The following is a 60,948-nucleotide window of genomic DNA, read 5'->3' as shown; positions in this document are numbered from 1 at the left end:
TTCCAGGGATGTTATAAATATCCTGCCAAGCCCTACCACGCTGCTGTTCTCCAGCTCCAGGGACTTTTGGTACTTGGCTTTGTGTCCTGACCTGAGGAGGCAAGTGCCCTGAGCTACTTGGCATCCCAAGAGACAACATCTCTTTGCCTAAAATTTGTTTAAAATGTGATAGAGCCATCTAAATGCATTTTGCTAAAGGTGCAGGAGGCTGTTTATGCCTCTGTGTGTATTGTTATTTATTATTGCAGCCTAAATTAGCCCTCAACAGGTTAGCAGTATTTAATGCAGAGAGCTCAAACATGCAACGCATTCTTGGCACGTTTCCCTTTATTAATTAAAAACCTCTTTAAAACACTCCGCCTTCCACCTTGGAGCAATAAATTTCCACCTTGAGGAAATAATTTCCTTGTTGTATTCCATACAGAGACGTTCTGTTAGCTGCGATCCCTGTTTCAGTGTAGGCCCCACTCAGCCTTATTTCAATTTCAAAATAAACTTTCAAAATGCCAGGTTTTTCTGTTAAAAAAATGGGGGGGGGTGGGGGGGGAGAAGAAAAACTAAAAAAAATCAACTTTTCTGCTTTTTAAAAATATATTTGGGATTAATTCCAATGTAGTTTACTGCTTGTGCAGACTGTGAACCACAAAGCTCCTTCTTAATAAGAGCTCACAGAACTCTGCAGCAGTTGCTGAAGCAGCCGAAGAAGCCTTGGCAGCCCCAAATGAGCTGATGGTCCTGCATGGGAGGCACTGGCCCGCCTGCAGTTGCTGGGAGAGTTTTATGGCCCCCCTGTCACCCCCAGCTCTGGGTGGCTGGTTTTCTTCATGACCATGTGCCCCAGCCCAAACTTGCCCAATGTCATGACATAACCTGGCAAAAATGTCGCCTGATTTTGGGGCCTGAATGGCTTTTGCTCCCCTGCTAGTCCCAGGCTGCGCCTGCCAGAGAGGTGTGCAGGGAGGCAGGAAAGGCCTCTGCTGGCTCCTCCAGGAATTCGTACCAAACTTAGCAGGTTTAGAGGTGAGAGATGATTGCAGACTCCTGTCTCTCATCCTGACCCATCCTGGATGGCAGGGGAGGAACAGCCAGGCACTGAAGGCAGTGGAGATATTGTTTTATCTCCAGTTTGTGCTCAGAACATGAACAACCAACCCCGTCCCACTAGAGCAGGTGGGCTGTGGGCAGACAGCACTGTCTACAAATGTCAGATGTTGTTTAGCAGGGAAAGGTCTGGATGAACTGCTTCCAGTAGAGGAAAAATTTTCTTTTCTTTCCTTGCCCACTTTTATAATAATCCAGGCTGTAGATCCTCTACACCTCCTTGGTAGGCTCATCACATGTGCCGCTAAAAGTATTCTAATGGCACACAGAGCTTAAAGTATTATATAGGTGGGCAAAAGCTCTTAATCAGTTTTGTGGTGCTTTGTTTAACATCAAATGGAAGTTTAAAAAGAAACCCTTTTAGGTCATGTCAAGCCAAGAACCCTGTCCAGAATGGCTTGGACTTATTTTCTGTGAGCACTCGAGGGAGGTCGTGCTCCTTCCTGCCCTCTCGCAGCCCAGTGATGTGTCACATCCAAAATCCTACTGTGGACTTGAAACACATGCTGCAGGAGAGCTCTTGATAAAGGGCTTTTGCCAAGCTGACTTGAAATAAAAGCAGTAAAGCTGTCACTGAAATGTAGATGATTAGAGCAATGTGACTCCCTGCTTCCCCCAACTCTTCTGCTCATTCTTGCTTTTAGCAAACGTAATTTAAAAATAATCAGTTCAGGCTGACTTGGTTGAGAGTGTTCTTGCCTTTGGGCCAGGAAGTCACTGGTTCAGTTCTAGACTGAGTGGGTCAGGGGTTTGGGTCCCACACAAGGGCAGGGGTGAGGGTTCCTGCAGAGCTGCAGATCCTGCCTGCCTGGGTGGGCACTGGGGAAACCCCAGGCTGCTCCCTTGGGATGAGCATCCCCATGCCATCAGCACCCAGGGGCTCCTGCCTTGCCTGGCACCTGTGCCTTCTCCAAAAGTGCATTGGGGATGGGGACCACAGACAATCCCCCTTCCAGCCAGCACCTGGTGTGAAGGCAATGGAGGGTTCCACAGGGTGACAGCCCCAATGTCACCTCCTTCTTGCTGACAGTGCTTTCCTCCTGTGCTTGTTCTTTCTCACAGCACAAAATCACTTAAAGATTTCAGTGAGCTGCTGGATGACATCAAAAAGACTTTGTGCTGCTCTGATATCATAATTATAGATGGACTTTGTTTCACCATTCCATTTATTCACGTGTATTTGCTCTTCCTGGACCTCCAGGATAACACACTGAACAGTAATGGTGGAGCAGGTGACTACAAGAGAGACTTCAAGTCACAGAACCAGATACCCTTTAGAGGCACTGAATTATTTTCTTGGAACAAACGGATATTTTGAGTCTGTTTTCCCTAGGGAAAATGTGTCTGCTCTCAGCATGAGCAGTGCTGAGAGTCAAGGAAGGCACCATCATATGGCACATGCTGGAAATGGACTGGTTTCACTCCCATCAGAAGGACTAATGTCATTTCCCAGCACCATCAGTATCGGTGTGGGATCAAGGTTCATCCCAAACATGATCAATTTCCTGCTGGAATATTCACTGTTTTTCACCGTTGTTCATTGTGCCTGGCCCTGGCGTGTCCTGGGATTCACAGAGTCCTGGGTCTCCCCTGGGTGCAGAGGCCTGAGCAAGGCTCCATCCTCATGGTCTGGCTCACATGTTCCTCTCCTCAGCACACCTGGGAGAGAGGTGAGACATCATTCCAGGTTTATGGGGACAGTGGGGTTGGAAAATGTGTTTGCTTTAAAGTTTGGGAGGTGAGGAGGACTTGCCTTCTTCTTACAACACAACTCCAAGCTGGTCTGGGCTTTCCCTCAGCAAAGGACTTCTCTGGATCTTGTTTGGGGAGCAGCTAACCCCAGGCAGCAAGTCTAAACCACGTAATGAGAAAAACCTCTCACAAACTCCCCAAATGGAGACTGCTGAATTTTACATATCTTGGGTTAACCTTAATGTGCTACAAGCCTATGATCACAGCTTGATACCCATTGTTTAAAAAAACCCACAGTCTGGCCTGGAGTCCAGAAAGGATTCCCTGGATATCAAAAAATTCCCTTTTACCCAAAACTCCAGGTGACTGTGGTTACTGTCAGGAGTCTCTGTGTTATTTCCTTCCTATCACTTACCAGGACTTAGGCTTCTGCAAATGTTTTGTGTGCACATGGCACATGTTGTGAGGCCACTCCTGGGTGCCCCCCTTGATCTTTTGGGAGAAAATTATTTTGAAAGATATTAAAAAAAATAAAGATATTGAAGAGTCAGGAGGCTCATCATTCAAAATACTTGGGATGTCTCCACTGCTCCTTGCCCTGCTGTGTGGACGGAGGAGTGCTTGCTAAGGGTGCAGTTCTCCATGTGCCTTAGATGTGGCCCTTTCCATTTTGCACAGCATTTGGGGATCTTTTTACCATGCTTTTCTCTCCCTGCAGGTTGCAACGTCACCATTGTGAGCATACTGGCATATTGGGAGAGATCGTGGAAGTCACGAAAGTAAAAGCTTTACCAGATCACGAGAGGATGAAAAGCTAAACTCTTTTTGGGCAGAATGTGACCTTTGGTGACTGTCAGAGCTCTGCCTAAAACCTGTGCTTCAAATCTTCATTGGAATAAGCCAGAATGATTGAGAAATAAGCCTTTATGATTAAACATAATTTAGAAAATATCTTCTCTTTTTTCTGTGAGCTGAATGGGTGGAAGTGCAGCCGCCAGCTCTGGCCCTGCGCTGAGGGCAGCTGCTGATGGAGGGAAGAACGTTGCCATTGAGAGCTGGAGCAACTGCGGGCTGTGAATGGATCCCAGCCCAGGTCCTTTTCCTGGAAACCTTGTGGCAAGGCTGGGACTAAAGCCCAGGCCTCCAGTGCTCTCCCTGCCAGCTCCCTCTTTCTAAGATCAAGCAGCCTTGGCACAGCAAAAAGAGTCGGCAAACCAGCCCGCACTAAGGAAAGGGGCTGTGATACCTCAGAACAAAGCAGCTTGTTCCTGTGCTCTGATGCTGATTAGCACCTTGGAACAACCTGCTTGGCCTCGCCTGGCAGTTCTAGTGCAAACACACCCACACAGCTCGGGGTAATCGGAGAAGGAAAGAGGAGACCTGTGAGCAGCAGCCGTTCCTGCATGCAGCACAAGGCGTGCCAGGACAGAGCTGCACCCCAAGGCCTGGGCACAGTGACTGTGATGGCAGAGGCTGATGTGCTAGAGACAATGAAGGCTGAGACACCCTGACCCCTTCCAGTCGTGCAGGCAGTGGGGATTAGCAGAGCAGGACTGCCTGCACAGCTTCACTTTGCCTCCAGCTCGGTCTCCTGTTCTTGTGCTATGGCAAGGGCCAAGAAATAACTGTGGGGGTGACCGAAGGGAGGAAAGTGCCTGGGGGAGAGGTACGTTTGGGGGTTTGGCTCTCTCTTGGCTGGGTGATGTGGGGAGAGGGGCGTGTGCCTTGCAGCAGGGATGCTGGGGGCTCAGGGCTACTCCTCTGCTCCTGTGCAAACAGGTTCGTGCATTCGATGACCTGGCCATCAGTCAGCCACAAGGCGGGCCTTTGATGGCATCGCTGGTATAACATCAGGTAAGTTTTCCTCAGTTTTGTATGACCATTCTTTTTGATTCTGCACAATCAGTTGGAGTTCAGCATTGCCAGAGGAACACAGGATTCCAGAATGGTTTGGGCTGGAAGGCACCTTAAAGAACTTCTAGTTTCAGCCCTGCTGCCATAGGGAGGGACACCTTCCATGTGACCAGGCTGCTCCAAGTCCTGTCCAACCTGCCCTTGAACACTTCCAAGATGGGACATGTACAGCTTCTCTGGGAAATCAGTGCCAGTGCCTCACCACCCTCACAGGGCAGAATTTCTAGAAAATATCCTGTTTTTCACTATATTATGTCTTCCAGCCGTAAAATAAATGAGACCCTGACATGAGCAGTATCTAAGCAAAATTATTGATGCACCCCTACAGAACAGTATGGGTCAATCTTGCAGAGCTCTGCCTGCCACTGTTGAGGCTGTACCTGCCTCTCACCAACCCCAGAAAGCCCGTCTGCATTGCTCTCCAAAATCTGCCTTTCTGATCCCAGCCCTGGATTACTGTTTGTAGTGTTTGTACCCCAAAGCCTTCCCCAAGCCAGCTGAGAGCTGAAAACAGGAGCTCCTTGTAAAAGGGTGAGGGAGTAAGCAGTGACACAAGCTCCGACACAAGCTCCTGCTGAATTTGTTTTTCATGTTCTCATTTGTAATCATTTTGTGTTTTATGAGGGATACTTCCTAAAACTTTGCCAACATGATGGAAACACATGTGGTACTGTTATTCATGATGTGACCCTTTTGGTGGAGAGATGAGATGAAAACCTGCTTTTCCCTGACTTCTCCACAGCACATGGCCCGTGAAATGGAAAATCAGTGGGGTGTGGGGTACCTGACCTTCCCCCAGCCATGCTGACACTGTTCATTCCTCCAGGAACACAGCCCACATAACTTTGCATGCACAGTCTCCAGGTGGGTTTTCTTGCCAATTCTTTATTTAAATTTTTTCTCCTCCTTCTAAAATTTTGTTTTACTAGGGGTAGCTCAGCTCTGTGGCCTGCGGGTGACACAAAAAGTATTGTTTGGAATTTTATCTGAAGTGCAGGTTTGCTCCTGTGCTGGCTTCAAGGACAGAGCCAAACTAGGGGGAGCAAACACTATCCCTAGAAATAGTTTTTGCATGTTTCAGAGCTAATGATGCCAAGGTTAAAGGACCTTTGCTTATTTAAATTAGCAAATCCCTCTACAAAGGGTATGACTGAGTTATCAGCATCACTGGCTGTGTTTGGGCCACACCACAGTTGTCATTGAACAGGGACAATTCCTGCAGCATTTGTGTTTGGGTGAGTGACAAGGGTCACCTTGAGTCCATGAGCCAGGACTGCTGCTTATCCCTGGGTCTCCAAAAATGCAGGGCTGGCTCTCACCAGCAGCATTGCACTTGCAGCAGTAGCAGTAGCAGCACCCTGCTTGGCACCCTCAGCTCAGGACATAGGCTGTTGGTAATCCTGGTTTTCATTATTTTAATGGTGAGAGAAAACTTTTGTGTAGTGTGAAAAACAATCCGGAGCCTTCCTGTGTTTATAGGAAGGGCTCAGACAGGCTGAAGGATTGGTGTGCAAGGGCAGGAGACTGCAGGACAGCAACCAATGCAAAGGGACACCTGTCAAAAAGGGTCTGGTGGTATTTTTTTAACTGAAAGTAAAATATTAATGGCAGGAGAGTGCAACAGTGACATTGGTGAGTAACTTGGGATGAATGCAGAGGCCAGCCATCACAAGTAGAGTGTGTTAAAAACCAGGTAGAGAGTGGTAAAATCCTCTAACCTGACAATGGACTGAAAGACCTGGGGTTGTTCAGCCTGGAGAAAAGAAGGCTCCAGGGAGACCTTAGATACCCTTTCAGTGCCTAAAGGGGCTGCAAGAATGCTGGAGAGAGACTGCTTACAAGGGCATGAAGTGACAGGACAAGAAGGAATGGCTTTAAGCTTAAGGAGGGTAGATTTAGATTAGATATTAGGAAGAAATTCTTCCCTGTAAAGGTGGGGAGGCACTGGCACAGGTTGCCCAGAGAAGTGGTGTGTTGGGATGTTGCTCAACCCTTTTGGCCAGGCAGGGCAGTGAGAAGCAGCCCTCTGAACAATGTCTTTGGTCTTGGGAGGAGCCAGCAGCCTTCCTGGTGCCCAACACAGTGTGATGCTGGCCCCCAGCTTTGTCCTGGGGAGATGTATAAGGAATGGGCATTCTCAGCAAGGACACCCTCACTTTATGTGTACTATGTATTAATGTACTTTGTGTGTTGAAGTCTCCTGCAATCTGGGCTGGTGAAAATTAGGACCAGGCCAAAAAAGTCAAGGAGGGCTGCACCAGTGTGAACCGGACTTCATGAAATAGAAAGGAGAGGCCCCTTTTGTCAGGCGATGGCTTTTCCTCAGAAGCTAAATGATACATAATGTTTATATAGTGTTTTGCCTCTCCTAAATGCAGGCTAGACATTAATTGATTCCAGGTTTGCTCTGTGAAGTAGGTCAGCTCTTTCCATTTCGCAGATAAAGGAGCGGTGGGGATCACTGAGAGGTGCACGGGGGGTCAGCGCCGGCGCCGGGGCACCTACACGGATGGCTGCCCTCCCCATGGGACCACGCTGCCACCCTAAATATACACCACTTCTGATGTATGTGGAAATCAGCTGGGACTCTGTAAACCCAGCTACATTAAGCCCAGTTCAAATGAAATCTGTTTATGTCTCCACTGCTCGCCACTGCTCAAAGCAGGACTTAACTAACCTAACGCTGTTTGTGTTCAAAGCCTCTTAAACCCTTGCTCTGACTGTCTTGTAGTGAGAAATAAAGTACTTGCTGGGACCTGGCTGGAGGCCAGGGAACTGTTTCAGATCCCACTCTGTCTTTTGCTCATGGGGCAGTTTAGAAAAAGCATTGCACATTTCAAACAGTGATGGAAAAAAATAATTTTAATTCACTTCTGTTTACATAATGTTGGAAGCTTGGGAGGGTTTGTGCAGACAATTATTAATGGTTTAAATTGGCGTGATAAAAATGTTGCCTCGGTCTGGGAACACAAGTTGGCTCCCAAGGCCCTGGTGCTGGGTTAGCCATGTGCTGGCTGTGGGATCCAGGGAGCGAGGACCCAATGGCTTGGTGGGTCCCGCTGCTATGTTTCCTTTTGGCATCTTGGAAAGAGCCTCCTGCCCATTCTGCTGAGGCTGAACTGCTAAAACCCAAAGCCTGGATCTGGGGAAACACCCAGCTCTTCTGCAGGTCACCTGCATTTCTGGATGCCCAGCCCAGAGGTATTTGGTGACCAGATCATAGGGAAGCAGGGCATACCCACCCTGGGAGCACTGCTCCTTCACCATGGTCTCCAAGCTTAATTTCATAAAGCTTTTCATCCAGCTTTTTGGGAGCATGACCCTTTAGTTTTGGTTAGTACCTTGTGTGAATCAGCTCCGAAGCAGGTGGAGCCATTCCCGAATGTGCAACAGGTGGGACTGTGGGTAGTTGGCTCCCATGTAAAGTGCCCTGAGCTCTCCAGGCTCTCAGAGGAGGTGGGCAGGCACTGTCACACCTGCAGCATGAGCCTGGCTTGTGTGTTCCATCCTCACATCCATCCCTCAGAAGACTCAGACACAGTTTTACTGGTCTGTTGCTCAGTGGGATCTGGCACCTATAAAACTGCTCTTAATTACTTCCCAAGTTACTCACCAGGGTGATGTTGATTTTGTCCTATAACTCAATAGGACTTTGTCTGTTTAGTATAAACCACTGCCCACCATAACTCTGTTGTCTTATATACTGGTGTGTGATCATACACTGTGTGCATGTGTCTGTGGCTGGATTTTGAACACCACTGGACTGCTCATGGAAGCTGTCCACGTTGTTTTTGCTTTCCAGCCTGTGCCTGCCACATTGCAGCACTTCCACACACAGAGCTGTGAAGCTGCTGTGGGGCTCTAGCAGGTTCGTAAGTGCCTGCACAAGGGGTGGCAGCATGAGAAGCACTTGTGAGCCTGGTTTGGAGGGTGACAAATTCCAGATCCTCCCTCCAAGTGTGTCCAGCTCACACATGGATAAGGAGCAGAGATTGTCCCCTCTAGCCATGGCACTGACTGCCTCTGATCCACTTTGCCCTGCTTTGACACCTGAGGCTGAGACCGGGGCTGTAGTATCTAAGAAAATAGTAGAGAAAATGATGGTTGGGAAATAAATCCATGCCAGCACCAGTTCCTGCAGCATCTAGACACTGCTTTGAAGCTCTCCCCTCAAAATATTCCCTCCATGATCCCTGGGATTACCCTGAATCACAGTATCTGAGTGCCAGCATTACAAAATTCATAAGCACGTGCTTTATCAGCCTACTTTGCAAGTCATCCTTGCACAGCAGACAGCAGGACTCTGCTCAAAGGCATGTTGGTGTTGGAGGCTCCATCTCTTACTGCTGCCACTTTGGCTTTGGCTGAAACCAGGGTAGGACTAATCTGAGCTCATTAACTGACTCTGATGTATTCAAAAACCAGGTCTGCCATGTGTGAAACATTGTGTTCAAAAGAGAAAAAATAATTTATGAGGATAAAGTTTGGAGGTTTTATATGCAGACCAGAGACTGGTCTTCTCCAGAGGACTTCCTTGAGGTGTCATGACTTATTTCTCTAAGGCTGCAGACCCTGAGAAATGTAGTTACATGACAGTGAGACACGGATAGAGAGGAGGTTTCCCTCTGTGATCATTAGGTTGCAGTATGGTTTTTCCCTGTGCTAGGAGAAGGTGCTGGATGAAAGATCTGAGAATAACATGGGCTGAGGAATGCCTCATGAGCTTAGTCATCACCTGAGTGAATCGGACAGGGAAAACAGCCTTTATTCTGCAAGATAACCCCATGCCACAGAGGTTTTTCTTGAGAAAGGCTGAGCTTGTTCCAAAATAGTGCTACTGAGTGGAGTCTAGCCTCACCCTGCACAAGAGGTAGTCTTCAGATGGATGCTGTATTTTATATGATGCATCATGCTCTGATATATAAAGTTATGTTACCTGGAGCCATCTCAATGAATATTGTAGGGAAGGGTTTGAACTCAGTGGGAACTTCCCTGAGTTCAAAAAGTGGAGAGTCCAGTTAGAAGATGATTAGGAAAAGTCCTGAAAATGGATTTTCTGTTATAAAAGGAATCAGTACCTGAATCCTACAATTTGTGCTCCTCTTGCATGCCCATGCACCAGGGCTTGTCCCGAATGATGAAGTTATCCTGGACTGATGCTAACATGGGAAGAGGATCAGTCCCAGAGCTTTGAGACCTGTCATTTAAATACTCATGGGTGTGAAAGAGCATGTGGGGAAAATGCAGCTGGAGACAATGGTGAGAGGAACAGCACAACATCTCAGACCAGCACAGAAGCAACTGCAGTGAATGTTTCATGGCTTACCACCCTCGGCATGGGATGTGTTCCAGAGGCTTCTTTTCTGTCCAACTTTCCATTTTGCACTGGAGCTGGGTGCTGCTGAACAGATGCGTGTGGATTTCTGTTGGCCTGATGAGCTGCTGCTCCACGTGGCACGCTCTCCTCTGCAATACTCCCCTGGCAGGCTGAGCCCATGCCAGGTCCTGCCTCACTGTCGGGTTTACTGCCTGAGGGTGCAGGTTGGTGATCTGAACGGAGACTTTCTGGAGTCAGGTCCTCAGCCCCTGGGCTTAGATGCTACAAAGAAAAAGATGGTAAATCAAACCATTTGGAAATCTGTTTCTTATTTACTGTACTGCCAAGCTGCTGTAAGGCTTTCTGGAATCCCCATCACAGAACAGCAGAGTGAAAAGGATTTTCCTACTGATATTGTTGGCAGTGGGAGAGACCTTGCTGCCTGCTGGACTGGGACAGGTGGGGATAGGATCAGGGATGGACTTTCTGTTTGCTTGTGAGGGTGAGGTAAACATTGCAAACATTCCTTGTCTTCCCTCAGCCCTTTTCAAGAGGGGCATTTATTAAATATTGGGAAGAACTGAAGGCAGACTGGACTACTTAGGGAAGGGATACTTAGAGACACATTTCACAGGTAAGGTTTTAGTGGTGATGAAGGGTAAACGTGTCAGATCATGGTGGCAAGAGAAAAAGGTCAGATGCTCAGGCCACGGCAAGTTTTGTTGCATGTTTTCATGCTCACGGCATCACCTGAAAGGATCTCACAGCACTACCTACCCATGAGGCACAAGGAGACATACCAAAGTGTGCAGAAGATGGTTTATGGAGCCAGGGAGCTCTTTCCAATGCATCAAGGTCTCACATCTTCCATTTCCCCCCCTCAGGTGCCTGCATCTCTCCTGGGAATGTTGCACATCATCTCACACACTGCAACCAGGGTAAGCTGAGCAGGAAAAGTTTCCCAGAGACTTTTGGGCTGTGATGGCAGGAGTCATAATTGCCTTGGCAGAAGCAGCCACCATTGTTCAAACCTGCCCTCTACCCATGAGTCAGAGTGGAAGTGCTGGAGTCATGGGATGGCTTGAAGCAAAGATGCAAAGTTGGGAGTTGCTTTCAGAGATTCCTTGAGGGAAAGTCTAAAAAAGATTAGTGAGGGAGTGAGAGAGAGTCCAGTAGCCTCAGAGCCAGCCCACAGCCCACAAGGGCAGCAGTGGGCTCTGCCAGCTGGGATGGGAGGCCAGGAGCCTCCACTGCCTGAAGGGGATGGGACCATCTCTGGGGCTCCCAGTAGCAGCAATGCCATGGCAGGGAAAGCAGCCGTGCAGTTTGTGGGTGCCTGTGGGTGAGCTCTGGCACCAGTGACATGTCCCATGAGCTGTTCAGGACATGTTTTGCAGAGGCAGAATTCACTGGGCAGCCACCTACCTTCCTGCTCAGAGCACAAAGGGACACAGTCCACAGTGGAACAGAGCCCCAGCTCCTGTGGGAAGGTCATGTGGAGAACCAAGCTCCTCTGTGTGGGGCTGCATTCATGAGGTTTCTGCTCAGATCAGAAAGCATGAGGATATGGCTCAGCAGGGCTTCCTGAGGAGAAATGACTTTGGGCACCTTGAAGGATCACTGGTAGTGAAAGCACTTTTTCTCAGGGGCTTGAGAATCCTCCTCTGGTCCATGGAATGGAGAAAAGAGCAGAGCCGAGGGGAAATAAACGTCACCAGCATCACCAGCCTAGGGACAAGGAATGTGAGCTGCTCACTCTCCCAGCATCAAGTCCTTGCTCATGACACCTGGCTCCATCTGAGTGCAGGGAGAGGCAGCAGAAAGGACTGGGGATGGAGGAAGTGCGGGATGGGTACTGGTGGAGCTGGTGCTTTGCAAAGCTTCTGTGGGGAGGACTTTGGCATGAGAACTGCTTCCAACACATGGAAACTGTGATGGGCTATGATCAACCTCACTCCACAGGATGGCTGAAATGGTCAGAAGTTGGTTGCGGCAGGGATGTCCTGAGGTGGGTGTTGGACCTGTCTGAAGGCAAGTGGGAATGGAGACCCCACTACCGAGCTCTCCTCAACCTTGGGGAGGTCCTGTCACCTCCAGACTCCAAGTTCATGGCTCAGAGCCATCTCTCGTTTAGTCCCAGTGAATTACTGAGCCCCAGGAAGCCAACCTTACTGAGGCTTTTGTAGAAGTCAAGGGCTCAAATTGAGCGGGAGCTTGGGGAAACCGTTTCCCTTGTTAAAATAAATGTATTAGTTTAATACGTACCAGGAGAGGATAGGGAGTTCTCCTTGTTAAATATTTACCAGTCAAACCCTGCTGAGGACTTACTTGGAGCAATTCAGCTTTAGTGATTTCCTTCTATTGTGGTCTAAGTCTCCAGCATTGCTGGGAAACCGCCCAGCAGGGCCAGGATGGCTGGTGACAGACCCGAGCCATGGGCAGAAAAATTGCAGCTGGGATGGGCACCCACCTCTCTGGGGACAATGTGGTGCCTCGGCGGGTCCCCAGATCTGCCCTGGGACCTAAGTGGAGATGTCGACACCTGCCTGGAGAAACAGAGGGAGCAGCCTTGTTCCCAAAGGGGAGCAGAGCACAGGAGAGATGCCCAACAACCATGCAAAAGAAAATAAATCTTAAAAAAAGGTGAGTAGAGACACAGAATGTTGCTCTGCGCCTTATCGATCTATCTGGCATTCCTGAGAGCATCCTGACATCCCAGACTCATCACAGTCAATTTTAACAAGGAGTGTTATTTCTTTGGGGGCTCATCACCTTGGGAATGGGAATCACTGTAAACAACACAAATTGTGAATTACCTTAATTTCCCTAAAATGCCCTTTCTGCTACCTGATGGTGGAGTTAAGCCATGTTCCAATAGCTCAAGATTTCCTGACATAACTGTTCAATTTATAGGGCCGATTTTATATTTATGTGATTTACATGTATATATACTGACACATATTTACATTAGCAATTTGCCATTTATAAGTTTATATTCCAGCAATCTCCATGGTTCCTAAAACTGGAATCACTTTTTTTTTTTGTAATCAAGTTAAATTCAGATTATTTCTATTGTCGGTGACTCCACATTTTTTTGTAACACTGTTGCTTTCCCATAAACTACCTAGAATAAAATGGAAAATGAAGGGCAATGAGGGATCTCTATGGAAATGCTCCTGCCTTGTTGGTCCCCCACTCTCCTGAAGGCAGCAATTGCAGATTGTCAAGGGTTGCGTCGCCGTGTGTTTTTTAAAGAATGACTCTATTAATAATCTTAAGAGAAAACAGATGCATGAGGTTTGCAACTAGAACTGTGAATATTCCAGGAGACATCAATTGTTGGAAGTAAACAACAGTCCTGATTCAACAAAGCTCTTAAGCAGACGCTTAACTTTGAGCATGCACTTAGCCCAGGCTTCAGCGAGGTGTTAACATATGTTCTGCTATATAAGGAGGGACTTAAGTACGTACTTACAGTTAAGCTTGTGCTTAAGTGCCTTGTTGAATTGGGGCCAAAAATTCAGCTCTCCCTTGTCTCCCTGACGTTAACTGTGCCTGACATCCAGGAAATTCAAACAGGGGCTGCAGTAGTCACCTACCAGCAGAACTTTTCACTTCAGACAGGGGCTGCACCTATTTTGCAGCATGGCCAAAGTGCTCTGGGTGGCAGGGTCAGATCACCCCATGCCCCTCCATGCCCCCGTCAATCCCCATGTCTTGGGATCCCCACGGCACTTCCTATAGAGAGACAAAGAAAACCATTATATTTGTAAGTCTCTATGAAGACCCAGCCTAGAAATCCATTGTGTCTTTTTTATTGTTTTTTTAAAATAAATTTATTTTTCCGTAATGTTCTGCATGTTCATTACAGATGTCTGCTTTCTTTGTGCTTATTTTCAAGTGGTTGGATTTTTTTTAAGTCCTGACTACCAAGAATTGCACTGTGCAATGATTTAGCCTATATTGTCAACCTTTATGAATGAAAAATTAATTTTTGCAATTTTTTGCCTTTGTAGTTTTTTCTCCTGTTACATCCCCCATCTGCTGAGTTATACATAGCAGGTGAATATGGATGGGAAAGGCCTCAGTGTCTTTACAGGTTATTGATGATCTCCTGAATCAGCCTGGATGCTCTGGATGCCCTTCCAATTACCCTGAGACCCTTCTCTTGGCTGCAGGTCACCTTCATTTCAGAACCAAATTACTGAGGATGAAGATCTTATTCTGCTCACTGCAATGACACTTTGAATCAGCATCACCAAAAAATCCAAAACCCAGCTCACAGTTGTGCCTTGGGATCAATTAATCATCACTTGCTGGCTCTTATTTTGCAGTAAACCAGATTTCTCTGAAAACTGAATGGATCTTGTTTCATGAGCCACAGAGAGCTCAGTGAAAGCAGCAACCAGAGTTGATACCTCCAGTTCCAAAACACACAAGGCAAATCCTGAACCAAGCATCCCCAGGGGCTTCCTGATCTCCTGATCTGAAGTTCTGCCTCTCTTGTAATCAAAGGGAACTTTTGGACTTGCTTCAATGATGCCAGAGATGCTTTCTCCCTAGGATTTTATTTATGGGTGGTTTTTAAACTGTGGGTATAGTAGTTGCCTTTCCATTCCCAGCTTTCTGTCTATCCAACTTCTGTCCAAAAGTCATAGCTCATGCTCAGTGCCAAAGAAAGGAGTTTGTTTTACCTGTCAAAGCCAGGTGTGAGGGACATGTAGCCTTCATCAAAAGTGTCTCAGGGAGCGTCATCCAGATGCAACACCAAGTTCTCTTGAATAAAAAATATGATAAAGACCTCAAGGACCAGCTATTCCCTGCTTATTTGCTTTGCAGATGGCAGCATCCAAGTTCTAGTTATTTCTGTCTTGGAAAATAAAAAAGTCTACCGGAGGAAAAGGAATGTGAGTTTGCAGCAGAGTTTGGTACCTGGAAGACTCCAGGCTGGAGTGCACACTCCTGATTTATGGTGTACTTGTTAAAACCACTTGTTCTTGTCATAACAAAACAGATCGAAGTGAAGCTGGGTAGAAGGTCCCCTTCTAGTTGGCACTTCATCATGGCTTCTTACTCTGTCTTAGGTTCTGGGGGTTTACAGTTATATAAAACTTAATGAATCAGTATACTTTAGATTTCCTTCCTAATGCATATGGGTTCAATTAACTGCACTGTTTGCTTATTTAAGCGTTTTCATTAAATTGCTTTACTATATTTTCCCGCAATTGAAAGGGAGCATGGTGGGGCTGATGCCATCTGCCACCATCAGTTTAGCAGAACCTTTTTCTTTGTTCAGATCCATTCTTTTTTATTAGAAGAGACCCTCCTACCCCCAGTTCCCTGTGTGCCACGCACTTATTGCATTCTCGTCTTCTGGCTGCAGACTGATAAAAAAAATGCTTGTGCAAGAGCCTACATGTATGGTATTTCTTAAGGGTCTCTTTTACAAGATCGGTTGTGTTTTGCCCCCCACCCCCCTTCTCCCCCTCTGCTTGCATATTCCGTTTTTGCTCCAGCCTGTGAATAAAGAATTGTTGCTATTACAATGGCTCTCAGCTCTTGCTGCCTGGCTCTGAGGGGTGGGGGATTGTTGTGGCCCAAACACCCGCCCAGGCTGCAGGCTCAGCCCAGGACAACAAGAACAAGGCAGAAGAGGGTTTTTCCTCATTTTTAAGGAATAGCGGATCCTAGGAATCTCACCAAACCTTCCTGAAGGTCCTTCTCATGGCAGGGGATGGTATCCCAGCCTTCACCCACAGCCTATTTTCTGGATCTGGTGCTCTTAGGGCTTCACACGCTGTTTGCCGCCCCACACAGAGGGAGTGTTTTATTACCTTCCTCCTTGTTGTTTTGCTCCATCCTTTTGAGCTGCATCTTGCAGTATAAGTGCTCACCGTGAGTGGCCCTGTGTGTCCCAAAGGGCTGGTGGTCCCAAGAGGGCTCCTGCCCATGTCCCTCCAAAACACCCCACACCAGCCAGGGATGCCCATCAAGTGCCTTCCCCTGTTTTACAAACTAAACTGAATAAACTCACCCACCTGCTTTGGTGTGCAGTCTGCAACGTTTTACACAAAGCAAATGCTTTATAGATATCACTAATAGGAAAAACACCTCCTGGAGAATATAACAGAAGAAGGAAAAATATTCATCCTGATAGACTGTCATCCAGAGGTTAGATTTTTTGATTTGGAGATGCAGCGTTTGATATTGTACTGTTTATCTGCCATGTCTGGGTTAGGGAGCAGAGAAGGCACTCCTGCTCCTGGAGCAAAGTGATATTTTGCAATACAGTCTGAGGTGGAAAACACCCCACCATTTATCATTTTCTGTTCTCTGCTACAAGCATTTTATGTAAGAGAAGGTGCAAATACAATAAATAACATGCACTAAAGGCATACAATGAATCTGTGGCAAGGCCAGCAAGAGAAGGGCTTTTAACCATTGCTTGCAAAAGCCCTTGTCGTCCCCAAAGTCCAAGGGAGCTGCTGTGTTTGTGGAGGGCCAGAGGATGATGCTGTGAGACTCTCACCCAACCTGTGCCCCTTTCTGTAGAAGGGTTTCAATTTGTGAAGCAATGTACCAGACGGAACATCTCCAAGAATGAGAAAGAAAAGAAAAGAAAAGAAAAGAAAAGAAAAGAAAAGAAAAGAAAAGAAAAGAAAAGAAAAGAAAAGAAAAGAAAAGAAAAGAAAAGAAGGAGAAAGAACACCCTTCAAACTCTTTTGTTTGCAGTAAAGTGAAATTAAGAAAAAAAAAAAGTGTAAAAATGCATTTAAACTGGAAGGAAAAGAGTTCCCCCCTTCCCAAGTGGTAAGACTTCTCCCGTTTCTTATTTTCAAGAAAGTTTTCTGATTTCTGTTTTTTTCAATGAGAAATGCAACCAAGCCACCAAAGATGTTGCAAAATACCTCTGAGTTGCCAGTTTAACCTTGGAGGAGGAGTGGGAGGTGGGGATTATCTGGAGAAAAATCAGCTTGTACCCTCGACTGTGTCCCATTCCCCCCCCCAACCCACTCAACAGCTCCTGGGCACAGCCCAACCTCTGCTAATAGCCCTGCAGGCTGCAGGGACCCACATGCAACTGCTGGGATTTGCCAAAATCATAAGGAATTACCCAAAAAACACCCAAACTGATGCAGAGCCCGGGCTCTGAGAGACTTTCTGAGAGAGTGGTTTGACATCCCTGCCAGGTCCAACCTCTCTCGCTGGTGCCCCTTCTTCTGGAAGTGAGGCATAAAATAAATTTAGGTTTCTGGCTGTGGTAAACATTCCCTCCAAACATGTCTGTTCTTGATACCCCAAATGGAGATATTCAATTGTGGAAGAAAGTGGAGAAAGAAAAAAAAAGAAAGAAACAAAGAAATGAAAAGAAAAGAAAAGGATAGAGAGAAAACCCCCGACACTTCCAATTCACTAAAAATAGACTCTGATCACTTACCAAATGGTAAAATGAAAATGATTTGCTTTGAATAGTCTCCAGAAAGGCTCAGATACAATGTCTTGTGGAGCAAAATTGAATCAGTTGAAAGTGCAGACGCCAGCTCAGCCTAATCCCTCCCAGCTGCTTTGCTTTCCTTTTTTTCCAACAAGCAGCCCCTAAAAGTCATCTCCCTAATCCTGCAAACTGAAATTCAATCTTGTATTTTTTTTTTTAAATCAAGTTTCAAGCCTGGAGCTTGCAGGGTGGGGGAAGAGGAGGAGGGAGGGCTTTGGGGTTGCCTCCTTCTCCTCGCCCTGACTGCAGTAAACACAGCCTTGAATTCAAGGAAAAGCTTTAGACTACAATTCACTTGGCTTGAGCCAAACACACAAATCTGATGCCTTTAAAGCCCCTCCAGCAGACGGTAGATAGCTTTGAGATGTTCACTAAATGGCTGTCTGGTCACTGCCTTTTTGTTGCTGATTGGGGGCCCAAGGAGACCTTGTCTCTGGGTTATTTTTTCTTTGTTTTTATTTTTTTTCTCTTTTTTTTGGTGTCTGCTGTTATCAGTGAATTTGGGTTGGGCATTTACCTAATGCAAAGACCAAGACAAACAATTTCTCACAGAGCCTGGTGATTGCAACCAGCAGTGCATGAACAGGCTCTGCTATCTCAGGGAATACCGAGAGGTATTTATGACACTTTCCCAAGGGTTTCCCGACTCCTGCCCTCCACTCCCCCAGTTCCTGCCATGTGTGTGGCTTGCAAGGACTCAGGAAAGCCTCCTGGGGCATCCCAGTCCTCAGCTCCATCCACGGCACTTGGAAGCATAACTCCATGCACTTGCAAACTTGCTTTGTCAGTCGTTGCCACCTAATGGTTCACTGATCCCAAATATTTTTGGCAGCAAATGATACTGGTTTGGTTTTGGAGGGTAATTGAGAATAGATAAAATAGCAGCAAAATTTTTAAAACCAAATCCTATGGCCCAGCATCCTGAAAATTCAAATTCCTGGGTCCAAACTCTTCCAGACTCTGGGCTTCAGAGGTTTTCCCCCATTCAGCCATGCAGATTCATCCTATGAAGCTTTTGTTTGAATCCAGGTCAGGGCCCAGAATCTGAGCAGGAAAAAACAAGATGTCTAAGAGTAAGAAGAGGACACTGATTTTACTGGATACAAACTCCCCCTGCAACTGCAGGCAGGCAGGTTTAGATTCACCTGGTCAGGGAAAGATTCTGAGTGCCAAAGGAAAACAGGAAACAAAACTTGTAAGAAAGAGTGCAGAGCTGAGGTGGGAGCCTTTGATATGACCTCTCTTACCCTGATAGATATGATGACACAATCCCACACCATGAAAACCGCACTTTTCACCGATGCAGAGATGATATTATCTGTTCCCAGCATGCACTTTTCTTCCTTTTGTTGGTGTAATGACCTTGATCCTCCCCACCATGTCAGAAGCAAAATTCTACTTGTTCACAACTGATTGTTATTTCTGCTCTGAGATATATGGGGTTACATGACATTTACTCAGACTAATCCATTCTTGCTTTCCATACCTCTGTACCCATCGGTCTGACACAAGGCTGGGTCACCGAGAATGATCAAAGCATGACTGCTGAAGTTATGTGGAACTGAATTGCCTCTTGTCTGATGAGGGAGAGTGTGTTGGGCACCCAGATCCAATGGCCCCATGTGCTGGTTGCTGGATTTTATGGTGTAAACTGATGGACATTTGAGATAAACATACATAATTAAATGGGTAGAGATACACAAGTACATGGGGGATGGATGGATTAGAATAATTGGCATAATTACATAAACATATACAGGGTCTGTGCAGAGGGTGGATAATTTGATATTAATACAGAAGATGTGATGGTGGAGGGAAAGCATGTGCATATGACACGGACTAGATGGTCTAGCCAGGGGTAAGAGTGGTCTTGATGCATGTCAGGAGTAGAAGTGGGATGTGTTGTGTTAGAGCAAGACCTGCCTGGGTGAGCAGAAAGTTTACCCAGCAGCTGGATGGATGGCTGAGTAGTAGAGCTGGAAATGAGGGGGCTGATGGGCTGCACAGGGAACCTATGGGATAAATATGGGGACAGAAGAGGGGCTGGCTGGATTTTCCATAAAACAGAAATATTTTAAAATGTAGAGCTAGGTATGGGAGAACTATGGAGGGAGGAAGGGAGGAAGGGAGGAAGGAAGGGAGGAAGGGAGGGAGGGAGGGAGGAAGGGAGGGAGGGAGGGAGGAAGGGAGGGAGGAAGGAAGGAAGGAAGGAAGGAAGGAAGGAAGGAAGGAAGGAAGGAAGGAAGGAAGGAAGGAAGGAAGGAAGGAAGGAAGGAAGGAAGGAAGGAAGGAAGGAAGGAAGGAAGGAAGGAAGGAAGGAAGGAAGGAAGGAATTCGGAAGGAATTCGGAATTCGGAAGGAAGGAATTCGGAAGGAAGGAAGGAATTCGGAAGGAAGGAAGGAAGGAAGGAAGGAAGGAAGGAAGGAAGGAAGGAAGGAAGGAAGGAAGGAAGGAAGGAAGGAAGGAAGGAAGGAAGGAAGGAAGGAAGGAAGGAAGGAAGGAAAGCCTGAAATAATTTTGAGAGAGAAAAGTGCATGGGATGGACTTCAGTGTACCCGAGCCTGATGGCCATGTTAAAATGAGCAAATAGGTGTCTGTGTATCAGGTATTGGTTTGTTGTATGGGTGTGGAACACATAAATATGGAAGGAAAAAAGCTGGACTGGGTAGGTAAAGTAATTGCTGGATGGCTGGGAAGTTAAGTGGTGTGAATGTAATCTGGATAGATTGAAATATGGAAATGTGGACTATTGCAAGCAGGTATTGTAAGTCTGTAGCTGTAATAGGTAGCAAGGAGATAAGTATGGATAGAGCAGAAAACAGTGGAATGTAGGGAACATTGTGTCTATTGACATGTTTATTGACATGTTTAGGTATGTAAAGATATGTTTGGCTACATAAATTCAAGTGGCATGAGCAGCAGTGGTGCTAACATATCTGACACAGGAAAATGGATGTAACAAGGAAAAGGTGATCCACTGGAAATACTGTGAATATTCTGAGGCTAGTTCAGCTGAGCGGAAATTGGATGGATGGGTGGATGAAGAGATGGGTGTATATACTGTCTGAATTATCAGATGAGCTCGTATTAGCTAGAAATATTGACTAGATAAACCTGTAGAGAACAAATTAATAAATTAAAGGCCAAAAGAGAAAGAGATTAGATTGAGAGCGACAAGTTCACAGCAGACAGAATACGTGTTGTCTGGGTAAATGGATGGAAATATAGCTGGAAGAATGGAATAAACATACGACAATAAAATGAGCTGATAGGGTGAATGGGGCATTGATTATGGGGAATGTAGATAGAGGGAGGAACAGATAAAAGAAGAACAACAGAGAATTAACAGATGAGCCATGAATAGAATAATAGATGAGTAGGACCCATAGAGAGGGTATCTGGTGATCAAGAGTCCCTGCAAACACACAGACAGAGAGCTGTGAAAAAGGTGATGTGCAAGACATAGGGGAGTGGCAAAAGCATTGGGTCAATGCACACAAAAAAGATAAAGTGCACAGACATGAGAGGGGTATAGTTTTGGGAAAAAGCAAAAAAGCACTTTAGGAGGAGTGAGGTAAAATAGTAATGGAGTAAATATATTACATATAAAATTCATGCAGAATAAAGAGATTATGCTGAAAAAAACAAGCTTGGAACAATTAGCGAGCTAACAGGTTGGACCAGGTATTGGGTAGATAAAGAGACAGAGGAGTATTCATGAGTTGGGAGTGCTGAGAAATTAGCCTGATGGTATGAATTAGAGGGATGCTTAATGGAAGAGTAAATCCTGGACAGGATGATTGATGAAGAAGGATGTGGGTGCACATACAGATGAGTGGGTACCAGGAAGCTCATAAGAGTGGGTACGAGTGAGCAGAGAAATGAATATGTATGGAACAAGGAAAGAGATGAAAATATATAGTTTGGGATGTGCTATGGAAATTCAGAGAGATTAATTGAAATTTGCATCAGATTAATTAGGTAGGTAAGTAGTCACAGGCGCTACCTTAATGAGTATGTATAAAAGAAACTGAAAAAATATCGTTAATCGTGGCAGTAGTTGCATTGATGTCTTGGGCATGACAGGCAAAAGCAGAAGAGGTGAATACATTAGTCTTATAAGAAAGGATGAGAGTGATTAGTATATGTGAGATAGATTAGATGTGTGAGACTTGAATGTATGCAAAATAGGCTAAGAGGTCAGGTAAATGAGAAAACGGGGGGAAAATGGATTATTAAGTGTTACGAAACTCACCTATAAACACCTGCAGGGGTGTGTGGGAGAGAAAATTAGATGGACAGAAAGAGAACAGATCTGTTTGCACAAGAAATAAGCACAGAGAGATTACATGATCAAGGCTGACATGTGACTCCCAAATCAATCCTAAAACTAACACTAATTCTAAATTCTGACACAAACATGACTCTTAGCTTAATGCTTATTCTAACATAACACTAAGACAAATCTAAACCGAAAGTATCTGAACACAGCACTAAACCAAACCCCTGAACTCACCTAAAACTGCATCCATTACCTAATCCTAACACAAACTGAAATCTCCCACTGACCCTGATACCAGTCCTGTCCTACACCTAAACCATGCCTCACCCAAACCCAGCCATAAACCAAACATAATCCTAAATGCTGAACCAACCATATCCCAACTCTAAACCAATCTCTACCCAGTTCTAGCAAACCTTGACCCTAACTCTAAGCAATAAGCCTTAACCCTGTCTCTAACTTAATCTTAACCTTGCATTTTAGAGGAATGGGTAGAAATATGTGATAGATTTGTATTTAGCTGATACTAAACTGTGTTAAAGCAATAAGAAAGAAGATTGGGTAAATATGTCAGAAGTGGAGTTGTTAGGTTAATGTATTCTAAAGTTATATGGTTTTGTTGGCAATGGGGGAGCAGGGTTGGCTAAATGAGTGGATTCAAGGTAGAGATGAACAAATGAAATGTGCCCATCTAGAGAAGTTATAGTGGAGAGCTCAGAGTGTGCATGCAGATAAAAAATTCATAGTTATGATTTCAGATCAGACATCAGATAGATGAAGATATATAGAACAGAGTGATGTATGTAACCAGTGGTTACAGGTAGACTTGTGGTTGATAGGTATCGGTATGGGATAGACAGGTGAGGAATTAGGTGTATGGGGGAGAAATGCAAAACAGGTCAATAGACACAGTGGGGGGAACCTTGGAGTGAGTAGGTGTCTGTGATGTCAGAGCTTGGTGGTACGTGTGGGTAGGACAAATAACGGGGTGGGTCCAGGTCAGGAAAGTAGACAGGACCATGGACTGGCAGTTTCTGACTTTTTCAAATTATGACCCCTGCAAATGTGACCAGCAGAGGTGCCAGCCCCTGCCTGGTGAGGTTTAGCTCATGGTCTGCACGTGGGTGGAGAGAGACTTGTGCAGGACATTCCAGCCCCAGGCTCCACTTCTGAACCCACTTCTGGGATGCTCCCCAAAGCTATTGCCTTCTGCAGAGCAGGGAGGGGAGGCTACTGCCTGTGTTCCCCAGACCCTGGGAGGGGGAAGTAGGCTGGCCCCCATCTTCTCACTTGCCTTTCCAGGTTTTCTGTCAAAGCTTCAAACCTGTCCCCATAAATGTTTAAAGAGTGGCATCTTACTTTGTGAGACCATAAGATTAAACTTGGGATCTGACTTAAAACAGGGATGGTGAGAGCACAACTCTCCAAAATGCTTTCTGCACCTTGCCTAACTTTGCATAAATTTAAGCAATTTTGATTTGCTGACTTTAATAGCAGAGTGTGAGGAGCAGGGTGCTATGGTTACCCATGGGTCACAGCCCCACTGCTCTGCAGTCAGTGACAGGTCTCCAGCTGGCCTCCCTGAGATCAGGGCTTCGCCTCATGCCTAGAAGCATCTCACTGAGTAATTTCCTCGTGTGCTTAAGTATTTTCCTGAATTAGATCTTAAAAGAGTGAACCCTCCTTCTAGACTTTCTGGGAAAAAAAGAAAAGAAGGGAGTGGAGGGAGAATGGGAATTTTTGAGGGTGCCCAAATGCCAAGAGCCAGCCTTTAGAAGGGATTTGGATTCTCACAGCTTCACCCAGGCAGTTAGAGGAGCCTCAGAAGGAGCCAGAGCATATACCTCTGGTAGACACTGGTACTGGGTGCTTTCAAAGATCCCACTATATACTTAGCTATATCTTCAGACATCTAAATCCCTCTAAAAGTCTCACTCAGTGTCTAAATCCCAGGTTCCTAACTCACTCACTTCTAGGAAAATCTCACACCAGGACTGATTCACTGAATCGTTTTTGGTTGGTTTTTTTTTTTAAATCTGGTCCTTACTCACATAGGGCTTTTGAAAATCCCACTGCTAATCTCCTATACCCAGGCATGTATCACTTTGAAGCCTGTAATATAAATTGCTTTGTACTTCTGGGGGACAGCCACTACTTTGTTCCTGCTCATACTAGGTCAGATTTTTGGTTTTTGCATATTAACACATAGGTTTTCTGGGGTTTTTTGGGGAGGAAGGAGGTCTGAAGCTGTTCTGCAAGACTTGAATTAGCAACCCTGAGCGAGTGCTGTTTTACATGTTGTTCCAGGGAGGAATTGCAGCCTGCCGTGGATTGTAGGGCTGCATCAGCAGAGGTGTCGGGAGGAGCTGGTTCTGGGCTCCTCATTTACATCGGTGGGGTTTGCCCCTGGGCACAAGCCTTCATTGAGCTCCACTGATCTCCTGGGAAGATTTGTGAACAAATTTGCTCATGTCTAGCAGAGACTGAACACTGTTACCAGGCTTTCTGCAAGAAATTTCTTGAGTGAAGAAGGAGGGAAAAAATCAAGTACATTTGTTCTTTCATTTTTCTTCTTTTATTTCCTATGAGAATTTTTATTTGTTGGGAAGTTATTTGGTAAATAAAATTTTTGTGCATATGCTTTCTTCATTAAAAATTGGAGTTGGGGATAAACAAATTATTTTTCCTGTAAAAAACCCCATCATTCTGCAAAAGAACAGGCTGGCTGCCATTGAAACATTTTTGATAGAAAATCTGCCTGCAGCCCTACTGCTTAATCAGTTTGGAACAGAGCATAGCCTGTAGCTTGTTAATAAGAGCAGCTTGCCCAAGCAGTTTGCACAATGGTGAGCCGCAGAGGAGGCTTGCTGCATAGTTGTGGATTTTATTTTGCAGCTCTGTTAATTAAAACATATTTTACTTTGAAGGAGGTTTTTACTGTTTTCTATGAGGCTGAGAAGAAAACTGTTCTCTTGGATAGATTAAAGGAAGGATATGAAGTATTTTCTTAGAAGTAACAACTCAGCTTTGTTTGATGGGCAAACTCTGAGCAAAAACAATGTGTAGTTTTGTATTTTTGTTTGTTCTCAGTCTTTGTATATGGGCTGGTTTATAAATTGGAATATTTTGGCTGTTTTGATAATATCAAACTAAATATTTCACATACAAGTTGCCAGACTGGAACAGAAAAGTCACAGATTTTCGTTTAATTGATAAAGTAATCTTTACTTATATAAGCGTATACTAAAATAATAAGGCCTGAAACTGTGCCACTGAAGTTAATGACAAACCCTTCATAGGTTTCATATAAAACCTGTATTTTTATTATCCCAGTTCCACTGACTTTTGTAGCAAGATTGCAGGAAAATGTTAGGGCATTTCTAAGTGTTATTTTTATTATACAAAACCCCATTAAAATCGGTACTGAAGCATCCCATTAATTTAAATGGGACTTTGCATAGTTTGCTGAGTTCCAGGCCACAGATAAAGAGAAGTATGCAATTTAGAATTAAACTGACCACAGCTTTTTATTAGAAGACATTTAATCTTGAATGGACTGCGCAGTCTGAGGCATAAAGTATTTGTGAGCTTCATCTGGGCTGGTGCAACCAGAGCCTCCACTGTGCAGCAACTCCTGGGTTGGTCTGAGACCTCTCAGGACCGTGCAGCATTCCCAAGTAAACCCAAGCAAAGCTCTCCCCAGGCAGCTTTGCTTTGGAAATGCTAATAGGTAAGCCAGCACACCCAGAACAAATGGAAAACTTGATTCCGGTATTTCTCTGGCTCCAAGTATCTGCTTGCCTTGACAAAGGCTGCAATCAGTAGGCAGGAGTCTGCGGGCTCTCTGCAGCACCCGCTGGAAGGCAGGGTCCCACCGGGATGGAGCCACGCTAGATCGAAGTGATGCAGCTTCAGGAATTCCAACCTGAGCTTCGCACGTTGGAAACCACCAGGAGGAATGTGCAGGACGAGGGATGGAAAACCATCGCCTCCGGTGTGTGGAAACACCCACCAGCCAGACACCGGCAAGGCGAGTTCAAAAACCAAAGTGAGAAGGGCGGTGGCGAGCGGTGTTTTATACTGCTCCCCACCTCCTGTGGGGACTTCGGGGACTAATGAACCATTAAATGACAGCCCTCCTCGGCTGCCCCCAGCGTGGGCACACACCTGGGCATCTCCAAAGGCATATCGTTAAGGAAAATGTGCTTGGGCTAGGCAGTCCGAAGCCGTGCCTCAAACACTTCAAACCCCCCAAATAATCCAAGCTCTAACCTTTGTGGGGGAGACCGAGAGGCTGCTGGAAGCAGGGCATCCGTAAAAGCTCACAGGGAAGGTGAAGGAGCTGCTTTCTGCTCATGCCTCCTTGGAATTTTCCTTTCACTGAGCCATAAATGTGTCAAGATGCCCAAATCGCCCAGCAGCAGCAGCAAAACAGCTTTCCCTGGTACAGTCATAGGGCGGGGGGACACTGGTTAGGGACACCAGCACAGAAGGCTGTGTCCCTGGTCCCCAACTCTTTCCTGCAGACAGTTTCGGGAGGGGGTGGGCGGTTCAGGACTCGGACAACAACTGAAACTTGGGGCAGGGTTTGGCAAAACGTGAGCGCCGCTGCTCTGATCTAGGACTAACAATGCTGCCTCCAGGAACAGGAGAAAACGAACACCTAAAATCCCAGCGGAGGGCTGGCAGATCCCCTCCCACCTGGAAACTGGGGGAAAATCAGTCCTTGTGCTGCTCTGGTGACACTCCCCTGGCTAAAGTGAGGGACGGAGTAGCCGGGGAGACTCAGATCCGCTCTGCTGAGCCCCCGCGTTGGGAACAAAACCCTTGCGCAGCCCCCCAGCCCCGGGACGGGCGCCGGACCCCCCGGGGCACAGAGAACTGCGATCCTCCGGGAACGGGGCCATCCGCGGCCGCGCAAACAGCGCGTTTGGGCCGGGGAAGGGCCCCGGCGATGGCTATTCCTGCCGCCTGGTCCGGATATTGCATTGATTCGTTATATCAGTTATGGCATTTGGGGTAAAATATTAATAGTAATCGCACTAGTAAATAAATAGTCATCAAATAGTAAATAAATAGTAGTAGAATCAGAGGGCTTTGTGCTTGCAAAAACTTAAAGGAGAGGGAAAATAAATCGAACAACCTTTGAAATTCAAGATGTCGGGCAATTTGGAGAAAAAAGAGAAAAACGCACCTTAGCGAAGTGGGACAAGTGGCTGCGGGAGAAGGAGCAGTGCCAGGGCTGCGACCCACCGGGGGTGCTCCAGGGTGCGGGGATTAACTCTTTGGGGAGGAAAAAAACCCCGACCCACGGCTCCGAGCGTTGGGGTTTGGTGGGATGCAGCAGTGCAGCGGCAAGGAGGGCTGGATCCCCAGCTCCGGCAAACAGCGGTAACAGTCTGCCATAAAATTAGACCCGGGGAGGGTTTCCACTGCCGGGGCTGCCCCGGGGAGCGGGGGCAGGGAACCGGGCTCCTTCCCTGTCGGGACGCTGAGGGGGACGCAGGCGCAATTACCGGGGAAGCGGGGAGGGCCTCCCCAAAACGCCACCACGGGGCGGGGGGCAGAGAGTTGCTTTTCTTCTTGTTTAGTCGCTCTCTTAAACACAGCCAGAAAAGAACATTAAAGGCATTTCTAGATTTCGTTTCGGTTTAGGTTTTTTTTTAAGTTTTCTTTTTTATTCCCATGCTCTTAATTTTGAAAAAAAAAAAATCACAAAACATAACTTATAAAACAATATATATACTGCATCCTTATCCACAACAGCATAATTGAAACATCCAGCGTAACGTTTACCACAGGTGTGAAATACACTGGGAAAGAAGTACCGTGTGCATTTTATGTCTCTTTGTCATCTACAGGTAATAAGTATCGACAAAAATAAGCAACAAATATGCCTGCAATTAAACTTCATATGCGTTTTGTATGCGTATTAATAAAAATCATATTTATCATTTCCATGTTTTGTTTGTTGGTTTTTTCCCAACAAGCACTTGTAGAAGTATCTATATTTACATAATAACACCTTAAGATAATAACACCTTAAGAATTTTTTAGGTTCCTTGTTTTTCCTTCACATTTAGAAAAGCAAGGAACGCTTTCAGCTTTGCTAAGAACCTTTCCGGACGCCGAGGCTCGCTGTTTCTCTAGCAGAGATGCAGTATCTGAAATCACTTCATAACAGACCATTTTTCGTCGTTTTTTCTAGACTTTCTAAATGGGGGTTGGTTTTTAGTTTTACTTTTCAAAGAGAAAAAACACCCCCTGCATTTAAATAAAGATGAATGATAATTTCATTATCAGGATAAGAGTTTGGATGGGGAAAAAGATGAACAGTTTTCGCATTGCTGAAGGGTTTCTATGCTCTCTCACAACCAGGGATACTGCAGTCTTTTGGAAAGGATGAAGAGGTAGGAACCTTGAGCTGCTTAGTATCAGGAATGACTGGATTATAGCTTCCAACTAAAGAAAAAACATCAAGAATCATGCATTTTAAAAACAGTTTATTCAACGGCCAAGGACAATGATCCGGCACAATGCAACGGTAGATATAAATATAACCTTATATAAGTGGTTGACCCTTGTCATTATTATTTTAATAGTTTCATACCTAATATTTTAACCATTTTCCCCCCGCAGATTCTACTCTGCGATTTGGTTTTTTTTTTCCTCCCCTCTTACACCAACCTTTTTTTTTTTTTCCGAGTGTGATTCTGTTTCTCAGTGGTAAACATTAACCAAACTCTTCCCGTGCGACAAGCGGCCAAGAACCGTCCCACCAGCTCTTACCACCGCGGCGTCCCCTCCTGCCGCCCTCCCCGCGGGGCAGCGGCCGCCTTACCGACTCCTGTGCAAGTTCAAGTAAACACATACAACCCGCATAACCCAGAGAAAAAAATTGCAACTTATCCATGTACCAGATTTCGGTGTCTCTTGCAAAAGTTTTCTGGTCCGTTTACGGTTTTAGACGGGGTATTTTTTTTTTAATTTATTTTATTTTTAATGTATTTTTAAAGCGCTGTTTTTTTGGTTTCATCGTTGGTTTGCATTTTTTTTTTTTTCCCTAGACAGTCGAAGTCCGCGGAAGTTTTGGGGGCTTTTTTTTTTTTTTTGGGGGGGGGGGGAGGGTGGTGCTTTATTTTATTTTTTTTCCTCTCTCACTTGCTTGGGTTTTGCTTTTAATCATCATTGGGTTTAATTTTTTTTTTCTTTTCCGTTAAACGTCGCTTTGCTTCTGCTTTGCTTTGTCGGCGGTGCTTTGTCGGAGGTGGTTTGTGTCAAGTCCGTCAACTGTTGTACTGACAGGCGTTTAGACTAGAGCCGGGGCTTTGCAAACTGCTGTAGCCGAAACTGGAGTGCTGCTTTGATTTCAGTCTGAGGCTGGCTAAGCTGGAGTTGCAAGTGTCCCGGTAGACGCTGTAGGGCGAGCCCGGTGGCCCGTAGGGACAGGCCGGCGAGGACATGGCCGAGTTGAGCGAGGAGCCGCTGATGTTGTTGATGTTGTTGAGGCCGGAGTTGGCCATGCCCGGCACGGCCGAGTGGCCCATACTGGAGGGCATGTTCATGGAGGGGATGCTGCTGGGCGCCGAGAACATGGACTGCGAGGAGAGGGGGCTCATGGAGTTGAAGAAGGTGAAGCTCTTGGTGGAGAGCGGCGCCGGGGTGAGGCTTTTGGCGGCCCAGTTGTTGTAGGGGTAGCCGGCGTACATGTCGTCGTAGGGCTGCATCAGCCCGCTGAACTGGGGCACGTAGCCGTTCTTGCACAGGTCCATCTGCTGGTTCCGCTCCCGCTTTCTCCACTTGGCTCGGCGGTTCTTGAACCAAACCTGCGTGGGGAGGGGGGAGCGACACGTCTCGGTGAGTGCGGGACCACAGCAGCCCCCCACCCCGCCGACGGTGCGCAGATGCGCGCAGGTACCCGCAGCCCAGCGCCTGCTCCCCCCAGCCCGGCCAGCTCCTCCGGGATGCCAGAGCAGGCTCCGCGGCCCCGCACCGCCTGTCCCCGCCGCCCCCCGCCCCCGCGGGATGGGGTCCCGCTCCGCAGGGTGCCTGCGCGCACACCGGGCTCTGCGCGCATCCCTCTCTGTCCAGCGGGATGTACCAGCCGGGATGCGCGCAGCCGCCTCTCTGCCAAGGGTGCCTGCGCGTCTGTCCGCGTCCCCCCCGCCCCCCGCCCCCCGCCGCCCCTTTCCCGGAGCCAGGCGGGGGGCGAAGAGACGTCCTGCTCTGATTAGGGCCGGCTCGCCCCAGCTCTGCCGCGTTTCCGAACGCTAATGCTGTGTAATAAAAGTCCCCTGTTACAGATCATAAAAAAAGGGATTGGATTAGTATGTTTAGGTTAAAAAAAAAAAAAATCAATCCCCGCATCGCCCTCGGATAGATGCAGCCTCTGCCTTTATATCTAATGAGAATTTACAGCCCTAACTAGGAAACAGAGAAGCGGGGCCGCTCCTGATATTTGATGCAAAACCGGATCCAATCTCACTCTTACTATTTAGATATATAGATATATAGATACATAGATACATAGATACATAGATACATAGATACATAGATATATAGATATATAGATATATAGATATATACACATATATATTTAGCCCCCGGAAAGCATTTGAGCCCCCCGTGATGGAAGCCGGGCAGCTCCAAAATTCTTTAAAAATTGTTTAAAAATCAGCATCGTTCTGCCTGCCGCCTGCGCCCAGCTTGCGAGCCTCCTTTGCAGCATCCTCCCCACGGCACCCCGGCTTTCTTCCACTGAGCCGGGGCCCGCGAGCTCCCTGCAGACACCGGGGCCCCGGCCCCGCGCAGGCTGCGCTCCCTTTGGAGCCGGAGCGGGGGCGGGGGACGGCTCTTGGGGCCTCCCCTCCCGGGCAGAAATGGCACAACTATTATTAAATACCGGGCTCGAGGATGGAAACTCCGTGGGGGAACGGATGGCGGAGTCTATTTTAAAAAATAACAATAATAAAAAGAATCCTGTATAAATAGGAAACGAAAGCCAACATGTTCAAAACCTGTAATATACTCCTCGGAAGGTGCTTCCAGACAGGAATTTCCTGAAAATGAGGGTAATAGTTTTAATTATGGCTCCTAGACATTTTAAAGGAAGGCCCTCATAGCAAATTAAGGTTAGATTTGCAATCTGCAATCTCAGAACATCAAACCCAAACATTTCCACACAGAGGGAGAACGAAATTATGTTAATTGCAACTCATATTTTAATTTTATTTGCTCCCTGAAATATTCAACCAGTATTAATGCTCGGGCTTTGTTTTGTTTTAAACTCAATTAAGACAATGCTTTCAGACGCATTTGTTTCAGATGGGTGTTTACTCTTTAAATGTTTAAAGCAGAATCTCTGTAATCCGATTTGGTCACTCAAGGTTTAATTGCCAAATTAAACACAAAAAACGAAAAGAAAAAAAGAAAAAGTGGGTTTTCCGGGCGGTGGGGCTTCGCACCGCAGTTCCGTTTCCTCCCGTGCTTAGCCCACGGTCCCGTGGTGTGCGATCACCACCAAAACCGCGCGGGGAAATGTCCCGGGTGGAAAAAAAGCGCAGGGGAGGTGGACAAACAGAGACACAGCGATAGATCGGTAGAGACCGAGCCGCTTCGGCCCGGTCGTTCTCTGCCAGGATCTTTCACTCACAAATCTCTCTAAGAAACTGCTGAAATGTATATATATACACATACACACACACACACACACACACATATATATATATTTATATATTTCTCGCTGTGCGCACCAACGTTATCGAACCTCGAGTCTGGCTAAGAGGGACATATGTATATACATATATATATGTACACCATATGTATATATATACACCATATATATATATATATGGTGGCATCGGCTCCCAGGCGTGTAAAAATCCAGCGCCTTCGCGGTACAAGGTTGTGTCTTCAGCGCGTATTGACTTTGCGACCGCTCCCCAGTCCCTGCCCTTCGCTTTCGGCCTCCGCAAACAGCCCGCGGCCTTGGGAGATGCGCGGCCGGGAGGGCCGGCACCGAGACCCGCACTGTGCGGATTGGATCTCGCGATCCCGCTGCCGCAGTAGCGTGGGGCAGTGGTTTGTTGGGACATGGCCGTTGCGATTACTGGGAATAACCAGAGTAAAGGGAAGATGGGATGGGAGCTTGCTCCATCCCCGCGCCGCGTTTCGACCACCCCAGAGGGTTCTTTCCCCCACAGTCCGACCCTTCCCCACCCCGGCCTTTCGCTGCTCCCTGCACCGCTCGCCGCCCACTTTTCGAACCGGTCCCCAGTGCGGGGCCGACGGTCGCGACCCGCTCCGGGCGGCATCTCTCCGTGGCCGAGAGCTGAATTTCTCCTCTCCGGTCTGGACCCCAGTTTTGGTCATTAAAATCCAGCCCAGAGCAAACCGCCGCAGCGCTCCCAGAAGGGGCAGCTTCCCCGAGCCCCCCACCCTCCGGCGGCCCCAGAGCAGAGTTCGGTCCCGGCGGGACTGCAGCCCCTCTTACCCGGACTCGGGGCTCGGTGAGGTTGGTCCAGACGGCGATCTCCTCCCGCATGCTCATGTCGGGGTAGCGGTTCCGCTGGAAGGTGGCCTCCAGCTCCTGCAGCTGCTGGCTGGTGAAGTGGGTCCGCTGCCGCCGCTGCTTCTTCTTCTTCGCCGGGTCGTCGGCGGCCCCGTCCTCGTTTTTCTGCTCGCCGCTACGCTCTTTTTCTGCGAGGGGGTCGGGTTGGGGATGGTTGGTTTATTTGTTTTTCCTTTTTTTTGTTTTGTGTTTCTTTGCTTTAGTTTTTTTCCCACTACAGGCACACAAAGGCAGACACCCCCGCTCCGCACCCAGCGCTGCCCACCCCACCGGAGGCACGCGTGGAGGCACCCACTCGTGTCCCGCTGGGCCCTGCACCCAGCGAGCGCCCCGCAGCCCAACCCGGCCTTTCCCGGGCTGGCTGGGGAAGGAGAACGGAGCCCTGCGGGCCCAGGGCACGCAGGGACGCAGCAGGAGGGACCCTCAGAGCGGCTCGGAGCAGGCCCGAGGGGTGAGTGCATTCGTGGGGAGCGGGGTCCCCGCATCACCGGCCGCTCCGCCTTTCTACGGCACCTTCTCGCTCCCTCCAAACCAAGGCGTGATCTTTGCTCCATTGTCTTTGTTGTGCTCGGCCGCGACTGGAAACTTTGGAAGGGTAGGGGTGGAAAACCCAGGAGCAATTAATTGCGAAAGGCCCCTTCCGCTCCCCCACTTCATTCTCTTTTCATAACTATTTTATTCCTCATCTTTTAGGATTTTGGTGTTTATTTTAACACAGGGCTGAGCGAAGCCCTCCGCAAAAATCATATCGAAAGAAGGAAAGAAAAAAAGAACCACCGAAGAAGGTTTTCCTGGCCGGGATTTGCGCGGGCTGGGAGCAGGAATCCAACACTGGCCCTGCGAGCCCCCTCTCCCCTCTCGTAACGGGCTCTCTGGCTCTCCAAGCCCGGGTTTCGGCCCGGTTTGTCCCGGCTGAAGCGCTCGGAGAGCGACTGAAGGGGCTCAACCAAAGTGCTCCCGGGCTGGGCCCCGGCGGCGCAGGAAAGGTGCGGCCGGGCCGTGCAGGGCCGGGGGCCGCGGCCAACCCCCGGCCTCGGTCCTGCTGCTGCAGAAGGGAAAAACCGCCGCGAGTTTTTCCTTTTAGAGTTTTTTTTTCCTCCTCCTTTTAAGAGGGTTTTTTTTAAACCCCCTTTCAGAGGGTTTTCTCCCCGGCGGGCCCGGGGGCATTTCTACAACTCCGACCTCTGCGAGGTAAGCGGGAGTCTAAAAATAATCGCGTGCTGAATCCAGAGCCCGGGAGGACTCGTCCTTGCAAAGTCACCTTTGAAAAGCACCTCGCTGGGAACCCTCCACAGCGAAAGGGGTGAGGGTGCGAGCGAACCTCAGCTGCTCAGTGGACCCCCAAAAGGGGCCGATGGCTCTCCGGCTTTGAGGCAACCAAGGCCTCTCAGCACAGACCCCATCGCCCCAGGCCCCTGGTCCCCAGACCGGCCGAGCCGCATGGCCCGGCGGCGGCGGCGGAACAAACAAAAATAACCTCCGCCGCCAAAACAAATTCTCCAGCTTTCGGCTGGGAACAGCTCGAATAAACGGGGCCGAGAGGGAGCGGGAGGCGATCGGGAAGCGGCAGTGGTCCCGATGGGCTCCGGCCGCGGGCCCTCGCCCAGCGCTGACTTTAACCCTCCCTGTCTTCCCTAAAAATCTGGCCTCAGCGCAGGGCTGTGATAAAATTCCAAATCGTAAGGCAAGGCATCTTTAATCGTCTTTTGTAACTTTCTTTTTTTTCCATTAAAAAAATATTAAAATCTGAAAGTATTTTGCAGCTTCTCAGAGAAGAAAGGCAGGCAGCTCCTCAGCCCTCCTGCAGCACCGAGGGGTCACACACAGGGGTAGGGCAAAATGCAGCAAATCTCCCTCTCTAATCTCCAGTAATCCCCTCTAATCTCAGAGTCCCTTCCAGACGCCGGTCCCTAACTTTGTTTGCGAATCAGGCTGGGAGGCACAACCCAAAACCTCTTTATCACCGAGTGCCACTTCGGGACCGACTCTTACCACAGCCACTCTCTAGGTTATGAGACCTGCTAAGACTCCGAGGAGCAACAACATCTATTAGAAAATTAAAATTATATAAAACATAAACTCCCTTTGAAACGGTCTTGCTGGAGAAGGAATATCACACTCCTTCCTGAAGCTTTTGTTCCTTTCTTCTACTTTCCCCTTGTCATTCTAAAAATGTTGTTGTTTTAATTAAATGCAATCTGAGAGAGCACAGCGTTCCCTGCAGCCCTCGCACACGGTGGTCAGGGCATGGGGATCCTTCCCTTTTCCTGCGGGGAAAGCGCTCAGCCCCCACGCAAAACCTCTCTGCGGCCGCGCACATCCCCTCCACAGCGGCCCGCGCTGCCTGCCTTGGCCTCACGCTGCCTCTCTGGCTCTGCCTGCCCTTTCTTTCTTTTTTAAAGTTTTTTTTTTCGCTGACAGAGAGATCTTTTTCCATTTCTGCACCACCCGAGCTGGAAAATAAACCCGGGCAAAAGCTGACATTATTTCAGAAACATCCGGCAAAACCGCACTCCCTGAAGAGCCCCCCCTTCCTCTCGATCCCATCAGTTAATAACTGCAGTTTTTATTTAAAAATAAATAAAAGAAATCAAAGAAAGCAGCTCCTGGGACGGGACCATGGAGCCATGTGTCCTCCCGACGGGCTGTCAGCCCCGGGTACGGCGGGGGAGGCAGCTCCAGGAAGGCCCCTGCCCCCCGCTCCGGTTCCCGGGGCTCGGTTGGGATGGAGGCGCCGCGATCACCGGCAGCTCTTGCTCACCCATGTCCCTCCATCGGCTCCGGTTGTGCGGGGGTGCAGGCACAGCACCCCCGGCCGCCCCGCGGAGGGAAGGCGCCGTGGGGAGGGGGAAGCAGCGCGGGGGGAGCGGGCCGGGGCCGCGGGGGCGCGGGGAGGGGGAGGGTTACCTGGCACCTCCGTGTCGGAGGATTCACTGGCTGAGTTGTCGATCGGGTCTCTGGGTTCCGAGGATCTTTGCAAATGGAAGCTGGAAGCCATGTCATGGGAGGGTTGGGGTCTCAAGCTCTCAGGCAGTCTCTCCAAATTCATTCCACCTTTAAAGGAATCCATGGCAGGGGCGCCGGGCTGCCTGGGGGAGTTTGCAGGTGTTTATTCCACACAGAAAGGAACAAGGAGCTTTTTTTTTAGGAAGAAAAAAAAATCAACAAAAAACAAAAGCAAATCCACTTATTACTAACAGTATTATTTTAAGGGTGTCGGAAGCAATCTGGGCAGTGCCTGGAAGGTGGTTGTCTCTGCTGGGGAGAGGCACGGCGCTCCGGCCGCATAGGCAGGGAAATGGTAAAGATCCCTTACAGAGAAACGCGAGTTGCGAGTTGGACAGTTTAAAGCTAAAGAGATTAAAGTGACCTGCCCTAGAACAAATGCCTGTAGTTAAACGGGGCTCCTCCCCCTGAAGGTTAAAACCTCCCCGTCTCGCTCATGCATCACTCCATCTAGCGCTGGCCCAGCCCGGCCGCGCGGGACCTGCCTCCGCGCTCCCCGCCATCCGCGCCCCTTGCGCGCCCGCGGCCAGACCTGCGGGCCCCGCCGCCCCTGCCCGGCCCCCGCCGCCTGGCCGCGGCTCCTTCGGGGATGCCCTCCTTCCTCTTCACCCGCCGCCTCCCCCAAACTCGGTGATGTATTAAAAATATTTCACAAACGAATGGAAAGGTGAACAATCCTCTGGGGACCCCCCGCCCGTCCCCAGCACCCCGTCAGTTCGCCCCCCTCCATAGTCCCCTACCACCCGGCAGCGCGCAGGTTGTACCCCCGCGCAGCACGGCATCTCCACGGGTATGCCCACACCCTTCCAGGCTGGGCCTCACGACCCGCGGAACCTCCGCACGCTGCAGTGGATGTGCACCCGCGCATCCCTCAGCATCTCTGTGCGGGGCTGAGTGACCCCAGCGCGTGTTTCAGTCCCACGGGGAATATGTTCCTGGAGGGGTGCTCGGGCTGTGGGCTGTGTCTGAACTGTTTTTAACCTTTTTAAACATAATTTTCCAGGCTGCAGGGGTTATAACAATGCTGCCCGGACCCTGCCTGGCGGCCGGGGGAGCGCAGCTCGGGGAGCAGCGGCAGTGCCATCTCTCCCATCACATCATCTTTCAGCACACGATTAATAACAAATAATTTTCCTGCTGCAGCCGAACTCGCCGTCACCCTCGAGAGGGGTCTCTGCGACTCTGCCAGTCCGGAGGCCGGGGCAGCCGGCGGGGAGGGGGTGAGAGACACCCCCACTCCTCCTCGGCAGACCCCCTCTCCTGCGTCGGTCACCTGTGCACCCTGTCCCGATGCAGGGGCGTGTGGAGCAGGGCTGGTCCCCGGTGCTGCCCACGCAGGCCGGGATACGGCCTTAGCCTTCCTGGATAACACCTCGGTATTTTGGCGAAGTGGAAAAACCCACGGGGGAAGGAAGGTGGGAACCGCGGGTAGCGGGGGTTAGGAGAAAGGGAGGAAGGGAAAAGGGAGGAAGACCATGGCTGTGACTGCCTGGGGAAAGGACCCTCTCTCCTCTCTCCTTTCTTGTCTCACTTTAACTGATCTATCCTGACACTCTATTTTGCTTTCAAATCAAGTAAAGATGTGGGAGAGAACTTTTGAACTGTTTTGTGGAAAAGTGGAGGGAAGCAGTGTTCCAGCCGCGCAGGCTTTTTCCGACCCCGCCGGGGTGATGGAGTCGGGCCCGCCCCGCACTCCCGGCAATGCCCCGCAAAGCCCGGGGACCCCAGGCGGGGGGAGCTCAAAGCTCCTAACCCCTTCACCTCTGGTCTTAAGCACCGTTCAGGGGATGTACATGCGGGTGCTGTCAGGGTCAGCTCTCACGAGCTCTTTTTTTTTTTTTTTTTTTTTTTGGTGACATCTTGATGTCTTTCTGTCTGTTCGCCGCTCCTGGTTGAACTTCGCTCAGGAATCTGCTAACGACTGGGAATTTCGAGCACCCGAGGTGAACCAGACAGCCTCGGGGCTATTTAAGATGGACGTGGTTTAAAATGCAAATATTTACCACGGTCTCTGGGCCTCGAGGGGTTCAGCTGATGCAGGAGCCCACAGGCACGGGAAGGATGGAGACCTCCTCCCGTGTGAGAAGCAAGGGGTGGGAACGGCCTTTCTCCCAAGGGGGAGGTGAATAGACTGCAAACGTGCATCGTGTCTGAGACCCTTCACAGTCCCATTTTTTCCCTTTATTTCCGTGGGCGGCAGCCCGGGGTCGGCGTGCGGGGGCTCCCTCACCCTCGGCGGAAGGGGGACGGAGCCCGGCGGGCCGTGCTGGAGGGAGGCGGTGGGACTCGTTGACCTTAGGGGTCTTTTTCAACCTTGATGGTTCTATGATTCCACGAGTCTGTCAACAGTCCGGCTCCGCTCCCACTGCTCTTAAACCCACTGCTCACAGCAGCCTCTGAACCAGAGGCAGCATTTTCCGTTCCTTTTAATTTTCCTTTTTAAAAATAATGCGCTTAATTACAGTTTTTGTTCTGTTCTATAAAATCTAGTTTTAAAAGATTCGTTCTAGGTTCAATTTCTCCCTGCTGGGTGCAAAGACAGGCTCTGCCCGGGCACCGGCATGATTCTGCCGAGGCGGCGGCCGCGGTAATGCCGGGTCCGGATGTCTCCCAGGGCGATCGCAGCTCTCAGTTCCTCCTGAGGTGTCACCGGGGCAGACATTCCCCGATACAGCCCCTAAACAGAGAGTAACGGGCTGGCCCTCGGGAGCCAGAGCAGCTCCTGGTTCTCTCCTGACCGTCCCCACGAGTGTCCGCGCCCGGGCCGTGGTATGGGCGGGCATTTACTGCACACCTGCGCACGGGTTGGCAGTGGGAGAATGTATCGTCGATCTACCTAATCTTATATCTATTTTATCTATACCATGTATCTGTCTTCTCTGTGTGTCTCATCTGTCTTTCGTGGATTTAAAGGCATCCTCTCGCTCTGCGCTCTGCGGAGCGGACACAGCCCTACAGCACAGAGCCAAATCCTCCCGGTTATTCCCGTTGCTGGTCACGACACTTATGTCACGACAAGAGAGCGTGCCCCCAGAGCAGTCATCCCCAAATCTGCGCTGTCTCCTCTTTCCTCCCGTCCAAGCGCGCTCTGTTTCGGGATGGCGAGGACGTCTCTCTGCCGGCAACTCCTTCCACTAGGTGCTACGTCACGGGTCCATTCGCGTGACGTCATTCGCTGCCTCCCTGACGTCACTCCTCACCTTTCAGGCAGGCCACGAGCAAGGCAAGCCTTGATGTCCCACTCGGAGCTGGGTGCTCCTCCCGGGGCTTTAAAGCGGCCCAGCGGCCCCACGGGTTGGGCAGGACGGGGGCACCGGGCTCGGGTTCCCCTTCTCCCACCGCCTCGCGGGGGGCTGAGGGAGCTGCGGGAAGGAGGAGGGGCCGCAGCAGCCCCCAGGACGTCCCTGGGGAGCCGCGACCTGCGTGGGCGTGGGAAGGGCCGGGCAGAGGTGGAGGGAGGGAGGGTGGGGCCGGGGCCGAGCGGGACCCGCGGAGCTCCGGCGGGGACACGGGGTGGCGGGACAACTTTGGTAGGGACGCTCCGCGTGGGGTGGCTGGAGAGCACCGCCGCTCCGCGCCCGCGCAGCCACCGCGCTCCCTGGCTGGGGAGTGCCTCAAGGATCTGTAAAAGGTTGGAAACCCGCAAATAAACCGCTCCGCTTCCTCCTACTATAAATAACCCCAGAACTAAGGATGGCGCTTGGAAATAAATCACCGCTGGTCACACCAGTGACAGCCCCATGAAGAAGAGACACGTCTGTCCGAGAGCGGGACTCTGGCGGCCCCAAGGGGACAGAGCCGTGTCACTCCCAGGTGTCTGAAGGGGGTCCCTGCTTTCGGAGAGGTGCTCCCATCCCCGGCTGGTTGCGGTGGTTGCAGCCAATGCCAAACCACCTGGGCCGTATATCAGCTGGTGAAGTTCAGTCTCTGCCAGCTTTTCCTTTTCAGATTTATTAATGTTGTATAAACTCAGATTCAGTCTATAAATTATTGGGAATTGTTACAAAAATGAAGACATCTCCTCCCAAGCACGCCTCTACCCGGGAAGAGATGGAAGCCCTCTCAAAAATAGAGCTGCAGTGAGGCAAGAGAGAAGGGAGAAGCCCTCCAATGCAAACTCAACTAAATTCAGTTCACCTACACCCAGCCCAACGCCGTCCAAACAAATCCAACTCAAACAAACTTAGTCCAACCAAACCCAACCCAGCTCAGCCAAACTCAAGTCAGCTCAGTCAAACCAAACCAAACCAAACCAAACCAAACCAAACCACAACGAAAGCAACCAGACCAAGCCAAGCCAAACCCAAACAATGCAATCCCAGCCAAACCAAGCCCAAACCAAGCCAGCCAACCTCCCCCGGCGCCCCCTTCATTGAACCCAGGAGGCAGGAGCTGCTGCAGGAAAACAACTTTTAATAACAGAACCATCCAAAAAATGCCCAGCGGGCATGCCTTTGCTGATGCGTGTCTCTGACCCACGGGATGCCCACGCGTGTCAGAAGAAGTAGGGACCGGGGATGCGAGCTCGAGTGTGCACAGGACTGCGCGATGCCCTGCAGAATATGGAGCGCACTGCGGGGGGCGGGGGTTGTTGTTGCGCTGTACTGTGGGAGTGGTGTCCATCGGGGAAATGTTTCGGGGGTGTCCTGACCCAAAACAGCATCACCCCAAGTGAAAAGCACGACCCTTACGCACTAGGTGGAGATCCGCGTTTACGCCCCCGTGCAAGGCAAAGCTCTGCTCTCTCCGCGCGACCGCGGCCCCGGCCTGAAGGGAAAAGGAAATAAAACCCCAAAACGGTGAAAGGAGCCCCCGAATCTCCCGACCTAACCCTAACCCCAGAGCGGAGCAAGAGCCGGGTCCTCCAAGGGCCGGGTGGAGAGGGAAGCAGAGAGAGGGAAGAAACCCAGCCTGAAGTGCGTGTTAAATCGCTCAGGAGGGGAAGGTGGAAAATTACGCTGGCTCCCGGCCGGCCTGTCCTCCTCTCCGCAGCCAGGACAGCAATTTTCCTAAGAAGTACAGCAAAACGAAATCAGCCCCTTTTGGACCCGTAGCCTTCGTCCCTTCGTATGTCGGCCAAGCCTCCGCCTTCCGCGGGAGCGCAGGGCCCCTCCGCGCCGCGGATGCTCTGCAGGAGGGTCTCCAGCGGCCTCCCTCGGCCCCCCCGGCCTCCCACTGCCTCCCTGCCCCATCCCGCTCCCCTCGGTCCGGCCGACTCTGCCCCACCACCTCGGCTCTCCCCGCCACTGAAACACATGGGGGAAACACACAAGGAGGTGTTTGGTCCGGGACACTTCCCGGGGCACCTGGGACACCCGAGGCTGTCCCCCCACCCCGCCATCCGCATCCCTCTCCGGGGCTCCCCGGGCGCGGCGGCCAGCGGCAGCGCTTGAAAAAACCCGGGATGAAAAAGTTGAAGGCTTAATGTTTTCTGACAGATACAAATGATACCCCAAGGCTTTCTTGAAATGCAGCGACTGACGGCTGGAGAAACGGTTTTCTTATTCGGGTTTCTGCAGCTGGAAGCAGCCGGGGGTGGGGTGGGATGGTGCTGGTTCACTTCGGCCGTCATTCTACCAGCACCCCGAAAATAAAACCATTTCGTAGTTGTCCGATCTGGGACAACTTCTTTTTCCCCTCAAACCCTTGCCGGCACAGTCTCACCCTTGCCAGGAGATGCCTCCCAGCCCTCTTCGCATCCGTCAGACCACAGGCACTGAACTCTGCTCCAAGAAAATATGAATTTGCTGCTAGCAGCGGTTTGGATTTATCTCTGATAAACCTGATGTGAGCGGGAGAGTGTCAGTGCACTGCAATGAAACATCGGAGGATGGACAGCTCAGGAATATATTGGTTTTTTTTTTTTTCCCAGGTGGGGGAAAAAGAGGGGAAAATCACAATATAGCCACACAATTCCCTCTCTGGGCAGAGCGAACATGCTTTTCTGATTAATTGACAGAGGAAGGGGCACCGGAGTTTGCTAGGCAGCCTGCTCATATTACTCTGTGCATCTTTAGATCCCGAAATGTGGCTCTTTTGTGGGCTCAAAAAGATTCCTCTGAAACGGGATAATCAGAGGCCCGGGCACTCCGTTGGTATTTGTTGAAGACTCCTCTTCAGGAGAAAAAAGAGGCTGCATTTAGAATGAACGACATCAGGTTTCCTTGTGGGTTTCCCCCACCTTGTTCTGGGCGAGCAACCTCTTAATTGCTCCAGCATTTGGATGGGAGAAACACATTTCCCTTCAACAGGACATTTCCTGAAGGGCTGAAGTATTCTAATAATGCACTGGACTCTTTAATGTGCTTAGAACAGCAGCGAATCTCTGCAAGACCTACACATTTCCTGCCTTAAAATGCAAAATCAGAGAAATAATTAAATTTTGAGCACATTCATTTTATCTTCTATATTATTTTTTCCCCCTCCCTTTATATTTTTTCTTTTAAATTTTTCTCTTATTTTCTTTCCTTCTCCTCGTCGCCCCTCCCCATATATTTTTTTTTTCCCTCTCTCCTTTCAAATTTTTCTTCTGACTTTTTTCTTATTTCTCCCCAAAGGGCTGATCTCGCCCCGCTGCTCGGCAGCACCGCGCTGCTCTCGGCACAGCTCCGCTCATTTCCACTGCCCCAGGAGCAAACACCGCCGAGATAAAGGCACGGGACACTTTTCTTTCCAGTTTCATTGTGGGAACGGCCGTATCTTAACGGGCACATCTCGGGGAGAGATAGGAACACACCGCCTTCCAGAGGGCTGTGCTAATCAGCGCGCCGGGTTAGATATAAAAGTTCAGGGCAAATAAAACGAATTAGTTTTATTAGCACGTTTAGGAGGCGGTCTAACGAAGGAATTCGGCTTTACTAGAGAATGTTTTCTCCTCCCCTTTTGTTATTTAGAAGCAATATATGTCCGAGCCGTTCATCACGGGAAGGAAATAATGAATTGTTTCATCTGCGGTCATTTTCTGGGAGAAATGTGCTCCCTTCTTTAAACTCGATAAGAAGGAGATATATATATATATATTTGGAAATACGTTTTCATAATAACACTTGCATGAACAATAAAACGCACTGTAAAGGAGAGGTGGCAGAGCCACCAGGTTATTGTTCGGCGGTGGGTTGCAGTAGGAAAAATCTGCCTCAGTCTCAGGCGCCTCTAACTCGTCTAAAACTTTCCCAGGGAAATGTGGCCACGGTTCCAGCGCGGGATTTCCAAGGACTTTGTTCATATTTCAGGCAAATGAAGGATTTTTGGGGAAGTTCTGCCAGTGAAGTAGACCTCAGGAAATATTTGGAAGTCAGTTTTTATATAGGCGGCTGGAGCTGGCGCAGGGAATAACCTGGAGAACATGGACTTTGGTTTGTTAAGTGGAAAACACATATTTTAAAATTGTTATTTAAAAAAAGCTAACGTCATCTAGGTTCTCGATTCAAGCACTTTGTATCCTTTTATGTTCAATTCGTGACTCGGACTTTGTGTTTGTCTGCAGCGTGGTTGGCAAAATTTGGGGAAAGACGACGAAATAATAGAAAATACTAGAAAGAATAGAAAACTCGCCTAGTGCCAAAGTTTTTAACGCGAGAATAAAAACGAAATCCACGGAAGATAACATCGGTGGGCATTCCTCACGTCCATTTAAGCGGGGTTAACACGCGGAGAAAAAACATTTCTCCCCCAGCTCCCGGACTTTACTCCGCTGCAGAAGCTGCGCGAAACCCGCGATATATGTACTTCCCAAAGATGGTGTCTATTTTTTAAATTAGGAAAAAAAATCCCCCAAAAAACAACAAACCAAAAAATGGAAAGGAGAGGGGCTGCAGGATATTGTTTTCCTGAAAAGGAAAATTCATCGACGGCCCAGGGTCTCTCCGCCCGCCCGCCCTGCGCACCCCCGGCAGCAGCCGTCTCTTCGCCGCGGCAGCGCAGCCCCGCTGAGGCACCGCGCAGCCCCGGTCCGCATCACCCACATCCCCGGCTCGTCCTGGGGAGCTCCAGCCCCGCCGGGGCCGCCCGAGGCTCCGGGCATCGCTGCAGCACCCGGCGCTGCCGCCACCGGCCTCCCCCGCCGAGCGTACCGGGGATGAGCCGCGGAGCGCCCCGCGCCGCGGAGTGCCCCGAGCAGCAGCGCTGGGGGCTGGAAACGTTACGCTGCGTTTGGAAAAAAAATTAAATATATATATATACACATAAAAAAATTACAAAATGAGGTAACCCCTCTGGAATTGCTTTTCCCAGCGCATTTGTCAGAGCTGACGAAGCGCAGAGGCCCCGAAAGAATTTATACACGGTATAAAGATGTCAAGGACTGCGCGGAGAGCGGAGCGGGGAGCGCGGGGAGGGAGGCGAGGCGAGGCCGCGGTGAGGGGCGCGCCCGGCGCCGGCAGCTCGTCCCGGCTCGGCTTTGTCTCGTAACCCCGGAGCGCTCCGCACCTCCGGCCGCGCCCGCGGTCCCGCGGCCGCCGCGGGGGCCCGGAGGAGGCGAGCGCGGCTCGGGGGCAGGACGGCTCCGCGGGACGGGCGCGGGCACTCGCGGCGTGGGGCGGGCCGGGGAGCGGGGCGCACGCGTGGGGGGCGGGCCGGGCGCACGGGGCCGGCCGGGAGGGACGGGCGGCGACACGCGTGGGGCGGGCCGGGCGCGGCGGGACGCGCGTGGGGCAACTCACCGGGCGGTGCGCGCGGCGGCGGCGGGGTGCCGGGCCCGGCGGGCGCTGTGCGCGCCCCGGCCGCCGCTCCAGGCTTTTCTTGGGAGATTTCCCCGTCTCCTCCTGACGTCAGCCCCGTCCCAGGGTGCCGCAGACGGGGGAGGGCCGGGGGCAGGGCCGCCCGCACCGGGAGACCGGCGGCGCTGGCCGCCCCGCACCTCCGTCCTGCCGCCGAAGGCATCTCCGGGCCCGGCCCCCCGCGTCCCGCGACTCCCGCGTGGCCGAGCCTCTCTCGGGGAGCGGCTTCGTGCTCCTGGTTACGCGGCCCCTGCCCTCTTCATTTCCTCCCGGTTGGGGCTTTTGTCCGAGGGGGCAGGGACAAGGAATGGCCACTTTTTTTACTTCCCCCCCGCCCCGAAATACTCTCCTGTTTCAGGACCTCACTGTGGAGCTGGATGCGCAGCGCTGAGCACCCCAGGGAAGGCTGCGGTTAGCAGCCAGGGCTGGCCAGGCTGGAGGATGCAGGACTCTGGGAGATGCTTGCTTGGGTGATACAGGCACACTGAGCTCACTGCTCATTCCCAGGGCCTTGGTCCACTTCCATTTTCCAGGGATGCTTCTGGAGTTTCAGACACTGCACTTCTCATTCCTATCCCTGGAAGGTTCCCTCTCAAGAGAAAAACACAGAAGTCATGCAGTGACCAAGCAAACATGGCAGCAGCCTTGCACTTTCCTAAGTAGAGCAGGTCACACACTCGTACACAGGCTATAGATGTAGCTGAAAACCAAGGGCAACTAGTGTGGAATGGATCAGAAAGATAAATAGCATAAAATCAGGAACAGTCCAGTCCCACACTTGCCATTTGTTATAGAGAGAAGAAGTAAATGGGATTCACATGTCGAGCATTAGCTGGTTGTTAGCCTGTAAGATAATATTAACTTCAGTGCTCGCTGGTTTACTCCAGTTTTCCAAAGGCAGTTCCAGGAGGCACCCAGCCTGTAATTTAGGATGGCACATACTGTGTGAAAGAGGCTTTGGCACTGGGGCCTACCAGCACATCAAGGTGATAGTAACATAATAAAACTTTTGGAGAGGGAGTAGGAGCTCATAAATTAATGCATTCTACTGTTTTAATGCTGGGAGCTAACAATGTGTTTTCTGTTCAGCTGATCATCCCCTCTGCAGCCTAACAGCTGTTTTAAAGGTGCTGTGAAACTGAAGAGAGGGGAGATGATTGTCTTTAAATCAATGTTTAATGATGTGTTATTAGGAGAAAAGTCTTCCTCCAGCACCAGCAGATGTTTACATATTGAGGATGGAAGGGAGCTTCCCAGGCTGCCTGTCTGCCTGAGAAGCTGGGGAGACACCCTGTGTCCCACCAGTCTTGCAGATGGCCCAGCAGTGGGGCACAGCTCATTCAGCACCAGGAGAGGCTTTGCCCAGGTCTTTGGGTGGGTGCTGAAGAAATTCTTCCAGGAGGTTGGACTAGAGGACCTTCAGTGATCCCTTCCTACTGTACCCAGCCTGTGATTCTGATTCCGTGAAGGTTTTCAAGTAATTTGAGTGATGACTATGAGTAGGTGAACAGGACAAATATTGAGAGCATCCTGTCCATGTTCAGCATGGGTTGTGGCTGTCAAGATCCTTCCTCCATAACAATCAGATATGGATGCTGGAATATCCCCCAGCTCAGGAGCCTCTTTCTGGAGGGACAAGCTCAGAGTAAACCCCTTTTAGAGGGGATCAAAAGACTTCTGGAGAGGCAAACAACTGGTCAGAGACCGCCCGGCAGGGCAGTGGGGCTGGCTTGTGGCCTCTGGGCTGCAAGGGCAGATCATATACAGATTCCACCCCTCCTAGCCTGGGAGACAGTCCTGGCTGAATGTGTATTATAGGCTGGAAGCCTGACTGAGCTCCTCAGCCACGTAGGTCAGTTGGACTGAGACATTCCTGAACACTAACAGCATTAACAGCAAGCTCCAGGTACTAGAAAAACAAGTGTAGCTTTGAGGCAAGATGTAGGAGTGAACTGAGATAAGGTGGGAATAGAAGCTGTGAGTATAAGCAGGTGCCTAAATCGTGTTATTTCCTTCATGCTTGATTCAGAGATGGATTAATTAGTCTCAGTGTCTGCTTTTCTCAGCTTCCAGAATAAAAGATGGTAGTTGCAAAGCTTCTCTGCCCGAGAAGACATGAGATGGATTGAGGTGCCAATAACACACCAGGGCTTGTGCCCAAAAGACAGCGAGGAGTGTCCAGTGCTGCAGGGGGTTGGGAGGGAAGGGCAGCTCATCACCAGCTGACCCTCCCGATGCCAACCAAACCACAATCCAATCATCTCCAAGCCAAGCCAGTTTCCAAAAGTTTGTTTCCACAGCCAAGTTTGTATTCTGCGTGATGGTGGCACAGATTGTTCCTACACAAACAGAAAAACCGTTTGAAATTTCTTTTTTAAATCATCACAAACATTCATTAAAAGAATGTCTCTCCGTATTTCCAAATATAGTGAAGAAATGACTCTCAAAGCTCACCCATTCCTTTATTTGCAGCCTTCCCTGTTAGTCCATCCTTGGAATAATGTCTAAAAGGCCTCACTGCTTCTCTGGGAGAAACTGGGATGTTTGGAACATGACTGGATTGTAACATTTCTAAACTTCCCAGAAGAGGCAAATTGTAAAGGAATAAGCTTCTTTCTGTGCACGCACATTTGTTTTGGAGCCAAATGGAAAGGAGAGCTCAGAAAAAGAAATGACAAATTGTTTGGAAAATATTGTCCTTCCCAAGACAGCCCTAAACATATGGGGGGAAGGGAGTCAATAATGAAATTTTCCCTTTATACATGAGTCCAAGCAGCCCTCCCATTCACTCTGCTGGGAGCTTTGTGTGAGTCAGGTCTGAAAGATCATCCATTCAGGGCAATATTTCCAGAACTTCAGTCCCCTCCCTGCTTCACTCCTATTCCCCACTGAAAGAAGTCTACGTCTCAGATTTATGGGAAGAGCAGTGGGATGAGACCTGGTGCTGTCCCCATTTCTCCCTAACCTCATCCACAGCCCAACATTGCTGATGGAAAAGGTGTCCATCATGAAGGAAAAGCAGAGCAGCTCTGTCACTTAAAAAACATATCCATGAGTTTATGCAAGGAAAATTAAGTATGAGGACTGGGAGAAGTCCTTTTTCCAGCCCTGCCCAGTCTCCTGGTGTGATTCCAGCAAGTTGTATGAGGTTTATGTGCCTGCAACCAACTACACTGACCTCCCGCCAGGACAGGTCAAGGCAGGAAGAGGTGTTGGACAAATGGAAGAAGTTGTACAAGAGCAGAGTTTATTGGCATTTTGATCATGTTTGTGAAAGGCTCTTGTAGCTGCACTGGATCAATAATGCTAGACCCAAATCCTTTGTGGAAAAAATGAGGTGTGCATCACTGCCTTGTGGTTAGATGGAAACAGAGAAAACACTTGTTGTGGCAAGGAAATCCCTTCACTGCTTTTAAATCGCTGAATTTATCATCACTGCCATCTTTGAGTAATAAACACACGTGATATTTATGCATCCCCAACTACTAATAGTGACAGTTATGCAACAACAACAAAAAACTGCAGCAATTGTGTGCGTCAGCAATTAGCAGCAGCCAGAGCCTTGAAAGATGTTGGGAAAGAAGTTCCTTTTGTGTGTGTGGTTGTGTTTATTCCCTGGTGACATGCTGCTAACAAGCTGCAAACCAAGGATCACCCACAACAAACAGAAACAAACAAAATTTTGTAGAGGGTGGTAATACTTAGCTTAATTCTCTTTAAAAATAATTATAGCCCTGTTTGTGACAACTGGAAAGGCCACATTTACTCCAATTAAACTGCTTGTTATTCTTCAGGAATGACATTTGGAGATGTAATGAGAGTACATCTCCATCAATGAAATATTGATGTATTTCTCATCTTTGCACTTGCAGGATTTTTGATTCTGCAGCTTGTGGTCAGTTGTTTACTTGCCAGTGAAACTGCAACACATTTAACGATGTTCCAGAGATCTGTCTGAGGACTGACTGCCAAAGAACAGAGTCTTGGGGATTTGGGCATTAGTGAAAAGTTACTTAAGGTGTAGACATTGATCCAAATATCTCTAGCGCAGTTTATTCCATGCATTATAGATTTTGGGGAAGGTGATAAATGGTCCATGTACTTCAAATTAACCCAGATGCCTCCTGTGCTCTCACAAGGTAGTTGTTACCTCTGACTCCAAATACTATATTGTGCTTACTATTATTCACCTATGCTTTGACAGCACATCAGTGTCTCAGCTCATGCACTGTCTGAATGCAACACTGGATCTGAATGTGCCCTGACATCTACTCAAACCAACTTCTTAGACATTATCAGGAAAAATATATATAGGTATAATATAGATACTCAAGCCTACCTTTAGCTGAGATTCATTTAGCTTTGGTTGTAACAGGGACCGAGCTTGTACTCACAGGTAAATTTGTGCTCATTTCTGAAGAGATGCTAAGGGCAGAGATGTGCAGTACACATACCTGTCACTGGGTATGTATTTTATTCCTCCTTCTTCCCCAGAGACTGGCTTTGGGCCAAGGTGAGAGGAAGGAGAGGGGACTTTGGCCCATCCATTTGTGATTCCTGAAGTTAAATAGTGGAAGACGACTTTCTTAGAGCCAGGACCACCTCCTCCCCTGCCCCATGGGACCTTCTCTGTCTTATATTATTATTGCTGTATCTATTAAGATTAATGACTTCCAAGGCCATTCTAAAAGTATTTGAGTGCCTGATGATCCATCCGAAACTCATCTCCAGTCTGCACAGGTCCCAAACATTAATCTTTATAGGTGACCATGCTGGCTTATGGGTGGAAATGAGGTAAATGCACATTATTTGGCAGGAGCTGTATATGGGATAGAGCTCTCTGGCAGCAGACGCAGGGCCTCATACAAATGAAAACTGATGGCTTAATATTTTGTTACATTTTTACCCCCAGGAGTTATTGCCTCCTAATTGCAGGGATGGATTGAACTTCAGAGTATTCTTGTTCTGGGAGAGGCTGCTGTGTGTTAACCTTGAGCTGCCACATGGGGAGCAGGGGCCAGGGGGATCCCCTGCTGTTCCCATGTTTTGTCCTGGCTGTGCTCAGCACCAGCACATCCCACCACCAGTGTCTGCAGATGGGGTTAAACACAGGCTGGAGCGGCACTAGAGGCAGCATTTCCAAGGGAATTTGCACTGTCTGTGTGTTTCCAGGGAGGATGCAACCAACTCTGCACTAATTTCTAAATATGCATCTCATCATTCATGGACCTAACATAGGTAGCTGTATTTAGATGATTTTTTGTTGACAAACCTATCACCAAGGTCTGTTAATTCAGTGAGCAGAAAGGAGAGATGACTTCCAGAGAGAGCCTGAGAGTGTCCAGTGGACCTAATATGAAAAAACATCATTTTTTATATCTTCATGTATTTTACAGCAGGACAAGGCACCGAGGTGAGGATGCTCAAGGTGGATTTGGTAGTTGCACATGTAAAGACCAGTTGGATCTTGTTACTCCCAAAAGCTTTGCATCTCAGGAGCTTCCTCAAAGAACTCTCCTGGGCACTCATGGGGCTACTCCTGCAATCCTATCCTGGCTGTCCTCATGCTCCAGAGAGCACCACTCTGTCAAAGATCACAGAATCATGGAATCATAGAATGGTTTGGGTTGGAAGGGGCCTTAAAGCCCATCTGCTTTCATCTAGTTTGGGTGCAAGTATTTGCTGCTTAGAAAGCAGATGGATCATCCATGTCTGTAGGTTAAAAACACATTTAGTATTTCTGCTCTCCTAAGGGAAACATTTACAGAAGACTAACCTGGAGCTCTCCCAGTAACTGGGCTGACCACAGCATAATCAGCAAAACTAGGTATAGGGTTAAAATGAAACACCTGCATGGAAAATGTTTGCAGAAGAGAAGTCCTTGTTTGCCTGGGAGCAAGAGAATTAAAGGCATTCATCCAGCTCAGTGAAATGCTGTGAGATCTATGGGTGGGAAGTGCTAAGTATTGCAATTATTATTTAGTATATATTAATATTTGTTATTCAGGAGGATTTGTGTGTGGAAGGAACTTGGAAGATCTGGTCTGGCTCTGTGTGTGCTGGGGCTCTCGAGGGATTTTTTAGTGTCTACCACAATTATAGATGAGGACTGAGTGAAACCTTGTGGTTTTGCTCTACAAAACATTAAATTCAGTAACTGTCCATGTTTTCAGGGAAAAAAAAAGAAAATCAAATACATCTTTCAGAATGTATTTGAATGATATTTCAATGCTGTGGCTGGAGTGAAATGTTTTTTAAAAGGGATCACATGTGGCTATTGGGGAAAAGCACAGGCTTAGGCTTAGGGTCATAAAATCAAGCACTACAGATGAGGGTGTCAGGTATTTTAGTCCTCCTGTTTCCCCCAATGCAGAGAAAATCCACCTGCATGTCCTGTTTGCAGAGGTGTTTTTGCCCCTGTGTTGCTTACAGTGGCTGATATTTTGTGTGAAGGTGTACCTGGCTGCAGCTTTTCTTGCTTCGCCTTTTGGTACCTGCAAAAGAGAAAAGCAGAACACTTCCCTGTGGACTTGGGGAAGCTGGATTTTCATGTTTTGAAAGACAACACATCTTTCTGGGTGAACTGCAAAAATTGCCAAGAAACATTTAAGGTGTGTTTGTACAGTTGCTTACTGTACCTCTTCAGATTAGTGAGTGCATTTAGATGTTTAGCTTTAAAAACCAGAGTTTATTCCTCTTCATTCTTAAGTAAACACTGGAAGTTCAGATCCCCCAGACCGGATAAGACCTCTGGTTCACCAGGTCTGGCATTCTGCCTCTGGCAGTGACTCACATCTGATAGTGGGAGAAGCTGCTGCTGTGAGCGCAGAGGTGCAGTGGGACTGGGGATGAGGGATGTGTGTGTGCTGGGATGCAGGGACCAGCATGCTCCAATCCTGCCTCTCCTGAGCAGCAAACCCTTTGGTTTTACATTGCTACATCTTCATTAGTTTTAAAACACTGTGAAATATTAAATATCCTTCTTCACAGGAGCCTCATTGCCTTCATCAACAGTGCCTGCAGAACTGCTGCTCTCTCTTGGCCTTGGCTGTACCAACACTTTACCATGAGAAACCTCCAGTGGTTTCTGTTCTTGCTCCCCCTGATGTGCTGGGGTCCTTGGTCATGGCTCACTCATATAGAAATTGCTGGTGTTAAAGTCTGCAGGTGGGAAAAGCATTCCGCAGGTTCACTTCAGCGTTTCTAAGTGCTCCTCCCAGTGCTACGGTGTGTCTGAGCTCAGCTGTGGTTTGGTTTCTTTAAACTTCAACCCTTATGTGACATATAATAACTCTAAACTGCATTACAAGCCAAGATGACAAGGTATAACATGAGGTGAAACAGTATATGGGAAATAAGGATGCATGAAAAATTTTGTACAAAGGAAGTAACCCACTGTACATAAACTGGGTAGTTGCTCAGGGCAAACCTTTAGGATTTGATGGATTATTATCATTGAGATCCTGTGTTAAAGAGTGTTTATTTATTATTTTAGCTCCCTAGTCCTCCTCCTCCCACCATGTCCCAGCCTTGAGGCTCTGAAAACCTCAGAAATCCCACTTCTCCCTGACTGCCTCATCACCAATGCTTGGCATCTGGGATCTCCATTTAATGCTGGAGTTCAGACCTATGCTGCTCTCCTGCTGTCCACTGTAAATAAACAGGAGAAACATGGTACGACTGAAGTTTTAGCACTCCTGTCCTCAGAAAACTTGTGTGTGTCCCCTCATCCCCTGTCCCAGCCCTGTCACCCCACTGGCACCACTGAGGCTGAGGGATTGTACCTGATGCTTTTCGCAAGAGCTGTGAAAGGTGATACCGTTCTAGTTCTGTCACTGAATGCTGCTGCTGAGCATTTCCAGTCCCCTAATTACAAACGTAAATGCAGTGAGTCAGATCTCGATGGATGGCTTTTCCGTGCTGCCTTCCTCTTGCTTGGGTGACTGACTCTTCCTCATTAAGGTCTGAATGGAGACTCTCCTGTGAAAATGACCGGAAATCCTGTTTTCTGGACAGGTACAGGTTTTGTGGGGTACAAAAGCTTCCTAGATTTGACTTAAGGAGTAGTTTGATGCTGACAGTCCAAATCTGTCTCATGACAAATATGGCAGCAAAAGAACAAGGAAATTTGCTGCGAGCTTGCAACACTCCTATTCCCTATTTTCCAGCACTTCATTTGGGTCATTTGTTTTATGTTTATACATTTCATGTTGTCTAACCGCAAACTGAAAATCAATGCAAAATAAACCAGCTCCACTTCTTTTCCTTTTTTCGTTTCTTTTTTAAAGTGCAGGTTGGATTTTTTTTGGTTGGAATGTGGGAGAAGTGACTGTGCCCTAAAGGCAAGAGGTGTGACCAGCAGAGCAGGGTGCATCCCTAATCTGCTGACTGCAGTGACACTCCTGACAGGGCTGGGAACTGGGAGCCTCTTTTGTCTCCGACAAAAGGAGCGCCGCGTTCAAAGCATGTATTACTTGATAAGATATTCCTGCTGTAGAGATGGAAAGGAAGTAACCTTGGAGGCCAGAGACAAAAATTACACTATCCATTATGCTGGCAGCACATAGCCCAGACTTTAGTCATGGGTAGTCATAACCATCTAAACTGCTGTGCTCCCATGTCTTCCCTGAAAGGATTATGCAGCAGCCTAACACATTTCATCATTGGGAAACATTTCCCGATATTTAGCCTAAACCCTTCCTTTCTTAATCTCATCCCATTACTCTTATTTATGCCCTCTATACAACTGCAGATAATTTCTCTCCCTCCTTGATGTTTACAGCCTACTTGTAGGCTCCTATCATGTCCCCTTTGCTATCCCCAGCTCAATGATATGTGTTTGGCTCTGCTTTCCTCTCCTTAGAACTCAGCCCGTGCTCTCTATCCCAGCTGCCTTACGATGGTCCTCTGTTTTACTCCAAACCTCTTTCCAGCCTCTTCGCTGCCAGTGTTCTGCCATGAGGGACTCCGGTTAGAATGCTCCTCACAGAGCTGCGTCAGGAGGGCTGCCCCTGTGGGGTGTCCTTGAGTCCTTCAGGACACACACTGGTCCCCATGACCTGGCCAGGCTGACATTGGTGCTCCCTTCCCATCTTCTGCATCTTCTTGGACCAAACTGTGTTTTTGACCTGCTTTGCCTTTCTTCTTCCAGAACTTTTCTCAGCTCCTCTCCTCCATCCCAGGGAAAAGAGAGCCAGGAGCTGCTTCTTCCTCTCTTCCCTGAGCAGCAGGACTTGCCGAGCTACAGAGATACCATAATGCCATTTCATTTTCTTGAGTCTTTTTTCACCCCGAGAAGTTAAACCCCAATGGCTATTTGTGGCATTACTGATGTTAAAGCTGGTGGCTGGGGGAGAATCCCGGGTGTCTGCAGCTGGAGAATCGCTGCCCAGCAGTGCTCCCCCGGGAGCCCTCCCGCAGCTTGCGGCGTGCTGTGAGCTTCGGTGTCCCCCTTCTCAGCACTCTGCTCCCGTCATCCATCGGCAGCCGTGAAACCCGAAGCGCCTCCTCGCAGCCCAGGGCAGCCTGTTAATTCCTCCCAGTGTAAATTCCCACCCGGAGCGGTTTCCTGACAGCGGGCGGAGGGCGAGCCGGTGTGGGATGCCTGGCCACTACAAATCAGAGCGCTGAGTGGCAGCTCTAGCAGGGATGCAGCTCCCTTCTCCTGACACGCTGGGCTGCCTCAGGCTGCAGACTCTTGATCATCATGGCATATTCCCCTCGGTGTCCCACAGTTAATTATTTCTGTGTTGGGTTGCAGCTATCATCTTCTCCTGACCAGCAGTGCCTGCAGCAACGACAACAGCGAGAGCAAGCAGGTGACTGGGAGCCCTGGGTGGTGGCAGTGGGGCAGCTGGCTCCATGCAAGCCCTTTCCCTCCAGGATTGCTGTGCCAATGCTGGACTGTGAGTCTCAGCAGTGGGATTTTTGACTTCCTCCTTCTTCAGCATGTGAGGAGGATCCAGATGCACCTTATCAGTGACAGGAGAGACATACTGCAGCAGACAAAGGCCCAGGGCAAGGTCATATCTTGTGTTGCCTATGGATGACGATCTCTGCCCTCCAGAAAGCATCTCTAGAGATCAGATTTTTGTGTCTTGCATGAAGGCAGTGGGGAGCTAAGATGGGAGGGGAGATTGAGCCCTGGTTCAGAGCAGCAGCTCGCACTTGAAATCACCCTGGTCATGACTGCAGGGCATGACCTTCCTCCTGGAGGCACAAACCCATCTGGATCAGATCAGGTTGGAGCCTTCTGGTCCAATCAAACCAGCCTGGGAGGACTCACTGCAAACCACCACTTGCACATGCTAAAGGATGGCTAATGCCTGTGGTCAGTGTGCTCGAGAGGAGCTGCCTCCAGCAGAATCCATTCCTTCTGCCAGGACCTCTTCCTGAGGTGGGTGGTTACAAACACATAGCTCCTTTGAAGTGGAGCAGCCAACATCCCCTCCATCAGAGCAGCCACCTCTCATTTTGGTGGTGGTGACATTGCTCCTTGCATATAACATCTGTGTGAACCCCAGACAGGGTGTGCCCTTGGAAAGCCCCATCTCGCAGCGTTCCACTGCTAACCTCTCCAGCGAGGGCAGGAGCTCCCTGCAAGCCTGTTCATGCTAAAACACCCACCAAGGGCTGTGCATCACCAGCTGTCACTGTCACACAGGGAGAGGGCAGTGCCAGGGGCACCAGGCAGGCACAGCTCCACGGGGTTGCTCTTGCATGGTGTGGAAGAGGAGGTTCACAGCATCTCCCCTTCCTGTCACACAGCCAGCAGAACTGCTCAGCTTCGCGGACACAGCTCTGCACACGCTGCCAGGTACTGCAGACAGGTCTGCTGTCAGACCAGAAAGCATTTGCCCTTCAAAATGTGCTTTGAATGGCATGAAACTGGCACCTCCTTTTAATTATGAAGTTGGGGAGTTATATTGACAGTGTGAGTCACGCTGCCCTGTGCTTTGGGAAAGCTGTTGCCCGTGTTACGCACAGATGCGCAAACATGGGTGGGAAGGACAGCTGTCGCTCTTCCTTTTTCCTGATTTTAGCAAATTACATTATTAGGAGTACACACAAGTTAATTGTGAGTGGTTTGGGAAGTGTAACTTGGTACATGTCTATCTGAATTTGCTGTAAGCCTGTGTATTTTAGCAACCATCATGCTGTCACTTTTCTGTCTGCTTATTTCAGCTTTATAGTTTGCAAATCAGCAGCTATTGATGGCTCTTCGTTCTGTTTTATGTATCTGGACCTGACTAAATTTGAGACTTAATTTGTGCTTTTGTCTTTGTCAGGGAAATATTTCTATTTATTGTCGGCAATTTTATTGACATCAGGCAGTTTTGTACAGAAATGGTTCAATGTTGCATGTGTCTTATTTTTTTCCAAAGGTTTTGCTTAGCTGCATGTTTGTACAGCAGAATATTTTCTGCTGTTCTTCCTTGTACCTGTTCTTTCAATGAATACCATTTCACTGTGATCTGACAAGCTCATACTGCTCCAGTGCAACAACTTGCCCATACATATTGTGGTGTTGTATTAAAGAGCTCCCTCACTATTTTGGTGCAGTGTGTATCTCCAGCATTTGTCAAGGCTTGTTTGATTCAAACGTGTTTGTCTTATCAGAGGGGGAAAAAAACCAACCAACCCTTTAGAACTGTCAATGGGGACAATTAATAATGTTAAAAAAACAAAAAGAAGAATAGTACATCATAAGGAATGCCTCGCTGTTATGGCACCAATGAGGAAGTAAGGTATTTGAGCCAGCTTGGAAATGAGCTCTGTGTTCCAGGCTGACTGCATGCCCCAGATGGGAAGAGTCACGTTAGAAGATGGGTGATGGCTGAAAGCACCAGGGATGTGAAAGCTCCTGGGTGCCCTCCCTTGGGGACCAACACTGGTCCAGGCAGTTCTGCCTCTTGTCCAAGCAAGTGGGTGGCTAAGAAGTGTGCACTTCTCCTTAGTGTCATTTCTATAATGGACTTATTTCATGAAAGTTTGAATCATTTGTCAGGAAAACTTAAAATCCCACTGAAAAATTTCAAGTGGTATTAAAAAATCCTCAAGTGGCACCATCTGCATGACTACTTGGAAGAACGACATTAATAATTTAATAGTTGTAGTATTCCTTGTTATAAATTCACATTTTTAGCCAAAAGTAGCTAAAAAGCTGAATTTCATGCCTGTTGACCATTTTGTTTTTCATGCTGACAAATGGATCAGAGACAAGAATTTCAAGGCTTTTACCTAAGAGGCTTGACTTATATCACTTGTACTAAATTTATACTGACATAGTCTCATTCCCATCACAGATGCTGTAGAAATTACACAGGTGTCAGTTTTGCTCCAGAAAACTTCCATGGAGCTCTGGTAAGGTGAGGAGGATGTGTCAATCTTCTGTGGCGGTTTTACACCTGCAAAGCCCCCAGATTCGGTTGCTCTTCAGGGTGAGTGTGTGGATTGTCACTTCTTGCCTTTTTTTGCCTCAGGAGCACATCAGTAATTTGGATGTCACCATATCCTGTTTCAAAATGCTCTGTGGTAGCTGTTGTAGGTGTTGTTGGTAACTGTCAGGAGTAGTTCCAGGCATCCCTTATACTAGATTAATTTCATTAACAGATGATAGAAGGATACAGTTTTTATTTTTCAGGATATACTTTAATTTCTTACTGTTTTATTCGACCCCCTGCCATGGCCCAAATCTGAGCTGTTCTAGTGAACAGTACTAGTTCTCACATCAGAGGATTCAAATGTGTGTGTATGTTGCAATCTGAACAGCAGAAGTTAAGTGAGATGACTTTGCCATTGGAAAAAGTGAGCGTCTTTTGTTCAACACTTGTTTTGCTCTTGCCATCATGCAGTACAAACCCAGGAGGTCCCCTTCCATGTGAATTTGAGGCTATTCAGTGTAACTCCTGGTGTTTTGGATTGACCCTGAGGAACAAAAACCTGAACTTTGACTTTGCTTGAATCACAAGACTGATGAAAATGAAGACACATACTAACCAATATTATAAATTTGCATTGACTTGCAATCTCTTTTGGACTTTTTACCCATGGACTTCTGTGGAATTCCTCATTTGCACTGCTCTGTGCCATGTGGGAGCTCACAGAGTCCCTCTGAAGGCAATGGGTCCCTTTTTTTTCCAAGGGAACCAGACCCCAAGAAGAAAAGGAAGATCAGCCTGTGAGTACTATGCTTTCTATTAATGAAAAAGATTAAAGTATCTTGAACCAGATATTGACAAAGCATGGAGTGTAAGCTTGTGCATGGCTTCTTTTGAGCCTCTCTTTCTTTTCCTTCCTTGGCCAGCAGAGATTCCTGGCAGTGGGATGTGGGGCTGTTTGTACTACTGATGTGGTTCTCTTCTACTCTTACTAAATGGATCAGAGCAATTCCCACTGCTCTCGGCCTGGATTGTTTTGCCAGCGCTCAGTTCACTTGGAAAGCTTTGGCCTTATTGCACACATTCAGCACATACTCCTTTAAGTGGTTTTCAGTACTCTCCATAGAAAGAAGGGTAAAAGATAATGATCCTGTGGAAATTTTGGAAAGAACTGAGTATAACCTTGGTGTCCAGCTGACATTCAAGATATTCAAGGCTATGTTTTGCTGTTCTTTACTACAGCTCCAAGACAGTGGACCAAGGCAAAGATTTTCGAAGGCAGTTAGATTAGAGTCCTTGTTTCTAAGTGCAGTCCACATCCAGGTCCATCTTTTCATCTGTATTTTGCTTATTGCCCTCAATGTGTGCAGAGACCGGTGTGAAAGCAACACCTGCTTTTATTCCTTTTCTACCATTTCATCCCTTTAAATGCATTCTTTCCTGAAATGCTCCATGATGACACGATTCCAAACCTTGACACATGTGGGTTTTACTGAGTTCTTTGCACATGCTCCTGGCAATGATCTGCAATCCCTAATTATGACTGTTAGCAGAGGTTCAGCACAACTGAACTCAAAACTTGAGCCCCAGAGCTGGTCTTCCTGCCTGGAACTGTGATTTCATGATATTTCATTTCATTAGTAGGCATGGCTGCCAAGGGTTTGTGCTTCTCCAAGGTGAGGTTGGTCCCCATTTCCCCATGACCACCCTCTTGGTGGAGCCACTAGGTCCACAGGACCCAGCCTAGGTTAAACCAAATGAAGCATGAGGAAAAATGGGGAGTTCCATGACATTTTTCCTCAGAGTTTTGGACACGACCTGAGAAAAAAGTGCCCCAGGGAGGTTGAGCATCTCGCTTGCAGAGAGGTGGCATTGCCTGGGGCACCTTGACTGGGATCAGCTCCCACTCAGCAGCATTAGGTGCCAGTGCTGCATTACTCAACCCTCCCTTTTCATAACAAGCCACAAAATTTTCCACTGTGCCTCGTGTACTGCAGTCCTGGTAGAGAGCATGGTGATGGTGACTATTGTATCAGAGCTCACTGAATCTTTCAGGAGTTCTGGGTATTTGGGCTTATGTCCTGAGGAGCATTTCCATCCCTATTGCTTCTTTTTGGTCCTGCAGTGTCTCTGCTCTATCCTTTTCCAGTTCAGGTCCCTGTTGCCCTGGGAAATAAGTTGCAATTACTCCTTGCTTCCTCCTGAGTCTCCCTGTGTGAGCTTTGAATTTTATGGGAAATATGAGCAGCTGCCATAAAATCTCTATCTCCTTTGTCCCTGAATAGCATCATGGATGCAGTAAATTGCACATCCCAGGTTTTGGCTCTTTGATGCTGTAAGATGATTTGTGCCTTATCTTCACAGACATCTAGATCAGCTTCACCTTCCTCGGGAGGTTTGAATAGCTGAGGCTGTCAGGCTCTTGTGGAGGATGGCCCAGGCTTGGAAGGGGCTGTTCTCAAGTTCAACAGAGCCTCAGGCCAGGCTCTGCTTAGGAGGCTTAACTCCCTTTCCCACTAGACCATCTGATTACGAATAACTGTGACTGAATGTTGTATGTCGAAATCCATAATCCCCTGCAAATTGTTTAAAGTCTTGTCCATTGAACTGCCGACCTTTATCAGACAACAATTTATGGGATTCCATGTCTGGCAAATGCAAATATAATGTGTGCTGTGACATGTTTTGGTGTCAGATTCTCTATATTATTGGATAATATTATATAGTTCCAGGCTCATGTGAATAATAACCCAAATTAAAATGTGATCTTTGCCAAAAAGTATAAATAAATCTGCTTTAGACAGCTCAAGTATTTCCTTGTCAAGCTATTTTAAGTCCCCATTTTTATTTTACAAGTTTCTCTTTTCAATGTTAATCCATGTGCAGCACACTGAGCATCATGGGCTCTCCTTTCCTTTTGCCCTACGAGGCAAAAGGGAAATAGCACTTGCATGTCCAAAAGTCCTCGTGTTGGATGACGTTAATCAAAAATTGTAAAGTTGGACCATGTTGTGAAATAGATTTTCCAATAATTTTTCCTTTTTGCTGAGGTTAACTTTCCTGTATTGGGAAAGACATCTAGTCTGGGAAAGACATCTAATCTGGGCAAAGGTCTGTGGTGCAGATACCCTCAAGCCAGACCTACACAAGCTAACAGCAAGTCAAGGCAGCAAAATGGACAGTGTGTTGCTGCTCCAAATGAGTTATCCCAGGCTCAGGGCTGCATTAACAGAGCTGTTCTGCTCTTGGTACCCAAGCAATGGGCTCTGGGCAGTGTGACAGGTTTTATAGAGGCATCAGCCTGCTCAGAGCAGACTCACAGATCTCAGAAAAAAGTACTTAATTTTTTTTCAGTGGAGACATGCTAACATGCTTAAAATAATGTTTGCAGCCATTAGGCTGTACTCAGAAGTAGTGCAGATCTTGGGGTTTGCTTGGAATGGAATTGTGCTAAGTATTAAGGATTTATTACCCACCTCACACTTGGATGCTATGTTTTATTCTACCAGTAAATAATGAGGGCAGCAGAACCGCAATTTAAATTCTTAGAGAAATTTGGTTCTTAACCTCTTACTGGATGGCTGGACTTGGAAAAACAACTTATTCCCTTCCTTCTAAAAGGTGTTCAATAAATGAACTCTTCTAGTCATTTCAGCTTGAAGAGGTGGCTCACATGAGCATTCCCATGAACTTTATTCTCATCTGGGGAAAAATGCAACTGAAAGGTGAAAACAAAAAAGAAAAACATGGTCAAACATGCTGCAAGTATAAACCTGAGTAGTGCTTGTAATAAGACTTAGACCAGCTCTGGCTGAATGTGAGAGAAACTGGAGCAAGTTAAAATGTGTGGTGTGGTGGCGAGGTTGTGCTTGGGGGGAAATGAGAAATCCTTCAGGATTATATCTCTACAGGGAAATTCCACCTCTGCAGAGGTGGCATCACTTTTCTCTCTTTGATCCCCAAAACCATTCTGATCCTTCAGGACCTAGCTATAAGGTTTTTTTCCTTGCTGTGGACTCAAGTAATTCTTAGCTCTTCACTTGAGTTCCTGCTGGCTGGGGAGGGTATCTTTTTAAATGGTGTTAGTGGAAATTTTGATTCAGGGCTTTCTGAAATCCCTGGAACTGAAAGATTGAAGTTCAGGTTGTTGCATGGTTTCCCTGGACACGTCTTCTTTTTTTCACCTGGAAATTTTCTACCAGTGGAATCAGGGGATTTTACATATTTATCCAGGATTTTCAGCATCTGGTGCCTGGCTGGAGCCGTAGCTCTGCCTGCCTGTCATGGACAGGGACCCCCGGGGCATCCCAGTCCCATCACTGTGTGGGCTCTGTGTGTGTGTCCACCACGGCAGCCTGTGCCTCACCCAAAGCCTGCCAGGAGCTTGTGCTACAAACCACACAGCTCACTTCAGGCAGCCCCACAGAGCTCAAACAAGTTGCTGCTGGATCACAGCTTGAGCTCAGCTGTCCT

At 48.4% G+C, this 60,948-nt stretch overlaps 1 protein-coding gene and 2 long non-coding RNA genes across 5 annotated transcripts; 1 reads left to right on the top strand and 2 right to left on the bottom strand.

The window, feature by feature from the left end:
- Positions 1-556: 556 nt before the first annotated feature.
- Positions 557-17,817, bottom strand: LOC116451652. Its single transcript, XR_004243267.1, has 4 exons — positions 17,463-17,817; positions 13,624-13,762; positions 10,034-10,306; positions 557-2,760 (listed from the first exon to the last, which is right to left on the bottom strand). It is a non-coding gene; the product is annotated as an uncharacterized LOC116451652 (long non-coding RNA).
- On the top strand, positions 4,890-13,270 carry LOC116451653. The gene is made up of 3 exons (XR_004243268.1): positions 4,890-5,571; positions 10,909-10,962; positions 12,398-13,270. It is a non-coding gene; the product is annotated as an uncharacterized LOC116451653 (long non-coding RNA).
- An 11,226-nt stretch (positions 17,818-29,043) lies between the features above and the next one.
- PITX1 (paired like homeodomain 1) lies at positions 29,044-44,075 on the bottom strand. Of its 3 annotated transcripts, none has more exons than XM_032125299.1 (4): positions 44,039-44,075; positions 35,280-35,461; positions 32,295-32,500; positions 29,044-29,628 (listed from the first exon to the last, which is right to left on the bottom strand). In XM_032125299.1, the coding sequence occupies exons 2-4, from the start codon at positions 35,440-35,442 to the stop codon at positions 29,089-29,091; spliced, it is 909 nt and encodes a 302-aa protein (XP_031981190.1). In that variant the 5' UTR covers positions 35,443-35,461; positions 44,039-44,075; the 3' UTR covers positions 29,044-29,088. The 3 variants fall into 3 exon arrangements, with proteins under 3 accessions (XP_031981190.1, XP_031981189.1, XP_031981191.1); XM_032125298.1 differs by having other exon boundaries at positions 35,280-35,508; positions 44,039-44,063; XM_032125300.1 differs by lacking the exon at positions 44,039-44,075 and adding an exon at positions 35,571-35,763.
- Between the last annotated feature and the right edge of the window lie 16,873 nt (positions 44,076-60,948).

Source organism: Corvus moneduloides, chromosome 15 (genome assembly GCF_009650955.1).
Source record: "Corvus moneduloides isolate bCorMon1 chromosome 15, bCorMon1.pri, whole genome shotgun sequence".
In the NCBI taxonomy this organism is placed as follows: domain Eukaryota; kingdom Metazoa; phylum Chordata; class Aves; order Passeriformes; family Corvidae; genus Corvus; species Corvus moneduloides.
Note: the sequence above shows the minus strand (reverse complement) of the source record. Positions and strands in the feature narration are given on the sequence as shown.

What these genes read in the sequence shown, in the direction of transcription:
- PITX1 (XM_032125299.1), bottom strand. Translation starts at nt 35,442, where the DNA reads ATGGATTCCTTTAAAGGTGGAATGAATTTGGAGAGACTGCCTGAGAGC. An exon ending in CTCCGACACGGAGGTGCCAG is followed by an intron (nt 32,501 to 35,279) that starts GTAACCCTCCCC and finishes ACCCCCTCGCAG; the next exon opens with AAAAAGAGCGTAGCGGCGAG. An exon ending in TCACCGAGCCCCGAGTCCGG is followed by an intron (nt 29,629 to 32,294) that starts GTAAGAGGGGCT and finishes CTCCCCACGCAG; the next exon opens with GTTTGGTTCAAGAACCGCCG.